The sequence below is a fragment of the Electrona antarctica genome (assembly GCF_951216825.1).
Source record: "Electrona antarctica genome assembly, chromosome: 17".
Classification (NCBI taxonomy): Eukaryota; Metazoa; Chordata; class Actinopteri; order Myctophiformes; family Myctophidae; genus Electrona; species Electrona antarctica.
Window position 1 is genome coordinate 47,138,514 of NC_136798.1, and position 71,124 is coordinate 47,209,637.

Consider the following 71,124-nt stretch of genomic DNA (forward strand, 5'->3'; position numbering starts at 1 on the left):
TTGCCGAATAAACCTCTTGCGCCCTGCCAGTCAAAACGCACTGTAACAACAATGTGCGCGCAGAGTCAGGCCATCTACGCACGTCGGCCATACGCTCAAACATGGCAAAAAATGCCTCTGGATCACGTTCATTAAACTTTGGAACCAAACGTAAATTACCACCTATATCGAACCCCCCTGTGGACTCAGCAGGTTCTGTGGTGGACACTTGTGCAGCAACTGAAATTTTACCGTCCCTTATCAGGTCAAGCCTGTTTTGCTCTACTTGCCATTTAGTTTGTTCAGACTCATGTTTCATTTTTTCAATCACATATTGCGCATCTAACCTCGCTCTTTCCTGGTCAGCGGCGTCAGTCATAATTTTAGCCTGCAACATCATCAACTCTTTTTGTTGTTCAAAAGTTAAACCTGTCCCTGACATCATTACTGTAGGCACCGCCGATGCGGCGTTGAACGGAGGAGGAGACACCTCTGGCTCTGCAAACTCCTTCTTAAACAAATGGTGCCTCAAAACCACTGCTATGGATTCCTTTGTCTTCTTATCATTTGAATCAAGTTTAATCTTATAGTGGTCTGCTATTTTAATTAGTTGGTCTTTGGTGCATTGCATTAACAGGTCCTCAGATGGACCGGCGATAAATGCCTCTAAAGTTACCATCCTGGCTGTGCGCGCTTAAAGCTCCCAGCTGGTAGAGAAAAAAAAAATACAAAAATACAAGTGCCCCTCTAGCCTATATAATCCCCAAGCTAACTCCACCCGTCTTCATGCCGGTTTGCGGAGGGTACTTATGCACTGAAGGCCACCGCAAAGGCCTAGCTGATACCGAGAGGCAGGGAGGGCAACCAGAAACTGGCGACCCGCATGCACCTCTCAGCTGTGCCCCCGAGACGACCGTGCGTACGCACAGCCGCTACAGCCGCACCTTGCACCTAAACCACCCCCCGGCCTAGACCCAGCGAGCTACTTTCTATTTCCCAGAACTAAACGCGCCTACCAGAGACACTCGTATACAAACAAAAACAAAACCAGCCAAGCAAACTATATATATATATATATATATTTATACTATAATAATAATAATTATTATATATATATTTACTTTAGCAGCACAACAACCAGGAAAAACCTCTCCACTAGCACAAACTTAATCAAACAGAGATTAAATGCAACGTAACCAAACTTAATAAATCAACTTCAAATAATCAAACAAATTACTGCATCTCCCAAAGTCCGAGTACATTCACAAGCGTGTACGCTGAAGTAAACATCGCTTAGTAGTTTGTACTCACCGGACTGATGAATGGACAAGGGAAACCCCGGAATGGTTCCCAAATGACGTCACTTCATTCACAAAACCCCAAAACCACGGCGCAGACAAGCCATTAATTAAGGCCAAAGACTACCGCGGCAGAGAACAAAAGCAGAGAACAAAGGCAGAAGGGCGAGTCACTTGACTCTCCAAACTTACTGCACAACTATTCAAATTTCACTGGACAGAGCCCCCATTTGTTACACACCTGGCCTAGGGGAGCCAAGTATACAACAAAAAACAGGGGAGACGCAGTATTCAAAAACAATATTAATTTATTAAGTAATCAAAAATAAGGAATTAAATCAAATCAAACCAAATCAGGATCAAACAGATGAGGTGTGGAAATCAGTAGTCAGTAGTGTAGTGCGTGTATGAATGAGTGGAAGGTATGAGTGCATGTTGAATGTATTAACAAAGGTGTTGGAGAAGGTGCATAGTGGGAGAAGTGCAAGAGAGCACTGAACACAACAGAGCTGAGAACAGAACTGAGGAAGGGACTGGGGAGACAGGCTTTTATACAGGGCGTCGGCACCGGGCCCAGGTGCCGCCGCTTGACTGATTAGCATGACATCACAGCTCTGCTCCCCAATCCACTGCAAGATAATGGAGAACAGAAATTAGAGTAAGGAAAGCAAATGACCTACAGAAACCAAAGTGAACTATAACTATAATATATATAAAGCTACACCAGACCACCTAATATAATTACCATACTACCATAATACCATACACCCTAATATATAGTACAATACAGGGGGCCGTCACAGCCGGTTATAGAATCATGTAAAGCTTTATGATTATGAATTGAGGTGTCTTTAAAGTGTAGGTGGGCCGTGGACATGGCTGGTTCTGAAGTGCTCAACTCATGTCAGAGGTCCCAGCTCCTAGCTGCAACGTAAAGTGACTCCCTCACTAAAATGTGAGATTCAGCAGAGGTCCCCATACACATGCATGCAGACTAGTTTGGAGTTTCATTGGCCCTCAACATCAATGTCCATGTGTTTGCTCTCATACTATAGTCTTGTATAAGTTCATAGGTTACATTCATGTAAACAGGTGTACAAAATAGGCTAGGCAACATTTGCATTTTCTTATAGGCTACTGAAGTCCACAGCACAGAAATATAGCATATTGACATTCACCAGCCTTTATATATTTTTATATTGTAACTAAAGTCCAACTGGAGACTACATTATCTTTGCTATTGTTACTGTGAAACCTTTCACATTGCTCCCCATTCGGAGTCTGCTGCACCAAAAATCAGGCTAGTGACAAAAATAACTTCAGAATCATAATGATATTTTATAACAAAAACAATACAGGAGGTACAGGAGTAGACTGTTGGAGATCATGTAATCAGTGCAGTGACCCATCTTCATTTTTTTTGAGTGGTGCAAACCACTCCAACAACTGGCTTTGTTAGTACCTGTGTGTGTTCGTACCAAAATAAAATGAGCATGGTTGCTATGGTTAGTATGTGACGTCATTGAGTTGCACCACTCAGTTCACACAGGTGTGATTTTTTGGTACTGTCCAGTTCTGAATTTATATTGATGGAAATTCATGTATTTGGATTTGGAATCAACATCCCCTTTCAGTTTGATACCTTATATCTACAATTCAATTCAATGTACTGTTAATGTTTGAAAACTTTCTTCCATTCATGGCTCTTTTCATTCAACTTCGCCCCCACCACCCACCTCTAATGAATTGTGAGATTCAAACAGATAGTTTGTGATGTGTTTCTCGACAAATGTCACCACCTGCATAGTTTGGAAAAGGAAAAGTATAATTGTTGCAGTCCTGAGTCTCCTCATTGTCCTGCAGGTCAGCTTGACACTCACTTTTTGATGACCCCATGGACACATTAAATATGGACTTGGCCTGTACCCAGGTAGCGTTAACAACCCCCATGTACATACTACATAGTATGCTTTAGGTTATAGAATGTAAAGCCTTGTGAAAAATAGCCTCCCGGTGCTTTCTTAACTCACATGGCTGGTTTTGAAGTGCTAACTAAGTTCACAGAGGTCCCAGCCCCTAGCTGTAATGTGAAGCGACTCCCTCTTATTGTGTTAAAGACTTTATTCTTAATAAATCCTCAAATGGCCCACCACACTGCTCCTGAGCTGCACTCTGTTGGATCTGAAAGAGTAAACATATTCACATCAGAACAATATATGTGAATTTCCACCTCAATCATGTTAGTACAGAACAGAGAGCCATGGTCTGCATTGGTGCAGATGCAGAAGTGTACTGATCACTGGCAGCGGTGGCCGAACGGATAGCGGCGCGGTCTAGATACCGGAAGGTTCCCAGTTCGAATCAGCCGTCCGACACATTCAAATTACCACCGCTGAAATGCCCTTGAACAAGGCATCAACCACTACGATGAAATGTGTTCTATGAGCAGGGCCTGGCTGGAAACAAGTTCTTGAGCTTAGCCCAGATACCCTGGGTAAATATAGATTCCATTTCATTTCATTTCATCTGAGGGCAAACTAGACTTGTTTTGCATGTGTAAAATGCTTTTTAACAGAAGGTGTTCGATAAGCATTTACCTGGTATTCCGCAGCTCAGTCAACTGACTTTGAGTAAGAGCATATATCTTTCTTTTCTTGTTCCTCCAGAAGTGCAGCGCTAAAGGACAAAAAATATATATGAGACATATAACCCTGTTCTGGCAAATAGAGCAATTTAGCTGGTCTTCTTTAACAGTAATCTGTAACCTTGAATTGTTATATTAATGTCATGGGCTGTACTCACAAAGTTGTTGCATTCATATACCTGTATGAACATGGGGTTATAATATACACTATAGCACCTTTGGAATGTCAGTGATTCAATTGTTATTTCCTGGTCGGTGGTTCAAGTGCATGTGTCTGGGCCAAACTCAAATAGCCCTGATGGCATTATCATTTTCTCTTTATTACTCTATGGAAAGAAACTACATTTCCTTCATAGCATCAATAAAGGTCCATCTACATAATTTGAGTTCACACCACCCTTCTTGATTTCCAATCAAAGACATTTATAAAGATCATCATGTTGAAATTACATAGACATTAAAAGCAAGTGATGGGGGGAAAAAACAGATTTGTCTGGCTAGGCTACACAATGCCATTGGACTTTCAACCAAACTGGATTCCCTAGGGCTTTATTTTTTTAACTAATTTTTATCCCACGATTTTGCAACCCAGTTTTTTCACCCAGTGTCAAAATTGTAATGTAATCCTGGGCGCTACATTACAGCGCCCCCCCCTGGGCACTACATTACAGCGCCCCCCATGGACTATAGTCCATATAGTCCATGGACTATAATGGACCATTCAATTTCGGGTATATGAACCGGTCGGGAGCGGATGATATCGCTAAGTCATTTGTAGTCATCAATCTTCCGGAACTTCCTTAACCCTCAAATCGATTTTTCTCAATAAAAGCTACAGGCTATGAGAGCTTTTATTGTTATTCTTCCAGTTTTAGGGAAAAGGAAGTTCCATTCATAGAAAAAAATAGATGCCTCATTGGCTGCTGCAGTTCGTTGGAGCCATATGTGTTGACGGGAGGGGGGAAGAATTTACACTGGTACGCCGGAAGAGTGGACGGCACACTACGTCACTCTGCCACTCAAGTGACTACTTGCCAATCCCAGCGCATCTTTTCCAGAACCGAACATGCGCTCTGTGATGATTTTTTGCCCTCCCTTGAGCACATACGCTCCAGAGCCAAAAGGGGCGTCTACCTTTATATGTCTATGGTTCCGTTTGATTGTTCCTGCCTGATGACCACAAAACAATACAACATGACGTAACGATATCATCCGCTCCAGACCGGTTCACACAGCACTTTTGGAACAGAGACTCCGAGGTGGAAAGCCTGGTGAGGTGAAGTTAGTAGTTTAGAGACCAGGATTACTGCATGTTTTTTGTGAGGGTACCTACCCTGTGTAAAACTGTTTATGTGAAACTTCAAACAAGCCACAGTAAATTATCAACCGTGTAAGTATTTCTACATACTTGTGATGCCTTCTGGAGGAAATGGCTTTTCAAAGGCATCGCAGAGGAAAATGTCCTCTGAAAGGTCCAATGCCGCCTTCACCTTGGCCGTCATGGTGACAAAGTTGGCCTCAGCCTCAACATATTGGATCATCAGTACAGTCTGGCCAGGTCTGCCCTGGAAGGATCCATACATGTATAGCGGCCTTTAAAGACAAAGATAAAGGTAGAGTGTAAGGCCCCATTTACACTGGCAGCCAAATGTAGCCTGAATCTAGCCTGAATCATATCTGTGCCACATCAACATTGAAATGATTTTAAATAGTCTAAATGCAGATAGGTCACAGAATCCGTTTTTTTCCAATGTGACAGGTGGTTTCAAATCTGATCTGATTTGAGGAGATCTGTTTCAGTCTGAATGCAACAACCTGATCTAAATCAGATTCCATGTGACTTGTAAGTGACCAATCTGCATTTAGACTTAGACGAATGTGGCACAGATCTGATTCAGGCTAGATTTGGCAGCCAGTGTAAATGCGACAGATGAAACACACAAGTACACTTATATTAATGAATGCAAGAATCTATTATATTACTATAAATGCACCATGTCTGTGTGTATCTGTAATCCACGTAACTCGAGAACCCCCCCCTAAAAATGTAATGTTTAAAAAATTAACGTTTGGGCGGGACGAAATATCCGTTTTGCTAAAGATCCATATAGGTCTTAGTGGGCAGAATTTGTTGGTTGAAACCAGGTGATATTCTGGGACGGATAGGACTGGGACAGATAGGACTAGTCTTGGTTTGACTTGATCGGCCCCAAACGAGATGTTATTAATTCGTCCATGTCCTGACCGTCACCATACGTGCTTACTGGGTATAGGTAGGCTACTAGGTTTCCAACTAAAATTGTTCCCAAGTAGGCCCGTGGCCGACGGGCACAGCCTAGGTCTAGTTAATATAAATGGTTCCAAATCCAACAAAACATCCGTATTGACAAACTAGCAGCACAAATGGACATAAAACTATTCAGAATTTACCATAGTTACCGTACCAGTTTACAAGTTCATGTGTTGCTTACGTGCAATCGTGAAAGGCAAGCAACAAGAATAATATTTTCTGCAGTCTATTGCGAACTCTTTATTTCCAAAAAATATTATTCGATGTATATGCCTACCTCACGTAAGATGGTGGTGCCCTTTCTGGGGATGGGGGTGGCCGTGGCACCTGTGGTTGCTCTTGATCCATCTTAGATAGCAAAGGAAGAAAGCAAACCACGTTTCCCTTTAAAACACACTGACTGCCTAACATGAGTCAACTTGTCTTTTCAAAAACATTTGTATCGTTTTATATTGACTCTTTTTGAGATCATGCTACTTATAGACCAGTCCTGAAATGGAAAAAACCCTTTAGAAAATGACCCTGTGGGCATTCTTGAGGAAAAGTACTTAATGAGTTGTTTGATTTTGATGTGCTGAATCCATTTCTGCCGTATTCTGAGTGATACTGGTCACTGTGTGGTCAGAAATTGAGTAATTAGGATAATTATTCACACAACTGGAAATGGGCTATAATTCTGATAAATAATTGTGCTTAATGTGTTGTTTCTATATGATTTTGATGTGCTGAATCCATTTCTGCCATATGCCGAGTGATACAGGTCACTGTGTGGTCAGAAATTGAGTAATTAGCATAATTAATCACTAAAAACTGTAAATGGGCTATAATTCTGATAAATAATTGTAGCAAAACTGGGAAGGCAAAAGGGTCAGGGGATCTTAGTATAATCTTATCTGACAGAAGGAATTGACTGTAAAGAAACACGTTTTTTCTGTTTTTTGATGTTTGTTTCTGAGCAAATATAAAATATTGACACCGATGACCATAAGACTGTATAAAAGCTAGCCCCATATGTGCCCTCTCCCTACGCTCATTCTGTAGCTCCGAGATGAGTGTAGTGCTGAGGGAACATACTGGGGCTATCCCCTTATGGCCAGTGACGTATTATGCGTAATGAATCAATAAAGCCCTTATGGCCACTGATGCTATTGACGTAATCGTTTAATCCCCTGTAATCGGGAGTTTAATATAACAAAATGTAGCAACTATTGGCTTGTTTGGCTAACGGCCGATGTAATCTACCTAAAACCGGCCGAAATCCGCGCGTGCACGGTCGATCACGCACGCGTGTGATCGCGCATGCATCGCTGCGTAAAATGCGATATTTTGGGCTTGATTAGATCTTAATTTGACTTAGTTATTAAAATAAACAATTATCGCTTAGCATTCCGGACAAATGATAGTGCTGCACCAGTCCAAACTAGTCCCGGATGTTGTGATTCCTTAAACCGGAAATGGCATCGCCAGATTCGCTCTATTTGGTCAAAATCAGCATGATGGTGACGTTACCGCCACCATCAGGACTGGGTATAATACTATACGATTATCGTTTCAGAATGAGATATAGTTTGTATCACGGATTTTTCTATTGGCATTAAAATGACGAATTAAACATATGAATAGTGCAGGCAGAAGGCACAATCCACTGTTAATTAGGCTGGCCATATAAAAGCTAGCATTAGCTTGTAAGATAGTATGGAAAATGATATATGTACGGTCACAGTCTCACTGAAACCAACAAAAGACCAAACAACCTTTCAATAACATTATTTAGCACTCACCTAACGAATTTGCTCCTCCTCTCCTCTTCTTTCTCCTTTTTCTCCGTACAAAAAAAGTAACTAATCGATGACAACACCAAAGTACCCCACTACTCCATGCAGTACTCTTGTTGAAGTTGACCGAATACTGCGCAATGTGCGCATGCGCAAGTGCTTCTTCTTCGCTTTTGACTTTCTGACGAGTTTCCGGTACACAGGAAGTTAAGAGAAGAGAAAGATGCTACAAACTAATTCCCTTAGAGTATATATGACTAATTCCTAATTCCTACACGGCCACACGGGTTGTGTTTATCTATGCTTATAACCCTAGTGCTGGAGGTTAGGGTTTTTTTTAATCAAAAATGTATTAAATCATTTATTAAATGAAATAGTCTAAATTTGATCTAAAAAATAGACTGACTGGGATTAAATACTATAGCTGTTTATAGGAGGGGCTGGCCCCTCAAAACACACATAGGCTACATTAACAAATTCATATATTTGGGATCAATACAGTTATTGATCCCAAATATATGAATCATCTTCTCAGTAGAAGATGAGTCTAGCCTCCCACCCCTAACCCTCTCACCCCTAATTCTAACCCTAACCTCAGCCCTAGCTTTCCTCCCCAGCCACCTCAGAGCATGCATCCGGATCAGAGGCCTCTCTCTGGCACAGGGACGGACCTGGACGGGGCCCACACATTACCCTCTCCTCTATGTCTTCCCTCCTCCTCCAATTCTTCTTCTCATACTATACAGTCCACCGGCTCATCTACCACTACAACACTGTTATAATCTAAGTACTGGACCCTCGTCTGGTTCTGACAGACAGGTAGTGTGTGCAGGCTGGGTGGTGTGTGACAATCCAGTTGAAGTATTCCTTTGGTACGGCGACTGCGGCGGCGGGTACCCGGGAGAACAAATTAACGAGACACGAGACAGTATCACGCTAAGGTTCACAAAGTTTATTACACAAACAGGAAACATATATAGTGCTGGATCATAATGACGTGACAATAAGATATGAGACAGAAGAACGTGCCTACTGCAGCAAGGCTGACCTTGCTTCCGCCTAGATGTCTCTCGTAGCCTATCTCTAAAGTATGCTACAGTACCGGCAGTACAACACAATACATATCAAGTACACTGTATCTCAAGTTCAAGTACATAGACTAAGATGTACTGTGCATGGGCTAATATCATAACAAACACTACTCCCATTAATAACCACATTTTCACATACACTCCAACCACTACACCATAAGTTCAAACAGAATTACACAACAATCCTACCCCCCATTACAAACACATCAGGTCATTTCTGCACTCAGAAGGAATAGGAACCTGGGAGACCTCCTTGTGCATTCCAGATTTTCCACTTTACCTCCCAAGCCCCCACAGCCACATACACTTCCCCATTCAAGATCCTCCGTCCCTGACAACCCCCAATATAGTTTATATCATCACTTGCACACAATGTCATAAACACTACAGGAGAAACCAAACACACATTAGAAACACGCCTCAAACAACACTTATATCACATCAGACGAGCAAACCTACACACCACTCTGTACACACACTTTCAATCCCATCCTATCGCTAACCTCATCTTTTCAGGTCTGGAATGTGGAGTCCGATGGACCGGTGGACAGCGGAAACTTATGGAACATAGATGGATTAAAAAATTACAGACAGTTACACCAACAGGCAATGTTGGTGCATGCACCACAGCATGCGCCACAGCAATTTGGTGCATGCATTTGTGTATTTGGGGCCCATAGAATCGTAATCCCTGCATAGAAGAATGTTGTAAGTAACATGGAGGATCTACACTTTGATCTTGGTTATCTACTTATCTAGGTTCTATGTAGTTTCTTTGATGAATTGAGTACAAAATGAAAAACGATTGATCAATCCTTTTAGCAGACCTGTATTGTACTGTACTTCCCTGTGATTGCATGCTTAGAATGATTCTTCTTCTGCAGTAGACTATGCATGAAAAAGAAAATGCACATATGATATGATCAACTTGATATACTTTATTGTCAGCTCTAACTGAAATTTGTCTTGATTACCAGTGGCCCTGTATGCAACACATATACACACATTTGACACAACACTGTCAATAAAAACATAAAGACAAGAGCAATATCCACAGCTAGGTGTAGTCCTGACTCCTGATTGAGCCTCAAAGTCGACTGATGGACAAGCCCACACGGAAAGAAAATATATGAACCTATATTCAACATATATGCCACATATATGAAATTGGACCCCTACATATATGTCTCTCAACATATATGCACATATATAGCCATATATGCACATATATGCGCATATATATGCATGCTGCATATATGCGCATATATGAATGCTGCATATATGCCCATATATGTAGGGGTCCAATTTCATATATGCATTATATATAGGTCATATATGTTTATTTACACATATATGTTAAATATAGGTCATATATGTTTATTTACACATATACAGTAAGGTACCTACATAAATACAAATATGCATACCTACATGAATAAAATAAAACACAACATCTAGAAGTTATTAAACATTTATTCAAAATCTCAATTAAACATAATCACAACAGAAAATAATTGGTTGAGACAGGAATAATAATTTCAATTATCTGCCTTTCGGCGATGCCTGAGCTCTGTCAACTTGCTGTTGATGGCTTGACCCAGCTGGCCTTTAGTTGCGTGCGGCCACTTCTTCATTGTTGCCTCTGCAAAGAGACAAAAAGGACATGAGACGACAGTGGAAAAATGCCTCGAGTCTATCTTCTAAAGACTCCAAGCATATAAGTTTTGCTACACCACCTGATTTAGTGTACATGAGTTTCCTTGTGAGTTTATCGGCTGATAGCCCAAAGCCTTTATTCAAACAGTATCTATTTTATTAGTTGTTTTTTTCATAAACATGCAATTATTTTGAATTGTCTGAAAAGTGAGTGCATATATGAGTCCAAGACACCTTCTATATTTACAATAATTGGTTAGAATTATGTAATAATAATAATAATAATAATAGAATTATGTAAGTTTGTCTTGTCGAATGATCTCATGGTATGTTTGACATCACATGAACTTCACTTGTACGAACAACAGATTATCAGCACAGGTTGTTTACCAGAAAGAGCAATAAGATATGCTTCGCAATCAAGAAAATAAATTAAAGGCATGAATGAAAATTAATTAAAGGCATGGTCTGGTCATTGCATGAGTATGGGTGAAGGAGGGATGAAGATGCCGGTGTTCTAACACAGTACACAGAGGACCACCACAGTGGAAGCAGACTAGGCCAGATCTATTAGAATCCTGTGATCAGGAAGTGAGAAATTGGAAAGTTAGTGTATGATCACCCTACAGTAGGTGCCAAGCCGTGCAAGATACCATTAATGGTGTCGATGCTTACCTGATGCCGTCTCCACTGATAGCTAATAAATAGTGAAACAGGGATGTTAAAGTAGCCAACTTAAGGCATCAGCTATTACCCATTTTCCTTTCTCAATTCTTTTGTTTTTACTCACCAATTATGGCTGTCTTTTTCTCAGAGTCCAGGGCTTCCAGCTGATCTCCTTCGCCTCGCTTTGGCTTGCCACCTTAAGAAATATTTCATGATTATTATTTTGCAAATGAAAGGTCGGCAATCCTGCCGATTTGCAGCAGCTAATGTTTACATTAATGGCCCTAAAGGCAATCCGTCGCACACACCAAGACTGCGTTTTAGTTTTTATTCTTGCATGATGGATAAAGACAAACGTTTCTTCTATGAAGGCTGGATAGCCGAAACGTTTGTCCATCATGCAAGAATAAAAACTAAAACGCAGTCTTGGTGTGTGCGACCCATTACCTTTCAATAATATGATTTGAACGGGTAACGCACCATAAGTCAGAGCCCAGTGGTCACAATAAATGTTATCTACATTAATGGCCCTAAATAGACCCTTGTGGAATTGGTTCTGATTCCAATCATACTCTTTGAGTTATGGGGATCCTTGAATTTATGTTTGCAAACCACTGGGCTAGCGTGGGACAATTATAAAAGAAACATTACTCGCAATTGCAGCAGCAAAAACTGTTTAGCCCTTTAGAAAACAAGGGCAAGATAAAGAGTTGTTTTGGTGAATCAGTTTAGAAAGGATAACACGTGTGTAATTTGTTTTTACCATTGAGGTTGCTCTGCAGCAGGGTCTCGAGGGGAAACGTGCCGAGGAGGAGCATTCGCACCATTGCAGTAGCAGTGCCTGCATTCATGGATGCCTTCCATGTGTCCCTTTTGCAGCACACTCCTGACCCCTTCACAATTTCCACCTGAAAAATACACACATATAAATGCATTAGTAGGCCTATAACTTTCACAAATATATGTTATGGTATATCATTTATTATTAGCATAATACAAACTAATATAGTTTGTATTGATCAGTAGTAAATAGTTGTTTATGTATGACTGCAGATATCTCCAACCCTCACCCTAACCTCCCACGGGGCAGCACACCTAAACCTAACCTTAACCCTCTCCCAACCCTTAACGCACCCCTCACCAACCTTAATCCGGTCGTTTTAACGCACCCCTCACCAACCTTAATCCGGTCGTTTTAACGCACCCCTCACCAACCTTAATCCGGTCGTTTAACGCACCCCTCACCAACCTTAATCCTGTCGGACCAATGCTATGTCTAACCAAAGTATGCCACCCGTCCTGAACTTGATCGAACATGGGCACTGTGGTAATGCAACAGTTTTTCAGTTACCCATTAAAAGAAGAACCACTGGCCAGATAATATTTTCAATTAATGTAGGCTATACATTACACAAATCTTTACGAATATGCATCTACGGTACTTACCATCTCTGGAGCTGGAGTTTTCTCTGGAGCTGGAGTTTTCTCTGGCGCTGGAGCTTTCTCTGGTGCTGGAGCTTTCTCTGGTGCTGGAGGTCTCTCTCCATGGAGCTGGAGATTAAACAGTGACATGACATACATATACAGTTAATTCATAATGTGGTGATAAGTGGGCAATATGGTTAAAAAAAATAACCCTATAGAATATGCACATGTCAAATAGCAAAGAATATCCATGTTGTTTTCCAGCCTCACAATTTCACGTGACCGGGGCTACATGTCAAACCATGTGCTTTCATGAAACATACTGCTGTCAAAAATGAGTGACTTACTTTGTCATTTCCTCCACCAACATCCTCCACAGGCTGCTCCTGACGCTCCTCAGCTGCCACAGCATTTAGAGGCTTTTACAAGAGAAGCAAGAGGAAATAAATAGTTTGTTAGTTTTCTATGACATACGTCTCATTTGTTTCAGCCTGATTTGACTGCCATTTATTTCCATTATGATATGAAAAAAATGATGGAGGTTTGTTGGCAATGCACAATTGTCCCTTTGTAGACTTCTTAAGGCTCATACATAGTCTGGATTTTCGGTGGCGAGGTGACCACCGAACTACAACATGACGTCACGAGCCGCGGTGAAGAGCAAACCACCGCCCCAGCCCTTCTCTCACCACCGCTCAATGTTATTTCAGCTCCGGTGGTCAGCTCACCACCGGAGCGGTGGTCACCTCACCACCGAAAATCCAGACTATGAATGAGCCTTAAATCACACCATAAAAAAATTAATCCTTGGAATAAAAAAGGTTACTCACATCCATGTACACAGAGGTTGCTGCACTCTGTTGGAGAAGGAAGACAGTATGTTACATTATTGAACAAGTAAATACAAAAACAGCAAGTGAATTGTCCTAATCAGCCTAACATCACACAAATCCATAGCTGATAAAGTGATACAAATAAGAGGAACTTACTCTACTAGCAATAGAGGCAATGTCCTCCTTCATTTGAGGAATATCTAGTGGGGAGAATCACATCATTTACAATCAGATCAACATAGCAACTTAAATGCAATTAATACATTAACAACCAGGTCCATTGATAGCCCATTTACGAAACAGAGAAGTCCTATCCAATTGTATTAAACCAATATGCAATACAATAATTTAAAAAAAAATACTTACGGTTTATTATAAGGTCTTTTAAATTATCGTTTTCATTCTTCAGGACCATGTTTGTATCCCTCAACTCTTGAATAGTTGTCTGGAACTGGTTCATTTTTTTCCTTTCCCACATTGCCTTGTCTTGTTCCTTCTGCATCTCACTTGCAGCCTGAGCCTACACAGACACACAGAGACACTAGGTACTTGGTTTGACAGGCCATGTTACAAAAATAAATAAATAATGTTGACTCACATTTCTGAGTGAATAATGTTGAATATTAATGCAACAATGGAAAGCAATAAACAAAGCCACACACACACACACACACACACCTTTTTCTTTGCATTAGGTCTCTCGACTCTCTCCTCCTCGTCGTCCAGAGCCTTTGGAACAATATCCTCATCTTCATCACTGTCGTATTTCCGGTTGCGCTTGACAACCCGTTTAGCAGTAGTGTCAGCCTCATTGCTCTCCATTTCACCGAGCACCATTTTCAGAGTCATCTCCTTATCTGGTGCAGATAAATAAAATGTTAATATTACACTGTAGGCTCTGTAGCAAAGACTCAGTTTTTCTCTGTTATGAAACAGCTACTGTACAGTTGTTCATGCCAAACATAGCGTAGCTAGTTGAGCTAGAGGTTGATTGATTTATTAACAGTGTTCAGAATAGGTACATTTCAAGCACAACTCAATACAAAAACTGATAACTGTGGATGAAAACCACAAAGCGGTGGTTTTCAACTTTTTTCATGTTAAGGCCCATTATTTATTCTTCATTTGAGCCACGGACCACCATTTGATGAGATTTAGCCTCTCAGACACAAAACAAAATAATATTTAGTTGCCATTGGATAAGATTGTCCACAATTCCATGCTTTATTGAAGTGGTACCATTAGGAGAGATAACAGGCAAATGTTGATCAAAATAACAATTATTCTACATTCTCTAATTGTGTAGACTTTTTGTAAAAAGTAATGCAGATGTTTAACAATAATTTAACTCTTGAGAGGCTTGAGAGCGTAGAATGAAACCAAATAGACCTGGGTCCATTTGGTTTAATTTGATGCTCTCAAGATTTAAAGATCTATAAAAGGTCCATTTAATTAACAACTCTCCATCATTTAGCTGGGGACCACCTGGAACCCTCTCAAGGACCACTGGTTGAAAACCACTGCCATAAAGCATTACACTTGTTTACAATAGGGTCCATCATTTGATCATCAGAACATTGAGACATACAAAAGGGAAAAACGTATACAGTGAGGGAAGGGGGTGGCAAGCTGAGATAAAACAGTGCAGGTTTCTGTTCATTTAATTTTGTTACAAAAGCTAAGTAAATATATCATGTACATACTTGCAACCTTAAGGATCCTGGCTTGGTATACCGGCCATGTTCCCTTACTAGGCCCCTTGCGTCCATGGCGCCATTCAACCAAATATACATCTGGACCGTCGTCTCCGTTTAGGTAGGACTCTTCATCAAAATCTCGAACACATGCAATTGGGAGAATGCTCCGAAGTCCTTTATCGGAGCTTTCTGTCCACTCCACCAAGGCAAATTTGACCATGATGGCATAAATGTATTTTAATTATTATTTCTCAAACAAAAGTATCTGTTGTAAACGTTGTTCTCCTGTCAATGTAATTGCTGCCAGCTGGAATTCAAACAAGACCCGTATACGAGCGCGCATGCGCATAAGTACGGTCGCGACGCTTGTTGTGAGTGTCGCTTTACTGTGACGTCACATGATCTAATTCTCTAATAATATATATAATATATACATATATAAACAATAAAAAGGGCAACATAGTGACAACTGTTTGTTCAGATTGCATGTTTAACAATAATGTACATTTATAAAATATTAAATAATATACTTTATACTACTCCGAAAATGATCACGTGACCAGAGCCACTAACTTCCGGTCTAAGGCTCTGCTTCCGGTCAAATAGCATTAGCCTCCATAGCCCGAGTGGACTTTTCTTTCCGTACTAGTAGAGACAACAAGCAGTCGCCAGTTCGCCCGTTAATTTGCCCGAAAGACGTTCATCAATGGATCCATCGGATCGACTTGTGAGATATAAACGATACCTCGTCGACGACGAAGCAGCCATTCCACGCACAACAAAGAAAAGATGGAAAAAGCAGTAAGTTTTATTGTCCATGAAAATGTTTGCTAGCGATGCTAACGCTAGCATGCAAAAGTCAACATCGAACGTTATAATGAATTTCAGTTTCATTACTTTTATTTGACGCTTGCTTTGGAGATGCAAACGTATATTTTCGAATGCCAATAGAGCAAATTAAATTTGAATTGGTAGGGGAATCTTTAAGCTGTGGCCAAGCATGGCTGATCCAATTGCTAACAAACATTGAATAGAGGAAGGGGGCGCTGCCGTGGTCCTTTGTTTGTTGAACCGAATACAGGTGCTCGTTGGCGAGGTTAAATCCTTCTTTTGTAATGTTCTTTGCCATGCCTTAACTCTTAATAAAAAAGGCTTTTTTTCACCTTACTGGAACAGAGTTGGATCCTCTTCTTTAATGCTAACAAACATTGCTGGGATATGAGGCAAATTGTCAAAGCATGCATTCTGTTGTTGGACAGAAATATATTTAATACCCCCACCCCTTTTAAAATAATTATACAAACATTATAATCATGACTCTGGCGACTTCACATGATGTTTTGTATCACACTACATAGGATAATCCTACAATGAGGCTGACCTGAACTATTTTTCTAATCTCAGGCATTCCACCAAAGATGATGAAGAGGGCCTTGATGAAGCTGATGATGATGCCGCTACTGCTTCTACATCACAGTAAGTTTCCAACACACTCACACAGTATATACACAGATCAGTTACACCCACTCCTGGTTGGAATGAAACATGCGCAGCATAAATGTGATAAATGCTTCGTTTGTACTCACCCATTAACCCATTTAGACCTGCGGGGACGATTCTACAAATGTCTTTTAAATCATAACAGTTTTCTGAATAACCTATGTTTCTATGTGAGTCATTCTCACACATTTTCATGTCAAGGACCCCCCCCCCCCCCCCCCCAAGATTATATCTGTATTTGGCCGCCGACCCCCATCTGAAAATATGTTGTTCCAGGGACCAGGAGAAGCAAATATTTGAGTTAAAAACGTTGGCTCTGAAAGAATATATAAAGCTTTGCACTACATTTTCATTTTTCAAAAATAGCAGACCTACAAGCTTGCGGCACCGAGTGCCGCGCTACGAGCTTGTAGATCTGCTATTTTTGAAAATGGGTTAAATATCCATGTGAAGGTTCAGGCACAAAACGTGTATAGTCAATTATCTCCACTTTTTCACAAGCTGCACACGGAAGACTTTCTCTCCGGGCGAGGGGATCGATCGATGGACTGAATTTACCAAAACCTCCTCTGATCACCACAAACATCATCAATTGACCAGGGAAGCACTTAATGTTTGGGACACACAATTGGCAGGTGCATTGCGATAGGTGCTGGGTAATTAATCACACCACCTGTTTCCCTGATGACGTTTGTGATGATCAAAGGAAGTTTTGACAAATGAAGTCCAGCTGTCATTTCGAGCCCCTTTGCCCGGAGAGAAAGGCATCCGGGTGCAGCTCGTGAAAAAGTGGAGATATTTGACTAAATACACGTTTTGTGCCAGAACTTTCACATGGATGTGAAACTAGAGGACAATATCGCACTTATCACATTTTGCCGCCCGAACCGCTATGGCTCTGGTTAGTAGAATACTGTACCTACTGTATGTAACAACCGAGACATTCTAGGGCTAGCAATCACACAGCCTGTTCGTCGAAAAACAACTTATGTTACATCTTTCATGTAATGCTGTACATGTTTTGGAAAATGTTTTTTCTAATTTCAATCAAAATATTTCCAGGAATGTCATGACTGTGGGAACCCTGGACAGAGATGCTGAGGCCCGTACTGCTTCGGATGACGAAGTAAGTTGCAAACAAATGGCTAAAATATTCTAGTACAGACCAGTTAAAAACATTACAAAATTAAAATCTATGGTCACTTTTTTCACCAGACGTAAAACTCTCAATGGCCTGTATAGGTCTGTGGACTGTCAGAAGTTAATTGTTTGCCATTTCCGGCCTGTATTCACCATCACAGAGAGACACAATTCATGAAAGTGTGGAGGAAATATATTGCAAGTAAAGAAAATCCTGCCAATAAAGAACAGAAGAAAAATACTAGGCCTACAATAAATAACTTGATATGACTTGCCACAGCCTATTCAGACATTAGTTTTGATTTAAGCAATAGGAAACTTTTGCAGAGGTTTGGGTTGTGTATTTACATAGTGATATACTAGTCAAACTGGTGAGAAATATTTTGTGCACTTCATTAGCAATTCACAATCCAGCAATAGCGCATATTGACTTTATTGTAGGGTGACCCTCTTTTTAACCCATTCAGGACGGGAACCCCTTTTGGTGTTTTAAGCATTATGTTATACTTTAGCTATTGAAAAATAGAGCAATCACCTAGTTACTAGTTGCATCATCTCAAAGTCTTGATATTCACGCAGAATATGGTGAATTGCTTTAATCCAGGTGGTTGCCTACCACCCAGAAAAGTACATGTATTTGATGCCGTGCAGTCTTGCATTGAGATTGCTAATCCACTGTTTCATATTCACAGATGAACCAACCACCTGTCCCAAGCTCTCCACCTGAGGAGCCAGTAGACAGTCCGTCATCAGACCAGACCCCATCAAAGGAGCAAGTCGAATTGCTGCTTCTGGCATTAAAACTGAAACACGGACTAACTCACACAGCTTTAGAGGATGTTCTTAAACTAATTAACTTTAGTGGTGGTCCAACGCTTAGTGGGTCCAAGTACCTGTTTTATAAGGCCTTCGATACAGTGAAAGATGTATTGGAACTACACTATGTGTGCAAGATTTGCAACCTGAGCATGGAGGAATCTCCTGGCACGGTCAAGTGCCCCGCCTGTGACCAGGTAATTTCTAAAGCAGATGCCCAAAAAGATCAGTGCTTTTTGTACCTGCCTCTAAAAGCACAAATCCAGAAATTGCTACAGGACCACCAGTTAGGGAAACATTTAACACACCGGTTTGAAGAGAAGGACCCCTCCATCATCAAAGATGTGTACGACGGAGAGTTGTATAAAAAGCTATTACCCCTTGCGTCACTAGACAATATATCTCTTGCATTCAATTGTGATGGAGTGCCGGTGCACAAATCAAGTAAAACCAGCTTGTGGCCAATTTTGTGTACAATCAATGAACTGCCAATACATCTCCGTGGAAAACATGTGATGGTCTGTGGTCTCTGGTTTGGTTCAAACAAACCCAATATGAACACGTACATGAAGCCATTTGTTGATGAATGCATAGAGTTGTATGAAAATGGTCTTGCATGGACAAATGATTGTGGGAAAGTGGTCTCAAGTAAAGTCATTCCTGTTTTCATGGTGGCAGATTCAGTTGCTCGGCCACTTCTTCAGAATTTTAAGCAGTTCAATGGAGAGTTTGGATGCTCTTTTTGCATGCAGAAGGGCGCTACGGTGTTGAAACGCAGGGGGCGTGTGAGGGCATATCCCTATGAAATTGCAGAGTTGAGGAACCCCTCTCAAACTGAGGATTTTGTTGAACAGGCTCTCTTGGGAAAACCCACACATGGTGTCAAAGGGCCTAGTATTTTGTCTTGTCTCCCCCATTTCAACATCATTGATGGCTGTGTTCCAGATTACATGCACAGTGTGCTGCTTGGAGTTACTAGAAGCATAACCACACTGTGGTTTAATTCTGAGAACTATCAATCTCAATGGTACCTAGGACGCTCAATAGAACAGATAGATGAGACTTTAACTAGAATTAAACCCCCCTGTAATGTGTCTCGTGTTCCCCGCTCACTTACAGAGAGGAAATTCTGGAAGGCACATGAGTGGGCCATGTGGCTGTTTTATTACAGTGTACCAACACTGAAGGGAGTCTTACCTGAGAAATACCTAAAGCACTGGTTCAAGTTGGTTAAGGGGGTTTCTCTACTGCTTGGTGAAGAGATAACAGCACTGCATATTTCTGAATCTGAGCAGTTGCTTATTGAGTTTGTTAAAGAAATGGAGCTCCTTTATGGGACCAATAATTCAACTTTCAATGTTCACTTGTGCCTTCATCTGCCCAATACTGTGAGGAACTGGGGTCCCCTCTGGGCACAGTCTTCATTTGTGTTTGAGTCATACAATGGGGTCATGTTAGACATGATCAAGAGCAGTCAAAGTGTTTCTCGGCAAATCATAAAAACCGTTTGGCTACAGATGGCATTGCCATCACTTGCCAAGAAAGCCATGGAGGGAGCTTCCGATGAGTGCTTGGCTCTGTTTGAGTCCTTTTCCAATCAGAAAAAACAAATGCAAGAAGTAAATCGCTCTCATGGTGTTACATCTCTTGGCAGGCCAAAAATATGTATGATGAAAAATGATGATTTTTTGGCCTTGAGTAGCATCTCCCGTTCTGTACGTAGAGTCCCTGTAAGGTATTTCAGCAGAGCTGTTGTTAACAGTGAAATTATTCATTCTGCAAACTACACACGTACTTTCCGGAGAAATTCCTATACGGTCATTCTAAATGATCGTGAGGAGAGCATTTTCTCAGTGAAGACTTTCATTGTCTCTGATCTAGGGCAAGGGGAGACATGCTATGCAGTAGGGAGTTACTACAAAAAAGAGAAACATGACATCTGTGGTCAGTTTAAGAACCCTAGTTATTTCATCCCTGTGGGAAAACAACTTGGTCATTTGACGGCTATTGAGGCATCACAGATAAAAGCCAAGTGTTTGTTCCTTAAAACGGAGAAGATAAAGGTAGATTTTGTCTTCAAATTCATTAACCACAGTGAAATGCTCACATAGACTGGCAGAGCTGAATGATCCAAGTTATTGTTTTTCATATCTGAGAACTAATTGGTTATAGAAGATTTTTTATTTTGTTTTGCCTTTGAAATGTTTTTGTTTTGAATTCAGGTTTAATTTGTTTGAAAAAAAGTATTGTGTAAAACAGTGGTTCTCATCTTTGATGGTGTTCCAGTTGCTCCCCACCTGGGGACTCCCCAGCTAAATGATGGAATGTTCATTTTACACTCTAAAGAGTTATTATTGTTAAATATCTGCTTTACTTGGCTTACAAGAAGTCTACACAGAATGTAGAAGAATTATTGTTATTTTAATTGTTTGCCTGTTATCTCTCCTTATGGTACCAACATCAACAAATAAAGTATTTTGTACCTATATGGTGTGCAGGCTCCATCCATGATCTACCAACATCAATACAGCATGGAATTATTCATAGAAAGTTCTTCATGTTTTGGTTCTTAGAGGCTAAATCTCAAACGGTGTGGGCAATATGCACCTTGATATAAAAAGGTTTGAAAACCACTGATGTAAACAACATGGATTTTAAATATATTACTGACAGCAAAAAAATCACATGTACCAGAAGTGTTTTCAATACAAATTTTTAACCATGAATTATTTTTCCTTTTTTTTTTAAGCCATGTTAATTTTAGTTAAGACAACATTTATGATGATATGGTAACAATATAATACCAGCTGGTGAATGTCAATGGCTCAATTGCTTCAGGCAATATAAAACAATCAGACAATATGTCTTGCATTGAATTCTCTTCCACAAACCACAAACCTTAATCTGCATCAAATTAAAATAAGTATGATAAATGTTATATAGGCATTATGTATGTGGCATATATGCACAAAGTCAAGACATGTATTACCTATATCTGAGGCATTATGTATGACATGTATGCACATATATGAACCTGACTGTGGCATATATGTGCATAGATATAACCCATATATGCACATATATTTCCTATATAGCCACATGTATGCACATATATGGACCTGACTGTGGCATATATGTGCATAGATATAACCCATATATGCACATATATTTCCTATATAGCCACATATATGCACATATATGAACCGAATATGGCATATATGCTGCATATATGCTGCATATATGCTGCATATATTGGGATATATGTTCATATATTTCCTTTCCGTGTGGGAGACATTTTCAGTCTGACCTTATTGTATGCTGGACATTATCTCCTTCCTGAAGGCAAGGGAAATGATTCATGAAAACGTACTAAAGCAAACATGTGCAATAAGGATGAACCATTATATTATACTACCTACGTATACATGTAAGCCAGTCTTTTTTATTTGTGTGGCCTCTGAGTACATGCAAAAGGAATTTGTGCCAGGGACACCCATAAGCAGCTTGTGAAAAATGGCAGATCTCCAAGCTTACAATCTGGCACACTGCATGGCCCTAGTAAAACTTTTCAACATATACTACTGGAAGTCAGGGTTACATGATCATGTCTGTCACTTCTTGAATGCCCTTATCTCTGGGCATATGATGAGGCAGGCGATTTACATTCCTAGGCCTGGCAATGATCCATCATTACATTGTGAAAACACAATTTGTCAGTACATTTCTATAGAGATGCCATGATGCATGGCATACCCTGTCACCTATTGCACCTGTGTGAATTGGGCGGGCGTGTGCCATGCATCGTTACCTTCATTCTGTTCATTTACATGCCGATCGCTGTATTAAAAATCATACCTGTGTAAAGTGAGGGGTGCTAATATCATCGTACATCATCATGCATCATCTCATACTGGCCAATCAGAATGCCTGATTGGTGCCTGTGATTGGTTTAGCTATTACGTAAGTTCTCCATTCATTGTCAATGGCATTTAATGTTTGTTAGGACAAAAATCTACACTATAGCTGAATATACACACATCATATACACATTAATGACTTTCAATTATCAAGGTGTATTTTATTTGTCAGTATTCACATTACAGTATTATTCCATGTGCTTATTGTGCTATGAAGTCAGTAGACTGTCAGTACAATACTGTGCCACATCAACACAAGGACACTTTCCTTTCAAGAAAAAAGAGAAATTACTCTGCAACCTGCACCCGATTAATAGACTAGGGTTAAACAACCTTGAACACACAAGATGAACACTCTGGTTAAAGTACACAATATTAGAAACTGCACAGTATTAAACACTGCACACTAGAAGTAAAATAGGGTTTCTTCTCTCTTCTCTTTTCTCATTTCTTTTTTCTATATGGGTTGTAGACATGTTGATGTAGTCATCATAAATTGTTTCTGCATTTTGTTCATGGTTGTTATGGGGTTAGTAGTGGAGATGGCATGCACAGGTTCAGCAGAGGGGTTAGAGTGTAAGTGGATGGAGACAGTGCTGCCATAGATGCAGATGAAGAACGTCGGCATAGTTGTACGAGGCCTACTCTGCTTCCAGTCTTCATTACAGGTGTAGGCCTATTGTGTGACCTCACGTGTAGACGGGTCTAGCATTGGGATCTCTGGTGCTGGCAGGTCGAGTTTATTTTTGCTGTTTATTATTATTATTATTATAATAATAGATCTTTTTCAGACACAATGTATGAAATATGTGTACACAAACAGGAAGGAGGCATATAAAGCTGTCTCCCGGCCCAAGCTGGGCAATTCTAACCACCTTTCAATTATGTTGGTCCCCATACCGCCCGGTGCTAGCGTCCAGGCAACCCACACAGAAGACCACCACTGTGTGGCCAAATGGAGCTGACTGCTTTGAGCACACAATGGCACATCTTCAGAGAGACAGGTTGGTGGTGTGGACCCTGAGAGGCTACATAAGCAAGTGTGTTGATGATGTCACCATCACCAAGGTTATTACTATCCATCCTAACCAGATAACCCTGGACGAACGCTGATGTCCGCTCTTGAAAGTGCGCGACTCTGCTTTTAGGTCTGGTGATGCACTTGCTCTCAGAGAAGCTAGGAGGAACCTGACTGCGGAGATAAAAAAGGGCTATTATCATCCTATGCTCATAAAATCCAGGGGCACTTTACCACCAACGACCCCCAGAGTATGTGGAAAGGAATTAAGACCATCAAAGACCACAGCAAGAAAGATGCTGAATGCCCTGGGGATCCTTCCCTACCCGACGCTCTCAACACCTTCTATGCTCGCTTTGAGGCCTCCAATGCCTCCCCCATGTCACTCTAACCCATCTCTCTTCTCCCATCACCATCGTCACCGGCTCCCCCCATAGTCCGGCAGTCAAGGTGGACGGGTGGGAAATTTGGTAGTCTTCTTTATTGGCCTAAAATATTGTCTATATACATACATTCATGAATCCACTTGCTGACCGGCTGTTGGTATTGGGCAATTCGTCTTTTCATTAACATGCTATGGCATTCCATATGCTTAAGTAGCACGTGACATGTCAAACTATGGGGTTTTCATGATTCAGAATCCATTCCAAGCATTAGTTTTGCACAAAATAAATTTAGCCTTGGGCTAAAAACAGCCATAGCCACTTGGCCAAAATGTGCTGACCTCGTTTGTGCTGACCTCATCACATTTGTCATGACGTCTATACCCATTTTGTCCCAAGGAGTGTTTTTTGTGAAAAACTAATGCTTGGAATGGATTCAGAAAGAACATCCAAAAGGGAAGTACGCACATCTCAGGAATGTCGACGGGTGCAGGACAAAAATATACATACAGGAAAAAGGTAGGAAGTCCGCACACCGTTCTTTAAGCTCCCATCATTTCTTTAATTCAGTAGGATTCAACGTTTCGACCCCTTCAGGTCTTCATCAGGAATGAGTATACAACAAAGTAGGCGTGTTTATATACAGGTTGACAAGCTGTCTTTGCAATGAAGGTAATTAGAGTAGCCAAGTCACACCCCATATCTACTGACATAAACTTACTTTTGTACAGAATGGTCAAGTAGAAATATTATAAATATATATTAATAATATTATAAATATTATATTATATATAAGGCACAAAGGCCAATAGAACAGTCTAGGATGGGCTACAACAATGGTGCAGAAAAATAAAAAATTAACTGTAAACCAATGAAAAGCAAAGAACTAAGCCTACAAATACAGGTAAGGTACTGCAATTACAGTACAAATCAAAGAACATACAGTACATTACATAAGGACAAAAAGGCATAGAGATTACACACACTATAAAGATTAAAATAAATAAAAACAAAAGAAAGCAGAGAGATCACAGAAATGGTTTTACATCAAATTCCTCATTGAGGCCATGAGGCGCCATAGTGTTAAGTGTGTAGATGTAATAGGTTTCATGTTGGAGTAAAAGTCTGTTATGATCACCACCACGGGGGGTCTCTCAACCTTTTCTATGCCCCAATAACGTAAAGAAGAGATGTTATGTCCACATTTTTGTCCACAAGTGAGCTGCTACAGGGTTTTTCTCATCGCCACACCTAATGTTACTTCTATGTTCACTGATGCGAGTTCGGAGGGCTCTAATGGTCTTACCTATATATATGCTAGTCCACATGGACACTTAATAAGGTAGACAACAAAAGTAGTGGAGCACCTCTCTCCCACTATGTGGATGTGTGAAGACCTTGCTTTTGGTAGTGAAGCTACATTGAGCACAGTTTGCACATTTATAGTTGCCAGGAGGAATGTCTGATAGGAAACTGGAGTTGGTGGTGGGGGGGGGGGGGGGGGGGGGGGGTATAAGAATGAACCAGTCTATCCCTTAAATTGGGAGAACGACGGAAAACCAGTTAAATACCTGTTTGAGTTTAGGAATGGAATGGATTCAGAATCATGAAAACCCCCTAGTTTGACATGTCACATGCTACTTAAAGCATAGACATTTTTGACAATTCTGCCTGCCATAGGATGTTAATGAAAATAAATTGCCCAATACTGACAGCCGGTCAGCAAGTGGATTCATGAATGTATGTATATAGACAATATTTTAGGCCAATAAAAAATACTATATACCAAATTTCCCACTTTAAACAAAAGAAGCCTGTCCGCTGCCAGACTACCAGGGATGTGTCCTGAGTCCCCTGCTGACATAAGGCCAGGTACCCAAGAAACTATATTGTCAAGTTCGTGGATGACACAGCAGTGGTGGGGGCCGAGGGACTAATCTCCAATAACAACGAGGTGGAGTACAGGCGTGAGGTGGAACACCATGGAGTCTTGGTGCAGAGCAAATAACCTCTGCATCAATGTAAAAAAGATAGAAAAAAATGATGGACTTCAGAAGGGGTGGCCCCCCCTCCAGCCCCCTCTTCATCGGTGGAGATGCTGTGGAGGTGGTCCCCAGTTTTAAATACCTGGGAGTGCATATTGCCAACGACCTGACGGAAGCTCAACTCGGCCTCCTTAATAAAGAAGGCCCACCAGCATGTGTACTTCCTGAGGAGGCTGAAGAGGGCGGGGCAGGGTACCCCTGTCCTTACCTCCTTCTGCAGGTGTGCAGTGGAGAGCTAGCCTGGTTTCCAGCCCATAGACCCCGCCCACTCGACTGAGCGCACTGGCTCTCAGAGTCTGACAATCAGGCTAGTGGAGAGCATCATATAAACGTCCTGCATCACTGTATGGCATGGAAGATGCTCTGAGGCAGATAGGAAGGCTCTACAGCGGGTGGTGAAGTCTGCCCAGAAGATCACTGGATGCAGCCTTCCTTCCCTCAGTGACATTTACACCAGCAGATGCAGGAATAAGGCTGCCAGCATCATGAAGGATGCCACCCACCCTGCACACCCTGTCTGTTCGTCCCCCTCCCTTCGGGCAGAAGTTTGTGTAGTATTAAGGCCAGCACCTTCTTTTTTGCCTGACCCGTTCTGTAGCCTACTTGTATGGAATGACAATAAAACTCATTGAACCTTGAACCTTGAATGTATATTTCTTCATGATAAGGAGAGCAACAGGTACAGTGATTGAAATTAATTTCTGTTGTCTGTCCTTTGACCATCATAACCTATTATGGAAAGTAAACTGTCACTGTAATGCCTGCATGTGTTCACATTAGTATTAGCATCTTCACATGGTGGATATGCCTATTATTTTCTTTAGCCATAAAGTCAATCAATCAATCATCCAATTACATACACGTCGGCAATGTATGTAAAAATATACTAAAACATGATCTGCTTTATGCATAAAACAAACAAACACATGTAACATGTACATAGGCCAATATTGTACCACATATAGATGGCTCTGCACACATCCAGTCCAGTGGGTGGCAGTGGTTCACCTCTAGGCAACATTTTGTAATGTGAACAGCCAATGAGAAGACGCTATTGATGTGGCGTTCTCTGGATACAGCTTGTAAACAGATGAAAGACTTTTTCGTGTGGCTGTTTTCCATCACAATTCGTGCACATTGTTTTATTTTATCTATTTCAACGGGTAAGTCGAAACATTAACCGTGTGTGTGTGTGCTACATCCGTATACATATTCTCTTATGGGGGGTCCCTGGCATATCTAGACTCAATTTGGGGGTCCTTTCCGTGAAAAAGTTTGGGAACCACTATGGTGCAACTTCCCATTGACAGCCCATTCATCTAAACAGAAAAATCCTATCTAATTGTATTAAACAACATCAAACTCACCAACATTGCAGTACGGAAAAAGCTTGAATTATCCTCTTTCAATCTGCAAAGTGTTTGTTTCATAAAAATCCACCGTAGACATATGTTATGAGCTACTTGTCAAGAAATTCTGTGCAGGGTTTTTTTCCCTTCTAAAATCAGAGTTTTTGCTGGAATATATATCACTCAACAGCTAGGTGTACGACCAAATAATGCAGGAGGCAGCAGGAAAAACAAGTGCTTCCAAACTCATAATACTTTTCTGTTTGGATGAATGGAAAATGGAAAATTGCATCTGCACCTTGCTTTGGAGATGGCCGCAGTCTGCATAAGTTCAATTGCACAAGTACACTATAGGCCTCTCTAACATGTTTCAGTATCATGGTAAGTATCATTTTGCATTTAATAATATTTTAAAACCAGCCACATGACGTCGCATGTAGCTGCTCCAAATGAACTCACGAGTCTGAAAAATCTATAAAATACATATATACGATAGTCTAAATCTTAGGCTAGGTATGTAGTTGTGTTGCTATTGTGCAACAATTTATTTTATTTCTAAAAACTATTTTAAGCATATTTAACACATCTGAATTCAGCAAATAATTCAGGTGATGATGTCTAAATACATCTCACTTTGGGGAAACCAAAAAAAATAATATTGCACTATTCCTAATTATGCCTTTTATGTATTATTTTCAAGTGTGACGCATGTTGATAAATTGAGATGTATATTTTGCACCAGTTGTCCTGACTTATTATTACTTGACTTTCCCCAGTTCCGCTACTAATGAAAGCATGTCACTTGAGCCCTACTTCGAAACAATAACCTCCTTGGTGCAGCGAGGCTGCACATTTGAACAAATTTCTTCCCAACTCATCTCCATGGGTTTGGAAAAGGGTGCTTCTGTGCCCAATATAAAGAAATTTCTAAAAAAACACAACCTGAAAAAGAGAGGAGTGGTGTCCGATCAACATCTAGAAGCAGCAATTGTTGAAGCTGTTGAAGGGCCACTTCACCCCTTTTGCAACCAGAGCTTATTTTATTGATGTTTAGGACACAAGAAACACTTTCCTGGAGTTTTGATGTGTTTTGATGAGTTTTGATGTGTGTAAAATGATATTTTAGTCATTTTTTAGATATTTTAGTTATGACGCCATGTTCATGACCAAATATATGTCATGAAAATGTGGTCTCACTTCCTTTCTGAACTACAAAGTCACACCTCCATGCAGCCTACTCCCTCTCCACGGAGGGGAATTGCACTAAATCATTATGGTCATTGTAGGAATTCCTCAATCCAGTCAAACCCTAGTCAAACACACAGACTTCATTATTTTTCTGGCCATAGGGTGCAAATTGTACTCTTATCTACTACAAATACTATTAACATTGAGTGACTGCAGTTTCTTCAAAAGGTGAAATGTCCCTTTAAGATAATGGGTATATTTGGGTAATGGGTAAATGTACAGTATGTAATCGGCATGCCCGAGAATGGTAGGCTTTTAGTACGGCCCTTGCAGTACTAATCATTGTTCCAATCTGGTAATGTAATTACTATTACTGTTTTTATATTTTTGTATATGTTATTAGACTGGAAGGACTTATGGTCGACGGATGATGGCTGGCTATTTAGCCAGCAAAGGTGTGCATGCTGCAGAACAGAGAGTTGGAGCTGCACTAAGTGCTGTGCATCCGCCAAACCACATGAGACGTACTCAAGTAAGTTTGCACCTAAATGCTTAATTTGTCGTGATGTTGGTGGTGTTGTTAATTTAGACATGTAGTAGTGTGTTACATTTTTGAGGGCCGCAAGCCCCTCCTATGCCCAAACACAAACTTTGCTTGTGATTGGCTGATTTCCCCAAAGTGAAGATTTGATTGGCTGATTACCCCAAAGTGATGATTTGATGTGACACCACTTTTTTGAAGACAAGAATGTTAACAATTCCCATCAGCAAAAAAAACAGCACAAACATTGCTTGTGTTTGGCTGAAAAGTGACCACTTTTTTGAAGACGAATGTGAGGAATTCACATAGGCAATTACATAAGAGCGCCCCTCACTTCACACAGGTGTGTTTTTTTTTTTTAGCATTACAGACATTAGTTGCTGAACACATGGCTGATTCATGTGACTGGAAACAAACAAGACATTTTGCACAGAGCACCATTTCTGGCCCTTTCATGACGACAAGAGACCCAGAAGTGAATTCCCCATTCATTTTCCTCAGATATTTTTCAAAAAGTATTTATTTGAAGACGTTTACGCTGTGGACAAAGTCAACTCGGATCCTGACAAATCATGACAAATGTGTTTGTGTTTGTTTCTAATTATTTGATCGTCCCAAAACATTGTGTTTATTGTCATTATTTGTCACGATCCGAGTTGGCTTTGTCCGTGGTGTAAACGTCTTTATATAAATACTTTTTTGAAAAGTCTATGAGGAAAATGATAGGGGAATTTACTTCTGGGTCTCTCGTCATCATGAAAGGGGGCGGGACTGCGACGCTCTATGCATGCAATGAAAAAATAGCCTTCATTTGGTTTTAGGACTGTCCATGTAATGTTGTAGCCACACAAGTCTTCACTATTCTTGTATGTATCCTAGGGATTAAGAAACTTGAATCCCATGCCCTACAATGCGTGCTACATGGGTCAGAAGCTGCATATGGACCAGAATGAAAAACTGGTCAGGTATGGCGTGACATATGTTTTGGCCATTGACGGATACAGTGGGCTACTGGTTGGGCATTCCATCATGCCAATCAAAAACAATCTCATTATATATGATGAAGTGTACAAGTGAGTATCTGCCATAGCACTAACTAATACACTAAATGTCCATGTTGTTTTTAGTGAATCTAGTTAATTGATCACAGAGATTATCAATCTTTTATATTTCTTAAGCCTTGCTTAAAGGTTATATGACATTAATTTTAATTTTGTATGACCTCAATTTTACCCAAACAACTTGAACTTTGAACATCCAGTGTTTTTTTTGTGGTCTGGGGTTTTCTTTGTGTGTTCTGAAGTATGAAAACAACAATTTTCCATCACATGTCATGGTCTCCCTGACAGGGAGGAGAGGGGTGAGATTTGTGGACGGTGACATCACTGTCCACAGGCAGATCAGAGCAACGTTCTGTTTTTTGGGGTGCAATTGAGGTCAGAAAGCCTAAAAAAAAAAAAATCTCCCCCACCACAACATACTATTTATTTCACAGGTCTGCAGTTCTCAAATATGGTCTGTGGGAACAGGTCCGGGTTGACCATGGTCGAGAATTTGTGTTGACTCTGTTTGTACAACATAAACTGTCGGGATACAGACACTGCCAAGAAAAGCCATCTTTTCTACAGACCAAGTCAACAAGAGTAGGTGTTTTTGTTGTTATGTGTTTTGTTACATTCTGTGAAAGCAAGGATGTTAATTGACTCTAGTCTGCAGCTTGTTCAGTTGTTTCTGGAGATCATCCATTATCCAGTCGCGAATCCCCACCCTCTCCACTCTTCAATGGCAAGCTGTCATCACCCATTGAGATGCATGTTAAATTTCCCCACAAACAGACTACACCCAAAAATCAATGCATGCTAGGAACATGCACACATGTGCTCTCTACACGGACCTTATTTCGCCTTGTGGTTCGAGTGTCTGTCCTGGGACTGGCAGGTCGAGGTTCGATCCCCAGCCAGGTCATACCAAACACTCTGAAAAATGGGACCCAGTGCCTCCCTGCTTTGCACTTGGCATTAAGGGTTGGATTTGGGGTAAGTCCATGTGATATACTAGTGTCATGTCCAGGGGGTGTACTTGTACATCAAGCCGTCTCATGGGTTAGGCAGAGAGTTTTCTTCTCGATCTTGGAAAGTAAGAACTGAGCAAAAAGCTCTTTTCCATCCTGAACAGTGGCAAAGGCTGCATCAAGCACTTGCAAATTAGGTGACAGGTTGAGCTTATGGCCCTAGACTCTGACGCAGGAGACAGCAAGCCTCAGACAGGCTAGGATCAGCAAGCAACAATTCCATAGGACATTTTCCCCAGAAAGCACATACTCTGAGTGGGGACAATGAGTGAGGAACTGAAGTCACCTTTTTTCAAAATAGGTTCCACTACTCTTCGTTTTCTTTTTGGCCATCGCGGGCCATAACTCTTAAGTAAAGAGCACTTGTTTTTGAAAGTTCTTGCTTACTGTATGAACCCTGTTTATAAAAGTCCTCAAAGTCACCTCATCAGTGATATCAGAGTGCATGTTGTTTTAAAATGTTCTTTAGTTCTCATCCCCTGTTCTTATTTCTGCAGAACCACAGGATTGAACGTATTTGGTCTGAGGTTAACAACCGGGTGACCTATCCATTGAAGACTGCACTCATTAACCTTGAGGCTCAGGACGTGCTGAACATGGATGACGAAACTGTACGCGTCTGTGTTTCCAGCCTTACGTGCCAACTTGCCAGTGTTGGACTAAAGCGTTTTATTGACGCGTGGAATAACCATGCAGTTGGAGGTATTACAGTAATTTGGTACCTGCATGCACAGACATTTCACATTTTCTAAATGTTTGTGTTGTGTTGCCCAAGCTTCTGTAATTCTATTGCTTTCAATGTAGGGTAGGAAATGGGTCTGGTAATATTTCTGTTTTTTTGGTCATTTTACAATTACACTTTAGGCCTTTCCCAGAGGAAAGCAGAATCCAAGATTGAGAGCTCGTCTATTTCTCGTTGGTTTCTCAAGCCATAAATGAGATCAATGTGATACAAAAAGGAGATCTCAGCTATGGCTCCTGTTTCTCATCATTTTCTGCTGTCTCAGATGGAACCTCTAATGATCTATAAAGGAGATCTCAATAATGGCTCAAATGTTGCTCAATTTAGCATACTTGTTGCGTCTCAAACTTAGCTCAGAGAGAGCTCTCAACATTATCTCATTTAAATCTCATTTAAGCCTTTTAGATACATCTCAGCTTTGTCTCACAACGACCTCTGTTGATCTGTAAAAGAGATCTCAACATTATCTCATTTAAATCTCATTTAAGCCTTTTAGATACATCTCAGCTTTGTCTCACAACGACCTCTGTTGATCTGTAAAAGAGATCTCAACATTATCTCATTTAAATCTCATTTGAGCCTTCTAGATACATCTCAGCTTTGTCTCACAACGACCTTTGTTGATCTGTAAAAGATATCTCAACATTATCTCATTTAAATCTCATTTGAGCCTTTTAGATACATCTCAGCTTTGTCTCACAACGACCTCTGTTGATCTGTAAAAGAGATCTCAACATTATCTCATTTAAATCTCCTTTGAGCCTTTTAGATGCATCTCAGCTTTGTCTCACAACAACCTCTGTTGATCTGTAAAAGAGATCTCAACATTATCTCATTTAAATCTCCTTTGAGCCTTTTAGATGCATCTCAGCTTTGTCTCACAACAACCTCTGTTGATCTGTAAAAGAGATCTCAACAGAATCTCATTTAAATCTCCTTTAAGACTCAGATTGGCCAGTAATCTAGCTATCAATCAGATCAACAATTATCATAGCTGATGTTCAATTTGTATGTCTAATGCTTTTGAAATTGTTTAATAGAACACGCCATATACGTTTAACAAATGTGATGCTGTTTTATTTCATTATATATTAAATAATGTTTCACACTAGATCATTTAATTAGCTTTCTTTATTTTCATCATATTCAGAAAACTTGTAAAGTAGCCCAGTGGTCCCCAAACTTTTTCAAGGCAAGGACCCCCAAATTGACACTCATTAGCCCGCGGACCCCCATTAGAAAATATATGCCAAGGAAGCCCCATAAGAGAAGATTTTTATGGCTCTGTGATTTTCACTGATTTTCATTTCAAGGACCCCCAGGTTTGACCTGAATTAGGCTATGGACCCCCATTTAATGTCATTTCTATCTCTGGGACCCCAATGCATGTTGTAAAATCAGTTCAAATCATTTTACTCTGAGAGTGTACACTTTGGTACATTTGTACACTCTGTGTTACAGAGCCATAAGGGTCCATTTGGTTCCTAATCATCATTTAGCTGGGGACCCTCTGGAACTCTCTCAAGGACCCCTAGGGGTCCCCGGACCCCACTTTGGGAACCACTGAAGTAGCCTATATCATGTCCAGAACCGCCCCAAAAAGGCCTCTGCCCGGGCTCTGGACAGGGCCCCTGCCCAGGCTCCATATGGAGCTGGCTTGTTCTGACATCATTCTGACGTCTGCATAGCCTCCATATTTGGGAATGCCTGACAAAGTACTCCATATGGCCACACACAGAGAAGTCTTGGGCTATTTCTATGAACACCTTGCTGGGTTAATTTCGTTCATTATTCTGGTTTATTTGGTTACTGTAAACACACTGCTGGGTTGTTCTGTCTACCCATCACCCTGGGTAACCCCTGGGTCAAAGCGCTTCAACACCTGCCTGGGTTATTTTAACCCAGAGGTTGCTGGGTTTAGGGCTGGGGCGGTATGGGATTTTTATTACCGCGGTTATTGTCGGCCCCCATACCGCCGGTATGGCGATAATTACCGCACCCCCCCCCCCCCCCGCGCGCGCGAAATCCTCCGGTTTCATAGTGTTATTTAGTCCGGTGGAACACCGTGTATGGAGATGTTAGAGCAGGTCTGCAAAATCCGGTAAAACACCGTATACGGAGATGTATAGAGCAGCTGTGTGTCTTTAGTGCAGTTCCAGTGTCATTCCTCCATGCGCGGCCTCCCCTCACAGCTCACAAACACACACACACACACACACACACACACACACACACAGTGGCACCGTTACAGAGACAACAGACAAGACGACTCATATAGCTTTTCCACGTGTTTCTGTTGTTATCCAGTTTACCAAAATTAAATCCACAACAGCGCTATTGTGAAGAAGACCCTTGCGCAGCGCGAGGCAATTAACCCCAGCTGCAAACGATCCGGACTTTGATTGTGTGATTATAATATATATAAATCCTTTTGGGCCAAATAACCATTCAACCATGCAAGATTGGCATGTCAATGCCGCAACACGTGTTCGGGTGTCAATCAAATCAACTGCGTCAGACATCTCCCGCAGCCCGCTGTTAAAAAAAGAAATAAAAAAGCGAACGGATTTCACATCATTTCAGATCAAGACAAGTTGTGTTGAGCGTCTTTTTCCTGCGATCCCATTGATGTCACAACAGACAACATTTATAGGTGGGTCTGGTTTGGAGTAGCCTAATTTAAAACATTGTCCGACTTTGTTTTGAGAGAATATTAATACCTCGCGCTATTGTAACAGCCAGGTGCATCGTGCATTGCTCAGACCGTCAGAGAGAGAGAGAGAAAGATTAGGCTAAACGTGTAGCCTATGGATAAGGGCGCATCGTAGGTAACAGGTTTCAACTTTGTATTGATGTCTGTCAGCGAGAGACGAGAAGAGAAAGGGAGAGAGAGAGAGAGAGAGAGAGAGAGAGAGAGAGAGAGAGAGAGACACATTAGGCTGTAGCCTATGGATAAGGGCGCATCGTAACGGTTTCAACTTTGTATTGATGTCTGTCAGCGAGAGAAGAGAAAGGGGGAGAGGGAGGGAGAGAGAGAGAGAGAGAGAGCTGTACAGACAGGACGGACAGAACTGTTTTTATCTTTTGACTGACTATAAGAAAAAGTCCTTCTGCACACCTACAATGGACAGGTGCGTCGGATAACTGGAACTGAGAAGTAGAGAAAAAAAGAATCCCGCACACTGTCTCACTTGGAATCGCAATGGCAACCATTCTCACTCCAATGAAATGCCCGCTCAGCAGCGCATCGCATGAAACAAACACCACCATTCAAAAACGTCCCCTCATCATGGAACCTAAAATCTTAAACATATTAAACAAATTCCAAGTTAACTGATAGATTTAATATATGATGAATTGAAAGGTTCAACTTCCAGCCGCTCCACACCACGCAGCAACTGCGCGCCTCCCCAGTCCCCAAGCCATGAGTTAACATTATTGCTTGATTGATTGATTTAAGTTTGTATTAACAGTTTACAGTACATTTGCACAACTCAATACAAAAACTGTTAACTGTTACTCTGTGAGTGGACGACACCATAAAGCATTACACTTGTTTACAAGAGGGTCCACCTTGTTCAATTCATCATAACATTTTGTACACTATACACTTCTATAAAGCCAAAAACAGGAAATCATCATAAAAGGGGGAAAAACATATACAGTGAGGGGGAAAAGGGGTGGGTGGGGGTGGGTGGAGTCAAGGGATTTACATGTCTTAATGACAGTTGGTAGGGCGTTCCACATTTTTGTGGCATAGGAGTGAAATTAATTTAGGTGGACCCTCTTGTAAACAAGTGTAATGCTTTATTGGGTCGTCCACTCGCAGTTAACAGTCTTTGTATTGAGTTGTGCTTGAAATGTAGGCTACTGTAATTCTGCAAACTGTTAATAAATAGTTCAATCAATCAATCAAGCAATACTTGTTTGTGCCGAATCTGGGTTGCACATGGTTTGTTGAACTCCCTCTGGTGTTGCTGGCATATGATTAGACTGACTGAGCCTCACTGTTTATTATGATACACTTTATTTCATATCAACCATATGCACTTAGGCCTAGAACCTAGGGTTAGAACTAGGGTTAGGGTTAGAACCTAGGGCACCAGAACAGCACGGACAAAAAAAAAAAAAAAAAAAAAAAAAAAAATCTTTTTATTTTTTATTTTTTTTATTCTACCGCGGTAACGAACCCGATACCGCGGTATGCGTTGTATACCGGCGGTATGGCGATATTGCGGTTATTGCACCCAGCCCTAGCTGGGTTAATTTCGTTCAGCCATTATTCTGGTTTATTTGGTTACTGTAAACACACTGCTGGGTTGTTCTGTCTACCCATCACCCTGGGTAACCCCTGGGTCAAAGCGCTGGGTTATTTTAACCCAGAGGTTGGCTTTATTGATTTTCCCGCTTGATTGATTGATTGATTGAAATATTTATTAACAGTTTGCAGAATTACAGTACATTTCAAGCACAAAGTCAATACAAAGGCTGTTAAGTTTGTGAGTGGACGACGGGGGGGGGGGGGAGTGGGGGGTCTCAAGGTTCGGGGACCCCTAGGGACCCCCAGGGACCCCCCAGGGACCCCCCACATGGTAACTTAAGGCACTTCTGGTTGGCGGATTGAGATATAACCTACATATTCTGATTTAGCGCCATTGGTTTAGTGGGGGTAGAAGGAGTTTTGGAGCAAAATGACTATAATTCGAGAAAATATGATTTTTTTTAACTTTCAAACAGCAATTTGACCCATTTCTAAGTCTTCTAGACAGTTAAAACTAACACCATTAGATTTCCCTTACTTGACATAGGGGGGGGGAAGTGTATTTAGAAAATCCTTAAATTTTTTTATTTGTAGTGGCCTCCAACGCGTTAAAATCAATAAAAAATCCAAAATGTGTCCGTTTGTTTTGAGCAGGCAAATTTCTTCTTCGTCTCATCAAGCTGAATCCATTGAACTTGGTCCTGAGTCTCTACGACACTTCTAACTATTAAAGGTCACGCCCATGACCCCTGTGCGGCGTCGAGCCCCTTTTAAGCTATAGTCGACAGGGAAAAAACATTTTTTCTAAAACAAAGGGTGTCTGTCCATGTCTGAAGCACGGGGAATCCAATGGAATTGGTTTCAAGTCTCTACGACAATTCTAAATATTTTAGATATTTTTTTAGACACGTTTTTTGGACCCCACTAACACAAATATTTTTTTTTTATTACAAAAACTACTTATTCTGACTCACTTTTTCACGCTGGATTTAATGGAATTGGTCCCGTTGAAAATAAATGTTTTGTTATTTTTCTAGCCTCTCTAAGGCCTCTAAGTCAAAAACCATTGGATATTAGAGGCCCATCTTTTAGTATGTTATATAGCTTGTCAGGACGAACAATCTGATATGTGTTTCTCCACACACGGCCATGTGGTTCAAAAAACTAGGTTTAGACTTTGAGGCGCGATAGCTCCTCCCACAAAGGTCGAAATTGGGCGTGCTTTAAATCCACGCATAGCTATCGATTATACGAACGCGCCAATATGTGTCTCCCCGCGCACGGACGTGTGGTTCTCAAAATTAGGGTTAGCATTTTGCCATTCAATACACTATAAGGTTTACCATGTCTATAAGGCTTGTGGATTACAGGTCAGAGTTGGAGAACTCTTGCTACGGGTGTCGCACGAGAATGGCGGACCTATCGGAGCGTAGATCTTGGAGATCTGTACGCGCCCATGTGAATTACTTGGCTGACGGACCTATTGTTCCCGAGCTATCGCGCATTGAAAACTAACCCTAACGCTAGCCAATTAAGAGAACCGTAAGTCCGTGTGCTGGGAAACACATATCAGCGTGTTCAGCTTGTCGTGCTGAGTCCGAAAATGGTCTCACTTTTTTCCAGACGTGTTTCGAGGGCAAGGGACCGATAGGAGGCGTTTACACCCACTTCCTGACATCATAGAGAGATAAGACCACCACCGTTGGAATCGGGTCGAAAAAGTAAGTGGGGATACATACCCCTTGATTATTTTAAAACATTTGAAATATATCGTTTCTGGGTGCATTTGTGACACTGGGTGCATTTGTGTCCAAAACGGTTGAGAAATGAAAGAGTTACCATGTGGGGGTCCCTGGGGGTCCCCAGGGGTCCCCGAACCTTGAGACCCCCAAAAACGCCCCCAGGGGGGTGACACGATTCCAACAAAACCACCCCTGTCCAAAACGGTTGAGAAATGAAAGAGTTACCATGTGGGGGTTCCTGGGGGGTCCCTGGGGGTCCCTAGGGGTCCCGAACCTTGAGACCCCCAAAAAACGCCCCCAGGGGGGCGACACGATTGGAGATGTACTGTAATTCTGCAAACTGTTAATAAAACAATCAATTGATTAATTGCGTACAAAAGGAAACAAATTAACAGCCTGAACAGAAAAACACATTTGTGACATTTGCCAGTGGGACTGTGTGTGTACCTTTAAGTTCCCAGTATGCCACTCGCGCGCGCTTTGGGATTTTCTGTTTATTAGATCTAAAAGCTTTTCTTCAATATAGCTGTTGTCTGAGGAGGCAATATAACTCTGTTTTGTACTTTCTACGTCACTTCCCAGCACCCGTGCGGCGCGCGCACACAACACACGTGACACACACACACACACACATCTATGCACACACACACGTTACAGAAAAGCGCGGGCTGACTCGGCTGAGCAGTGAGAAGCAGAAGCAGAGAACAACAAACCACCAACAGAGTTCAGCTCAGTTCACCCGACCGGCGTTTATCCATCGTGAGTTTTCTTTTTATTACTTGTATTAAACTACTATGAGGCCTAGCTTTGCTTTAGCCTCCATGTTGGCAAAACAGAAACGAGACGTCATGGGATAACTATCATAGCCTATGATAGTTATGATTCATAGGCTACTATGAGCAGAGGGGCTAATGGCTAGCATGGTTAGCATGGTGTTATCCTCGGTGACCGGCAGCGTTGTGCCTAAACATAGCATGCATGGTTAGCATGTTGCATGCATGAGAACAGTGACAATACACCGTGAATGATTACATTGACTTCATGTAAAGATAGTTATTTCGTCTGCTTTATACTGCTGTGTTGTGCCTAAACTAGAATAGGCTTTGCAAGCTAGAACCAATTTCGATAGTTATTTGTTTTTGTAGTGCAAACGCAGGTTGCCTCATCACAAATTATTACTACATTCGCTAAGTTTGCAATAAATGTCAAGTCATTCTGTTTTCTAATTTAGATAATCTGATTTCATTCTAGTCATGGAGTTTCACCATGGACACTTTTGTTGCAGAGATGCTGACTGCATGGCAACTTGGTAATTTAATTGAGACATTTAAAGGTAAATACATTTTTATTGAGGCAATGTTGTACTATAAACTATTTTGATATATTTTAAGGAAGCCAGATGCTGTGGCAGTGTCAGCGTGGATTCAGAGGGACAACCAGGGCTAACCTGAACCTCCAGCATTACCTCTTACAGCACAAGATCTTCCTACTGCTGTGTTGTTGGTGAGTTCGACGTTTAATACAATGGGATACGACTTTTCTATTTGGATGTATGGGCTGTCAATGGGAAATTGCACCTAGTTACCACCTTGATGGCAAGAAGGCAGCAGTGTCCATAAGGTCAATTAAGGAAGTTCAAAATGAGTCAACCTTGTGGCAATAGAGGCTTGTGGTGAACTTGTTTTTATTTCCCTTCAGGTGACCAAACTAGAATTGTGCTATGAGCATACAGATCTGTGTCAAACATTGAAAATGGCCGATCTACTAGCTCACTATACATTATAACAATATTGCTATCCTAGGCTATTGTGCACAGTGCACATTAAGTTTTCAAATCCATGAAAATGGACCAGAGTTAGCCTAAAGCTAATTTTCATCTTTAGTTTACAACAGTGGTTCCCTCTTTCATGTCAAGGACCCCCACATTGACACTAATTAGCCCGCGGACCCCCATTATAAAAGATATGCCAAGGACCCCATGATAGAAGAAGGCTGTAGCAGTGATTCTCAACCTGTTTAATTTCAAGGACCCTCAGTTTGAAATGCATTCAATTAATCTACGGACCCCCATTTTATGGCATGTCTATCTCCCGGTCCCGGACCTCCAATTTATATTGTAAAATGTTAATTTAACTCAGGGTGTACAAATGGACCTGTTAGGGCCCATTTGTACACTCTCAGGAACCAAATGGACCCTTATGGGTCTGTAACTCTAACTATAATTTAGTTGGGGACCCCCGGACCCCACTTTGGGAACCACTGGTTTACAAGACAAGTACATACTGTATTTAGTTGAATTTAATTGTTAATTGCCCACTATTGAGCAAGTAACTGTAAACTCAGTGTTGAGTGCAGTTTAATTACTTTATTTGGAGTTACAGTGTGTGTATTTTTCTTTCTGTTATCGGTAAAAATATAGTAGAGTCCCTGCTTTGCTGAGAACATCGCCTGATATAGTGTCCATCCAAACTTCCAAAGACAACTATTTAGCCTTTGTCTGTGTTTTACAGAATGAACTATCAACGTGGATCCTGTTCTCATCATTGCTTATAGTGCCTACCAAGTGGTATCTGTGACACTGGTGCCGTGACCTTCTGGATATTCATCCTCAACTCAACGTCAGTCGCCGGGGATGCTCTGGACTGTCTGCATTAAGCACTTGACTTGACATTAGTGAGTGTATTTAATACAATGCAGGTGATTTACAGTATATGTCATGGATGAGAGCAATATTATTATAGAGATGGAGGATTGTGACAGTCATGTTCTGCCAAGAAGGGGATGTTCACTTTGCTTACAGTGACTGTGTCACTAGAGGGTACTTTGAGTTGCTTAGTGGATTGGATGATTGCACTCTCCCACAGTAATACAAGGGAGGTAAAAGCACATATTGGTCATTTTTTCACTTTATTAATTTTCCACTCAGTATAGCGGGTGGAAGATCCAAAAGCAGCTGCAACAGCCTGGCACCATGCTGGTCACCAAACCTAGCCACATTTTGTTGTGGGATGGCATCCCATTCCTCAGCCATGTTTTGTTGCAAGTCATCCAACATGGTTCTGTTGGTCGCTCTAGCATGTACAGCACATCCAAACTGATCCTACAAGTGTTCAAATGGGTTGAGGTCTGGACTCACGGCAGCCATTCCATCCACTCTACTCCCAAATTCTGGAGGTAGGCTACTTAACTCTGTGAAGATACTGGCTCTGTAGGGGCGAGTGTTGTCATCCTGGAGGATGGCGTTAGGGCCCAGATTCTGAAAATATGGGATAGTGGCTCCAGAATCTCATCCCGATATCTCACTGCATTTGAAATTGCATTCAATGATGACAACCTCAAGTTCTGACTGTTCTGACTTGCCTGTGAGAGAGATACTGCCCCATACCATGCCAAGCTGTTGCAGCTGCTTTTGGATCTTCCACCCGCTACTGAGTTCCCTAACACTGAGTGTACAATTAGTACGTGTGAAAATGGCCAATATGTGTTTTTTCCTTATTACTGTCTGAGAGTTAATTCATCCAATCCACTAAGCAACTCGAAGCAAGGGTTGAATACCAACCATTTGTCATTTTGGCACATTTTTTGGAGGTGTTACCCACACATTTAGCTATGTGTTGCTCATTCCACGAACACCCGATCCTTACAATCTATACCTTGTTGTAAAGGTGACTAATCAACGATTAAAATTATATAAAATACAATACCAATTGGTATTATTAATAAAGTGGAGAAATAATGGACCAAAGTTAAGTTTCCGAACTTTTGTTGAGTTTATATAACAAAAGAATAACTCTGAATTGAATGAAGAACTGAATTGTTCTTGTATTTTCAGGATGGGAGATCATGGGACAGTGAGAGTGCTCCTTTTCCACCTCATGCCACATCACCTCAAGGCCGCAACAAGAGACCAGGAAAGCTCTCAGCCAGACAAGCCATTGTGAAGTTCAACATGGTAAGGTTTAGTTAAATTAAAGTATAAGAAGTATAGTTCTGTCACTAATATTGACCATTAAAACAACATTTTTGTGAAATCATGTTAAGAGACAGATGCTCATCTGTAATCCGTGAGTGATATATTGGTGTGATATTTGTCTGATTGGCCCCTCACAGATCTATCGCTATCGTCCTGAGATACGCTGATATGAATATATGTTTATTTCTAGTTTTGCATTTAGCAGAATATACATTCTGAAAATGTCCTTATGGGACGTAATGTAAACTGCTGGGTTTCCGCGGTGGGTACAGGCTTTATTTCCGACAGTATTATTGGTCCGACAACCTACCTCAAACCCTAACCACAAGCACGGGAGCAGCGAGCACATGTTTGAGTGGTAGTCCGACAGTTGTCAATAATCAATAATAATCTTTATTGTCCCGAAGGATATTTGTCTTCACAGTCTGTTCAAACACCCACATCAAAAACAACACATAACACCAAGGCATCTCGGACTAATGCTACCATCGATCCCTTCCACGACAAGTGTTTTTGCGACTTGACGTGAAGCGACACACACACCAGACCAAACACACACACCAGAGCCGGCTAGTTGTGACATACATACACACACACACAACTTGGATGCAAAGCTGATGTTTTAAAATGCAGTTTGTGTTATTTGCTCTCTATTCACAGGCTGTGGACAGCTTATGTTCTGAGCTCACCAGCATGCCAGGAAGGAATGCAACTGATTATTATTCAGTTGAGGTGTGTCATTCCAGAAGGGGAAAAAGACTGGACCAGACAAAGGTGGATGCGATTTAAGTAAGTATTCCATCTTGGTTTTGTAAAGTATATTCTGAATTTATGATGTAGCCAATACATTATCATTTGGGAAATAATGTCTGCCTTCGTACAGTAAAGAAATGCAGCCAGTGAACTGGTGGGACACAGTCTCTTTGTTTTAACCAACTGGGGGGCGGGCGGGGGGTCATGTTGAATGTGTGTTTGTGTAGCTCATGTCATCTTCTCTGTCTTCAGACTGCCTTATGGTGTGCCACACTGGACAGGTTGTCCAGTTAGGTGTTACACGGAGGGCTTGAAGAAGGCCATATGGCCAATAAATGCAGAAGCTGCGCCAGCCTCGTCCTCAACGTTTCCAAGTACTTCCAAGGTTGATCGTGGACTTCAGCACATAATGGGAGGCGAGCTCCCCGTGCAAGTTCGGCAGCCTGATGACAGGAGGTGTCGTCAGGCTGGTCTCAGAACTTTGCTCTTCCCTGAACGCACATGTGGATTATACCAGCCAGGGACAAGTGACTTGGATTTACCGCTCCTTTGAACCTACCTGTGGATTATACCAGTTACAAGGTATCTTTTTCTTTGTAGTACCTCATGGACCTAATCTGCATATTATACCAGTGTCAGTCTTTTTATGTAGAATATGCTGTTGACACGGACTGACATTTGTGCACGCTGACTTTTTGTCTTGCTGCTATGCTCATGCACCTTTATACATCATCTCAGGTTTATATGTGAATATGTAGATTTTATTTTTGTATAACTTTGCTTCTTTTCTTGATCTTCTTTCCCCCTTGCCCTCTTCCCCCCGGCCCCCTATGAAAAAACACAAATGCACAAAAACAAATTTCACCCACCCACCCTTTTAAAGGGTAATAGGGTATGCATAAAGTGAGTGGCAAAGTGAGTTTAACGTTGTTTCATGCAATCAGACAGGACTTTTCTGTTTGGTTGTATGCATTGGCTGTCAAGGCCAGAAAGCAGTTCCCGCATAGTTGTTTCTAGTTGTCTAGTATTGTCTCATTTTGCATAATGAGTACTCTTGCTTTTGATGTCATCACTGAGCACATCACTGAGTATGTTAATGTGCATCTGTTTATCTGGTGGTGATAAGCATACATTTTGCATTGGCTGTGTTGGTGTTTATCTGTAGTCTACCAAGCTGTAGATTCTGAACATTTATTTCTTGTTTTAAGATGCATTTGTTTCTCTGGCACAAAAAGTGTAAATTAAAAATGGCAAACACTAAAAAAAAACATATTGGTTGCGGGTATTTATTAAATTGTTATTTACAAAGGAATCGGCCAAGAATTCAGAAGATCGAGGTGAATTTCCTGGCTGACCGGGTCGGCCCATGGGTCGGCCGACCCCTGGCCAACCTCGCTCCTTCTGAATTTAATAAATACTGATACCAATATGTTAAATAATGTTTGCTGTTTGTATTCACCTCGCCCTCCCTCCAAGAATTTCCATATTGGTGCATCCCTACTTTACAGTGTTGCATACCTTGCACTTTATAAAAAAATAAAGTTTTATTGAATGAAATTATTGTATTTTATATAAATATTTGCATGTTTACTGTATCTCATTTACAGGTCAATTATATCTCAAATGAGAGTTATTGGAGATCTCACCTACGTCTCGTTTGTGTCTCACTGTAATCTCAACCAAAGCTACTCAATTGTTTATGGCTCCATGAGCATGGGACTCGAGCCAATGGAGAGATCTCGCCTACGTCTCGTTTCTGTCTCACTGTAATCTCAACCAAAGCTACTCAATTGTTTATGGCTCCATGAGAATGGGACTCGAGCCAATAGAGATCTCGCCTATGTCTCGTTTCTGTCTCACTGTAATCTCAACCAAAGCTACTCAATTGTTTATGGCTCCATGAGAATGGGACTCGAGCCAATAGAGAGATCTCATTTCTGTCTCACTGTAATCTCAACTAAAGCTAGTCAGTTGTTGCTTATTTGTGGCTCCATAAGAATGGGACACTAACGAGACTTAAAGTAGCCAATAGAGAGATCTCCTCTACGTCTCATCTCTCTCACTATAATCTCAATATAATCTCAAATAAAGCTCCCCTTATTGCTCCTAAGGGATTTTAGGAGCAGTAAACGAGACATAAGTGGTCTACAAATGAAACACAAATGAGAAACAAAATGTTTAGCTCCTTTCTGTCTCAGAAGCAATAGATCAGCTTTAAATGAGACATAGATTTTTCCTCTGGGTTAGCAGATGCTCTTAATCTAGAGCGAATTACAGTACGCAAGAAAGAACAACACATGGTAATACATTAAATAGTCATCAAGAATCATAAGTAAGCTAAGAACCTAACATCTGTATAACAGTTGAATATATCCGTCTATACACTGTAGGTCTACATAAAATGCTATCTAAATAACACAAGTTGAGCCTTTTCATAAGCCTGTTAGGTCGTCGAGTCTAGGGCAAGTGCTACGGTCCAAGATGTCTGAAGAGGGGTTTTCAGACTACAGCCGAAGATTGGGAGTCAGTCTGAAGCTCTGAACTTCTGATTGGTCATCTTTGCACTTAGTGCCACTACCCTTCTAAAAAAATATTCTTTTCCTCAGGACGTTTTGGCAGAAGGTGGCTGCAGGGTGAAGCTCACTGCAGATCAGCTTCCAAATGCAACTGAGGCTGCTGACCTGTATGACACAGAGAATGGCTCTGCCCTAACAAGGACGTCAGCATTTGGTCTAAACCCCTTTAGAGATCCCACGGAACGTGAACGGGCTGAGAGAAGGTTCGCAGAGGCATATCCGGACATCACAGTCCTGTTTGAGGAGACAGTGAAGCATAATTATGGGCCCTTCCAAGATGCAATAATGCATTTGATTCATCTTTCTACTCAAGTATGTGTGTGTGTGTGTGTGTGGAGCCTTATTTTTGTAGTTTGTTAACCAGTCGTGTCCAGAACCTCCATTATTAATATATATTTGGCTGTGAACTCTCATCTGAAACAAGTTTTCTGTCCGTGACCACCGAACTAGATTTGTTTTGAGGGGCACTAGCCCCTACCATATTCAGCTATATTGTTGATTTTTGTCTTACACAGACATTAAATTCCCATTGACTATGACTGGATAATTTACGTCATGTAGACGAGCAAATCGGCTATTTTTGTGCTACACAGACTAAATTCCCGTCATGTAGACCAAGCTTTGAGAACCACTGACTCTCATCACTGGAAAACAAACTACAAAATCTGCCAAGGGTTTCATCAGCATTTACACTTTGTTTAAATATGTAGGGAGGGGAAAAAAGGTGGATGGGCATGACCATTGAACTGCTAATCTTTCAATTGATAGACACTGTATTAAAATGAATGGTTGTCTCAAATATAATGTTTTACAACTTTCTCTCTCTTTTCTTATTTAATCTCTTACAGCATGATCAACCCCACCCTGCAGTACCATTGCCCCACCACCCCTGACATCACAGTGGGGTTTTGGACAATATTTTCTTCAATATTTACTTCCCATGGGTTCAATAAAGATTGATCAACTATCTGATGTACATTATTTTGATTCACATGAATATACACATTTCAATGCCTGTCTCAGACAATTGATATCATAATTAATACTAGGCCCAATAATTGTGGTGCCATGTCATCATGCCCAATATTCCGACCTCCCATAATTCTGACCTATAGGCTCCCATAATTCCGAAAAAAGCAAATAATTAAGAACTCCCATAGGTCCGACATCCCGTTTTCCCGACCCTATTAAACTCATAATCCCGAAATCCCATTGTTCCGACACTGCCCATATTAAACCCATAATCCCGAAATCCCATTGTTTCGACCGTGCCCATGAGCATCGCGCACAAGGCCACCGTGGGCAAACGCTCACGCACCGCACGCTCAATGCTGTTTGGATAAGTGTTTGATTTTATTATGCTGCATGTTTTTACATTTCTGTCCAGCAATACATATCATGCGTTGGTGCCATAGAGAGCGATGAGACGCACGAGGGCTGCTGCAGAGCAGAAATGCGCATGGAGGGCACCATTCATGCTATCCTTTTTAGATTAAATATTGCACTGCAGTGAGCATTTCTATTTTAACCAAACTGTTATCTTGTTAAAATAAAGAGAAGACGGGGCCATGACTCAGTGGGGAGCAAACATATTGTGCGCGGACATTCCCTATTTTTCCTGATGATTTCCTGATGTCCAAGCAATTAGAAAATAAGTAGCAATCATCATTTGCAAAATTATATCTCACATTTATATGTGCTTACATACAGTAAAAGAAACACAGGTATGGCCTATACCTCAGGCCAGAACAGTAGGCTAATATAGGCCCGGTTTGCATGTAATTAAAATCAAACTATAAAACAAATGGTTATTCAACTGTTGGCCTATAAATAAATGTCTTTCATGTTGCTTTGTGAGATAGAAAGTCACCCATACCATGTTTCAGCCAACTCATGTTCAATACAAAGTTTATCAACACTGCAGGGTGTGGTTGGAGGCAATAGCGAAGCGCGTTTCCTGTCCAGTTTGGAACGCACACTGTCGAATTCAGGGATGTTCTCATCACCTGAAGCCTGTCTGACGACCTCGTTATATATCCTTCTAATAGGCTTTGTTGGGTCAGCTTCAATCGCCTGAATCATCCTCTGTACAATGTCAGTAGTTGAAATAACATCACCATCGTCTCGGTGATTGTGGACTGGAGCATTCAAAATTATGATATTTGGATTAGCTTCAACCATGTTGAATCCCGAGGTTTGCATGAAGACATTACAGGTCTTCCTCCAACAGCGCCAGTACATTTTGGCACCTTTAGTTTTGTTTTTTTGGTAGCTGTATCCATTATGTACCAGAATCTTGCCTCCTCTTTTGCCTGGCTGTAGACTTGCCATTACGCAGCGTGGATAGCGACACTTTACGCACGTAAGTTGTGTAACTTGTTGTAACTCTCATCAACTGCCATTAGGGCATTCAATGTGTTTTATACCCTCATAACTGTAATTATTATTATTGAACCAAGCCGGTCCCCATTAATTGAAGGATTGTAGTTGGTTCAGCACTTCGGACAGTTCCCAATGGCAAGTCGGCATGACCTTCAATTAAGGGAGGGTGCCGATTAAAGCGCATTGTTCAATTAATTGGGATTTCGGGATTATGAGTTTAATAGGGTCGGGAAAACCGGATGTCGGACCTATGGGAGTTCTTAATGGTGCGCTGTAATAACTTCAAATTCTTTTTTTATTTCGTTTTGATCTCCCAGTGAGATTCAATCATAATATACTACTAGACATATTAAACTATCAGGTTACATTTGGCTTTATTGTGAAGGGTTTCTATTTAACCCTTCGCAATACCCTTCACAATAAAGCCATATTTAAACTATTTTTCCATGCAGTCCACTACGAAAATATACAGGGGTGCCCAACCAAGATAGATCGCGATCTACCCGTAGATCAAAAAAGGTTGTGGCTACCACATGACATGCCCCTAACAAAATACAAATAAAGTAGCCTAAGCCTATCTTTTTGGCATTGCATGCACTTGAATTAAGGTAAGGATACTTGATTGACTGAAATCAGGAAGGACCTGTCGGCTCACTTTACAGAATTTATAGTAGGCAAACCCACAATGTAATAATTGATTTTAAACCGTTTTAGGAGCAAACGTGGGTAGGCCAAACGTATTCCCCGCAATGGAATAATACGCTTTGGGTTGATCTTGTTAAGTTGGTCATTTTAAAAGAACATTTCAAGTAAAGAAAGTGTGGGCACCCATGCACCCCTGGCTACTAAATAGTTTGACCCAGGTTGGCTTTAAAAAGGCGAGGAAACTGCTTTACTGGTTCCTCCCTTCAATTAATAAATAAAGCCAAACATAGCGGAGAGTGGAAGCAACATGGAAGAAAGGAGGTTCACACTGTGGAGCGGTTCAAGGACATTCACATTAAAGGAATCTGATATTAACACATCAAACCTTGTTAAGATCTTTAAGGTTAGTAATTTCGCTGTCATATTCACAAAGAATGCTACAATTTTAACGAAACTTGATTAGATTAGGCGGCCATGTTCGGTGAAAAATGTTAAATTATAGTTGTGGTGTTGAACAAACTCCCACACACGTCTTAGAATTATTTTATCTATCTTAAATTAAATTAACCAAACTCAGATTTTTGGTAGGGTTCACTATATTTCGCATTTGAAATCCTTTTCGTCCATTCATCATCAGGCCTAGACGCACATGGCTCCGTTAGCATTAGGCGTGGAGTGGGACCTAGGCCCAGCGGCGGCCCTCTCGTTTTGCAATGTTACACAATGTGAGCTTTGTTTATTTTATTTCACAGCAATGCAATCTATACGAATAGCTAATCGTCACAGTAGACTTATTAAAAAGTAGGCTATTATATTTTTTAATTAAGAAACTATTAACGAAACAACTTGGAGCTTGGGCTCAAATACCCCTTGATGCTTGTGCATTGTATACAGTCTAATTTTCAATATTATGATAAAAGAGATGGAAGTTTGTCTAAATTCTGTTTCCTAAATGTAAGGTCTTTAGTAGCATTTTTTTGTAGTCTGCAGGCGTGTGAGATAAACAGGTGTTAAGAATTGGCCAACTCTAATTGCACTAATTTAGAGCGCGGTGCGCTCTCCCCAGCCCTTCTCTGTTTTTACTCCACCGCTCATCCAACCACATTGGCGTCCAAACCACCTCATGGTCACCTCATCACCGAAAAGCCAAACTATGAATAGGCCTTCAAGGCCTATTCATATTTTGGATTTTCGAGGTGATCTTGGATCGGACGTCGGCCTCATAGCTATCGGATTTTGTTATTCTTTTTTTTTAACGACCAGTAGAAAGCATGCCAGCAGAAAAATGTCTACAGAATAAAGTGTTGGTAGCATGGTGTGCCTGTCGGTGTGTGTGTGTGTGTGTGTGTGTGTGTGTGCGTTTAAATCTTGTCAAATTATTCTTCCAGTTTAGTCCAAGCACCATTTATCTGCTGCCAGAAAATGGTAGTGTTCTAATTCCGTTGGAATCTGGCCTCATCGGCATGGAAGACCTGCAGCCTGGAGGGAGGTGTGAGGTCTGTGGCGAGCCTCTGGGCCCTGGGGACCATGCAGGGGCGTCTACGGAGGCGTCTACGTCTGGAACCCAAAGAAGGACCCCTGCAGGTATGCCTGCAATGCATCACAGCTTTAATGCTGCTTTAATGTTCAGGAGAACTTCAAGACAGAACAGTGACCATTCCTTAATAATTGTTGTGCATTGGAAAAGTTTAAACCTAATCGCATGTGTTCTGTATTGTGGCTGATAAATGGTTGACAAACAATTTGACTGCTCAATTATTCTTTGCAGATTTCCGCTTCAACTGGGGGCTGGCAGCAGCAGGGGCGGCGGGTGCGGCTGCAGCTGCGCCACCTCCACCTCCACCTCCACGACCTTGGCTGTCCCAAGCGGCTTTGCACAGATGGTATGTAATCAATGTAAAATATCAGTATTGTTTTTAACCATGTCCAAAGTGATTTTTTTTTGGCCGTGGTGCCAACTTAATTGGATCGGAACTGCAGAAATCATTCTTGTTTGTTGCAGCTAATGTAGTAATGTAAGAAAATCCCCTAGCCGCAATTTGCAACTCTAGATTTTTTAATAATGGGATGAATCTAGAGTTGCAATACCATCCATTGACTCCCCACTCATCCAATTTGCGTTTGCGATCTGCTTGTATTAAACGGAATTAAACTCACCAACATTGCAGCTCTAGGCCAAGCTTGAATTATCCTCTTACAATCTGCCTAGCTTTTGTCATAAGAATCCACCATATAGGCTACATGTTGAGCTACTTTCTGTCAAGAAATTCTGTGAAAGTGATTATTTAAGTGTTGGAGTTGTCGCGTGCCATCTGTTTTAAAATAAAATCCCCCAACACTTAGAAAACTAATCACCTGCAGAGGATGTCTTGACAGAAAGTAGCTCATAACATGTCTACGGTGGATATTTATGACACAAAAGCTTGGCAGATTGAAAGAGGATAATTCAAGCTTGGCCTAGAGCTGCAATGTTGGTAGGTTTAACGTTGTTTAATATAAGCAGAGCGCAAACGCAAATTGGATGAATGGGAAGTCAAAGGGGGGTATTGCAACTAGATTCATCCCATTACAAAAAAAATCTAGAGTTGCAAATTGCGGCTAGAAATCCCCATGAACTTTTAAAATAGTAATGGTAACTGTCTCCTTAAGTTTTACCTGAACAACCAACCAATATACTTAAATAGCATTTACTGCATTAATAAGTGTACTTGTTTTTGATTTATACACACTATAGACTAACCTGTCTTACCCTCGCCCTTCCCATTGTCTTATTATTTATCTTTATTATAGCAATGTGCTGGTAGGAGTCCTGGAGAGCGGTGTGCTGGTCCCGACAACCCGGAAGCACGTCATCGAATTTGCAGCTGATGTCACATATGCCATAATCCTGGACAAGGTGAAGGTGGTCATGGGCTGCCAGGATATAGCCTTGTGTGACGCAAAGGGCATAGAACTCATGGAAAGCCCCGCCACATCTAGTACGTACAAATATTGACATGGTCATTTTCTGTGGCTTGTCTGAATGAATGCCTTGTTGCACATTGTGTATTTCATTAGTTGGATAATGTCGACCAACAAGATGAACCCTGTCACTATTCAGGCGAATAATTCATTGGAAATGGCATAATTAAATCTAAAAATAAACATGATGTTGTAGATGGACTATTTATATTTGCAGTCTAGAGAAAACGACAGGGGAACCAATAAAGAACCATAGGGAATCTGTGGTTAAACTAAAAAAAACACACTAAATGTGTTATGGTGTACTTAAAAACCTTGAGGTTATTGTCCGTGCTAAAGTAAAAGCCTTCCAGCTTGTATTCAGTGTCTAAGATAAATCATGCATTTCAGTTTATGGAATTGCCTTTGTAATGGGTTGAAATTGTGTACATCTCAGGGGAGATTGAAAAGCCTTAAAATAAATAGTAAAATGTATAAATGAGGACAGAAATGAACAATTTCTTATTTATATATATATATATATATATTTTAGGCCCGGATTTTTGGAGCAGGCCTGCCAGAAACATTATTGCCCTCACCAGGACAGACCTGGAGTGTCTCCAGAGGAGCAAGCGGCGACGGACAGGGTAATATTGTGTGTTGAAAAACGATGTATGCACAGTAATGTAAATGCAGTTGTATTGGTAAAGGTAGCCCTATTTTGAGTCAGACTGATGATTGAGCATATTAGAGGGGTACAACCTTGTGGCATCTAATATGATGTAGTGATCCAGTCTTGTTTTTACTATTCGTTCAAAACCTTTCTTTTTTTCCTTTATTCCCCAGGAGCTATGAGAATGAGGTCCGTACCAAGATTGAGGACCTCCTTCAGGCTGCGACAGGTCTCGGGGCGGTGTCTGAGATGCTCAGGGACCTTACCAAGGCAGTCAATGTCCACCGGGCAACTGAGTATTTTCACCTCAGTGAGGACCAGAGGAGGAGCCTGAGGGATACTCTGAAATGCATGATATGCCAAGGTTTGTCAATCCCATTATAAATCTTTAGTCTTGGACATGCACACATTTATTCTCCCAAGTACGGTGATGCTCATTGGAGATGGATTTATGGGTTCACAACATGTTGAGGACCCCTTGTGAGCTTGTTTAGCTGCTATTTTCATGTGACACAGACTTACACTCTGCTTGTGCATCTCCATTTTCAACATGACATGATGCATGTTGCACATGAACACAAATCTGCTTTGCGCTAGGATGGGTACACTTCTGCAGAAAAGCCCTATGTATCCAATGGTTTGGTAGAATATGTAGGCCTACCTAACACCCCGACTTGTGTTTGGTGATTTCTGTTCTGTACCAACAGCACTGAGGTGGAAATTGACACAGGGATATTAATTAATTTTTCCGATTGCAGACTCCATGAGGAATCCAATACTGTGCCCCTCCTGCAGAAGCCTGATTGGCTGCAGGGACTGTGTTACTGAGTGGGCCACCATTGGCGATCCCAGGGACACCTGCCCACAGTGCCGCCAACCAGACCTCTTGGAGCACATGTTGGAGGTCAATTTCAACATACACCGAGACAACATCCGCGGAGAGTAGGGCCTATACTATTTTCACTCACTGCAGCACTTTTTATTTTTGTGGAAATATTTGCCCTTCAACCCCATTTTCTCACTGCTATATTTAATCCACAAGTTTTATTTTTGAAGTGCATGATAATCCAGTGTAATCTGTGTAATATTTTCACTATTTTTGTTGATTTACTCACCATTTGACCATTTGTACACTGCAATTAATCCACTGAAGTTTTATTTTTGTGCTAAATAAAAGGCCTAGCTGTAATCCGCTGTGAAACTGTTCTGCATTCACATTTATTATCAGAGGTCCACCAAGGTCAGGGGATTTTAGTATAATCTGATGTGACAAATGTCACACATTTGTTTTGTTTTTTGATGTTTGTTTCTGAACAAATATCAAATATTGCTTCACTTTTCTAATATTCTAGCCCAAAAAAGAAATCAGGACCATGCTTCAATTTTCGGACCGAACCTTGGTATTTTGGCACAACATGATCAACATATGATCAACAGTAGGAATTATACTAAGATCCCCTGACCCACCAATTTATTTTTTGCAAGATGTAATATATTGTGTCGAATATAAGACTCAAATAGTCTTGCTCCGATTATAATACAAGCCCATTTGTTTTGGATATTTCCATTTGAAAATAACTTCTTAACTTCTTCTGTAATTTGTATAAGGGCAACTACATTTGAGTGACTAAACTTTTTTGAATATTTAACCTGAAAGGAAAAATCCACCCACACTTATGCCAGAGTGCCAGTGATCATCCTACCTTGTGTAAATGACTGCAAGGATATTGTTACTTGCCTGTTTTCTGTTCTAGCTTTGTGGTGTCTATTTTGTTTTATACAATACATTGAGACTGTTTTGAGTATCTAGTTTACAAAGGGTCCACTAGTGTGCAGTGTTTAGCCATACTTTCTGGGCAGTATACAAATATATAAAGGCTGGTGAATGTCAATATGCTATATTTCAGGTGCTGTTAGTGCTGTGGACTTCAGTAGCCTATAAGAAAATGCAAATATTGCCTAGGCCTAAAACACAAGACTATATAGTATGAGAGCAAACACATGGACATTGATGTTGAGGGCCAATGAAACTCCAAACTGTAGTCTGCATGCATGTGTATGGGGACCTCTGCTGGCGTCGGTTCTACGGTGGTTGGATTTTGTAGGAACGTAGAAAACGTAGAAACGTAGAATGCCCCCATTGACTTGCATGCAGAAGACTTTCTACACTTTGCCCCCTCCGTCGAGAGCCTGTTTTGAATCTCATTTGACTAACCCTCACCCTCGGATGCTTTTGAGGCCGACCAAGATGGCGGCGCCCATAGAGACGGAGGGACCGGGAATTAAATGCAGTTTTAATTCATTATAGGTCCGGTGAGCTAATTCCGACGGTCTGTTTCGGCTCGACATGCCCCTATGACATTCCGATTTTAGGTGTTGTGTTTTTTAAGACATTTTGGACACAAGTTTTATATATCTAATCTCCACCTTCTGTGTGATATAAAAGTGCAGGCTGCAAGCAGCGGTTGCAATGGAGTGAGCGAGGGCAGCAGACCACAGAGGTACGGCGGAACATGTAACATCATAAACTAATGTAACATTGTGTGTTTACATTGCCTGCTTTTTATTATTTGGTCCTCCTTGAGCCAAGGGAGGCCATGCTAACGACGTTAGCGTGATGCTAACGCAGCTCACGCAGTGAGCCTCACTGTGGCATCAATACACCATTGTCTGTTTTTAATGTGACAAGTTGTGGTGAGTTGGTCACACAGGACTGATTGTTAGATCAACCTGGGATTTTATAATAGGTACTAAATTGTGTGCTATGTGTCCATCCATGCTAACCTAACAATAGCCTTAATAAGGATGTATTGTTCGATCAACAGTTGTGTGCTTGTCCATGCTAATAATCAAATCTACAAGCTTGTAGATCGGCTATTTTCAAATAGGACCCTGGGGGTCCCCTGACCCCAATCAATGTTCTCTATAATATTTCAATGGGTCTGACTCATCGCAATATTATTATTAAATGTCATGTTCTTGTTTGCTCTTAATGCTAGACTGCAGAACTGGAGACCACACCATCTGTCGCCAGGACAAACGGAGTGGCACAACCAGTGGAACGGCATGGGTAGCCAACCCAATGGACAGAGAGAGGCATCACCCCAGATGAATGTCTTGCGACTGGCCATGACCATGTGTGTGGCGAACCACAAACAATGGACCACATCATGAGATGTATCTATGCTCCACAATGTACTGGAGATGACCTGGCGGCTGAACCAAATGCCGCTGCACTCGCCTGCGCCAACCACTGGAAAGACGTGATATAGAGGATGGCCAGACACGAAGAAGAAGAATGCTAGAGTATACTGCTTGTGTGCATTCATATTGTTTGAGATATGTTTAGGCCTTTGTGTAGTGTACAATACATTATTAGGTTACTCCCCTATTTTTATATTTTATTTATTCACATGATGGTAAGTAGTGATGACAAAGCAAACAAAAGCACTGGTAGTAGTACATTCCAACTATGGAATTTGGGTGCAAGTCCCAGCAGAGCTCTCAATTGCTGTCTCACTGCTGTCCAGTTGTATGTTCACGCTGTCCAGTTAACAAATTAAGATAAGGTCATCTGAAATCTTGTTTTCTTGTAGAAACATATTTGCAACCAGGATCAGATAGCTCAGCTTCTGCCTCAGCCAAGTGATTTCCATGGCAACCCCACACCTGCCATTTGATTAATCAGTCCACTTTTCACAGTCACTTTACTCACTTTGCACTCTTCAGATACAGGCAGATAGAGATCTCCATGTGGGACACAGACAGACGGTTAAAACGGGTGCTATGACAAAAGGGTATTGCATACTAGGTTCCCAACTTGCATCGTTCCCAAGTAGGCCGGTGGCTGACGGGCACAGGTATAGTAATATTTAAAAAAATCACACCCGTGTGAAGTGAGGTGCGCTCTTATCATCATACATCATCATGATGTAAAATAGACCCTAGGCTATTTGCTCAGACACTAGATGTAAAATTGTCCATTCATTGTCAATGGAATTTAATGTTTGTGTAAGACAAATCTACACTAATTGCTGAAATGACCAGGGAGTTTAAAAAATAGTGAAAAAGGCCGAGCTACAAGCTCAGCTTGTAGCTATTTATTTTAGAAGCAATCTGATCTATTTTTGAGTGTCTCCTATGTCCAGCTGTGAGGGTTTGTGGAAACAAACATTGAGGATGCAAATTGTGATTGGCCGGAATGAGAGGATGTATGATAAGAGTGACCCTCAGTTCACACGTGTGATTTTTTTTGTTTGTTTAAATGGTCTGCAGTGTGGAATAATATATCATATATCTGTTCTGCCTATGCCTACAAGTTATATTTGGTAGATTTTACTATATTAGTTATATTATAACTAGCCAACCTATTAGTTATAAATTATATTTGGTATATGAAGTTATTATATTATTACCAAGTTAGTTTTACATAATTCTATCTACTTCCTGTAAGTATAGTTATTCTGAAATTATACACCAGGAGGGGGAGAGAGTGCACGCGCTGCCTGCACGCACGCGCTTACGCATGGAACGGAACGCACCCCCTTTAGATACAGGTACAACAAAAAGTGGATTAAACACGCCGACCTTTTATCAAAGACTTTTTACTTTTATTAAACATCCCGCAGAATTCCTGGAACAACTTTCCTCGTTTGATAGGTTCCAGAAAAAAAGGTAAGAATCGATTGTCTTGTCCACTTGCTGCACAATGCACATTGCAAGAAGCACTATCCCTCGTGAAGCAAAAGTGTAAACACGACCCCAAATTACTGTAATAATCACTGCCCCAAAAACATTACTGTGAAGTGGTGGGACATACACCTCACTGTTAAATTGGCTATTTGCTGTAAAAGTAAAAAAAATACATAATGCAGTGTGAACTGCCACAGAGGTAGGCCTCTACTTTGCAAAATGCTCTGAAAGAAACTAACGCAGAGCTCTTGGCCCCCTTAGCTGAGACATACCACAAAACAGGTTGCAGATTAAACATTCAACTACATTATCTACGTTCATATTTAGGGTCAGATCCTGGTTATCCATATTTTTGTCAGACTCCTGTTTTTAACTGAGCAGGTATGTTGTTGTCGCCATTTGTTTTGCTTACATTTAGAGTAGAGTAGTAGACAAGAGGCGCCTCTTAGATGGCTTTGTCAGCCTGAGTTATTTGTGTACGTACAATGTCTGTAAAATATTGGGATAAATATGAATGTATTGTATATCATGCATGTATCTCATGTAATGCATATACATTGGGACTGATGGTTGATGGGCCCGTTACCACTTTAAGTAAAGAAAGTTCTGGGAGCAGAAAATGGTGTGCGGATTCTTTTCATGTCTTATCATAGATTTCAATTCCATGTACTGTATGCATAGACTTATTTGGCAGCAGTGCAAAATCGGTGTTGTGTAAATCAATGCCTTTGTTTACACATGACCATTATGTTGGATTTATGCTAATGTCATGTATGTTAATAAAACAACCACTTAAACCCTGAATACTCTGAAATTGACTATTGCTTCAGTTGGTCTGCTCTTTTGCCCCGTCTACATCAGACATAGCTGTAAATAGCCCATCTACAAGCTCACAACGTGACATGTAGTGAGCTTGTAGATAGTCTATTTCTGGCTAATGTTCACCTCAGAATAGGGATTAATTTTTTTTCCTATCACTCCATTAATTACTGGCTCCCCTGCGGCCGTAAGTCTGAGGACCCCTAAGGGGTCCCAGACTGCTTGTTGGTTGAAGACCCGTAATGTAAATTATTTACTCTGACTGTGTGTGTGTGTGTGTGTGTGTGTGTGTGTGTGTGTGTGTGTGTGTGTGTGCGCGCCCCACAGAATGGCAACACCAGTGATCCGGGTGGCAAACAAAAATGCGCCCGCAAGCCGCCAACAGGCCATACTGGCACCATCAGATGGGTCCAAGCCCTACAAGAGCAAAGATAAATTCTTCCCCACACCTCCCGAGCAGCTGCTGGTGGAGTCCACAGCCCTCTCCTATGCTGAGCAACTGCTGGTAACTGCTGGTATCCAAACACCAACACGCCAGCAACGCCTGGGAAGGTTGGTGCTTCCGTTTGGCAAGTATAAAAACTCCACTTTCCACTGGCTTGCCGAGAACGACGTAGGCTACATAAAGTTGTAAGTACATATAATGTCATGTCAATGACTACAGTACTCCTAAATACAACACATTAAACAACACAGAATGTAGATGCTATAACTAAAGCATTCCTATACTATATATTTACAGTCTTGTGGACGATCACAGGAGAGAAGTACATAAAAAAGCTCGAAAGGCTATAAACCTGGGCTGGCTTAAGGACTACCTGGCGGAATATGCAGAATGCTTACCGCAGGTTGCAAGTTTACTATCAAGAGCTACAGTGTCCACAGCCACAGCTACAGTCCAAGTAAGTGAAGCACACAACAGATTTGCAGTGACACAAGATACTGTATTATATGTCAGATATCATACATTTATTTCCTTTCACAATGTTTTGGTTATAGGAACTCAGCTCCCATGCACCTGATCCCACTTGGGGGGAGGATGACGATATATTTATGTCTATCGATGAAGGTAATTGCACACAATAGGTTGCTTCATAAACAAATGCGGAAGTGCCTTTACTTTTAGCATTTTCCATTTTTATGTTCACATCTCTAATATAATATATTTTGTTATTGGAAAGTGCTGCTTAGCACAGCGGACTCTCCAGCCAGGCTATCCACAGCTACACTGTCTGCCATCACTACCTCGTCGACCAGGTCAACAGAGGACTCTCCAGACATGCCAGCATCCACAGCAGCTACAGTGTCTTCCATGACAACCACCTTGACCAGGTCACAGCCAGCGGTCACTGCTACCAGGTTACAGCAAACTGTCGCCCTCCACCAGCTGTCTGCCTCTTCCATGACCTCGTTGCCCACCTCACCCCACGACGCCAATGTAAGTAATATTCGCAAACCTTTTAGAAATTAAAGTATATTTTATACTACACGATTTTGAGTGGGACCAATGTTGGAGCATATTCACCATTCCCATGTTATTGTCACAGCTCACATGGTCAGCTCCAAACACTGTTTGCTTCAATGCTAGATATGTTGTTAATCAGAGTTGGTATTCACATCTTGACCCAGTTCAATACATTTAAACATTAATTTGATATTCATTTTTACAAACACAGACAATTGGTTGATTGAAACAAACACCTTTATTAATCCAAGCAGTGTAAAGCTCATCATCATTACCAAACAAACACACATACTTGCCATATCCTCTTCCTGGTCTCACGATCTGGAAAGAGTCACACATGACCACACCACAGTTCTTCTTTTATAGGGTATGGGTGGGGCATACCACTTGCCAGGGCTGTGTGCATTTTTCGGTGTAATATATATTATGTATGAAAGGAATTGTGCTGCTAAAAACATGATTAATACTTACCTTGGTGATTATGATTGATTTCTTTAAGGTTTGGGAAATGTTTTTATTGTCGATTATCACTAGTGATGTAGGTGTTGTATTGAGTGAACCTGTCTTTAAGACAGTTGGTTGGTGCCACTAGGGAGAGGCCCAGGTTTGAGTATATTAGTCACTCCTCTGTCAGGCACAAGTCAGTGAACATGGGGCACATTGCTGCTGGAGGAGCTCTGCCAGTCTGTTTAGACTAGACTGTTTGATAGAAAGCATGTAAGCTTATTGTTTTGTTTTTAATATTTTTTTAACCTTACATTTTAGAAAATACATCTGCATTATTGTCCATTCTGTCTGCCTAGCCCTCATCAGAACAAACTCCTTTACAAATCTTTTGACTTGTTACAGGTTACGCTAGATGGATGGCCAAAATCGTGGGAAGACTCAGGTGGCATCCCACCAGCTGACATATCTTGGATAAAAGATGATCCAGAGAGAGGGCTGTTTGGGCCCATTCAAACATATGTAGACAAAAAAGGACTTCTGAAAAGCAGACGGGAACAGAAGACACACGGGATGTGGTTCTATCCTCCAGAACCTCCAGGCTATGTTAACAACGGCAAACCAATTCCAGACCTCTTCTTCAGGAGTCGCCTGTTTGTGTGGAGGCCTCTGGCAGTATGGAAGTGCAAACTTAAGTGTCCGAAGGGTGAGGCATGTCCTGGAAAAGGGCAGGACAAGTACCTTCGCAGATCTGGCTTCCATACCAGGGTATGTAGTGTTTTATGTGAATGAAATGTCTCAAGTTACACAGAAAACTGCACAGTTGGACTTTATTTAAACACACTAGACACTATATTTGCATTTAACATTTGTTTTCACATTGCAGGTACGTCACATCTGTGACGTATCGAGCTGGTACAGCATGGTGACGGAGAAGGTGGAATGTGGGCCGTGTCAACTGGAAGCTACAGAAGCAAGAAAGAGGTGAAAGTGGACGGGCACGTTGGCTGGCATGGGATAATGTCATCCTGTCACAGCTCAGTGGGGCTCATCAAGCAATGTTTCCTGCTGTCCTGACTGCCAAGTAAGTAACATGTATGTGCTATAGTGGTGTCGCTTGGTAGCTGCAATTTGCAACACTAGGTTTTTTTTTAAATAATTGGATGAATCTAGAGCACTCGTTTTAAGAACTGCAGCCACAAAGCCGTCAAAAGAAAAATCAACTTTCAACTGTTTGTTAGTGCTGTTTTTCAGTGTTATATTTTAAGGTCTTATTAGGACACTGTTTAGCCCACTGTTTAGTGTAATCTAAATGTAGCTCATTTATAGATAAAACAATACTTGCTGTAAAAAATAATTGGTAATTTCATGTTTAGTTGTCTACGTAGCCCTCAGTATACAGTAAAAAGGTAATAGTTTATATGAAAAGTAATGAGTAAAATTAACATTCGGCCACTACAGTCTGTAATATGTTATTATAATATTACAGGCGTGGTGTGGACAAAAATGTGGTGCGTCTTCTACGAGACCGTGGTGAAGGGAACACCATGGTGAAGGTGTGGCGACAGATCCAAGAAAACCATTGTGAGGAGTACCTCCACCGGAAGGACCTGTACACCACAATACTCACTACTTTGGTGAAACCCGGCACTATAGGCCATGCACTTGGAGACCAGACCTTCATTGCTCCACCTCAGCAGAGAGAGCTGCCCAGTCCTCGGCTGATTCGGCATGCATTCCTCTTGGAAGAAGCTGACCATGTCCAGGACTACAGGAGTCAGATTCTGTCCACCTTTGGCACAGTCCTTAAAATGGATTCCACTAAGAAGGTGTGTACAAGAGAAAGGGATGTATTCATTTGTGTTGAATGAAAACATTTATTTGTCCGTTATGAATATGTTCCAGGTGGTGAAGAAGCTGTCTGGCGAGGGAAAAGGCACAGCGGAGTGGTTCACAAGCGTTGGAAATGAATTTTCTCAGGTGCTCACCTTTGTCCTCACCTGCGAAGAGTCATCTAAGATGCTCCAGCCCATGTGCCAGGGGCTTATGGACCGGTTTGAACAGGCCAGTCAGCCTGCGCCAAAGCTCCTGTACGTGGATAAGGGGTGTTGCCGTAATGAAGGTTATTAAGATTATTATCTCTTCTCTATTCCCTGTTTGCTTGGTTACTCTATGGTTTTGACACCATGTAAAACCTTATATGCCAACTATGTTGTCAATTCATCATCATTAGTATTTCCATCATGTTGTAGTAGTATTTTTATACTGCAATCACGTAGTTTGTAAATTATATATCTTGTTTAAAATCCATGTTCTAAATGTTTTTAATGTGTTATACATAGATGGAGGCCTCGTATAAGCCCTTTGGGCTTCTTGGCTCCTCCTGGCACGTTCCCTTTTTCATATTTTGCATATTCTTTTTATATTTTGCTAAATCACAGGTCCAACAGCTCTGGAGCGCTTGTTCCAGCCCTGGGTGGACCAAGGCATCAGGGCCGGATTTAGCCAGCCCCACTCAGGTGGGCAGACAGAATTGTAAGTGGGGCGACACCGGACGCGCCGCGTAGCGGCGCGGCCAAAACAATTTTTGGGGGTTCAAACCCCACAGTACCCCTGAAATGCATAGAAAACTGCTTTTTTTTGGCACAGCCAATAAAACAATTGGGGGTTCAAACCCCACAGTACCCCTGAAATGCATAGAAAACTGCTTTTTTTTATACTGTGCCAATAACATTTGGGGTTCAAAGTAAACCCACAGTTCCCCTGAAATGCATAGAAAACTGCTTTTTTTGCACAGTTATACTGTGCTATAAAATTCCTGATATAATATCAGGAATTTCATAATATTATTATTATTATTATTACCTGTGCTTGATGCTGGTCCTGCTGCCACTTCTGCCTCCTCCTCCCCATCTGTCACTCTCTGTCATGCAACTGTATGGTCTTGGTTGTTTTTCTAACTTTGTCTTTAATGACATTATCTTCTTCAACTCTTTCCTTTCTCTTAAAGAGCTGAGCTAATGTTGGTTGCGTTGCCATTTTGCTTATATATATTTTTAGCTAAAAATATTCTGGGGTATGTACTTAATATGGGTTGGAATGGTGCATCTCCATTCAAGTCTGTGCTCACTGGAGCCGAGACCGAGACAGCGGAGTCTGTGGCCGCAGCCGCCGCACTGGCCGGTGTTGAAACACTGTTTGTGGGGGGGGAATGAACAGCAGCAGCAGCGATAGCCTCTGTGTTAGCAACAGTGCTAACAGATGGGCTAGGGACTGCACTCACTGCAGAGGCAACAGCAGCGATAGCCTCTGTGTTAGCAACAGTGCTAACAGATGTGCTAGGGACTGCACTCACTGCAGAGGCAGAAGCAGCACTAGGCTTGCTTTTGCTTATAGGCTTAAAGAAAGGATGCATGTCGCTCTCTTTCTTGCTACCAACAGAGTGAGCAGACGGGAGCACACAGAGAGAGTGATTGTGTGAGATAAAGTTTATTTAGAAAATAATCACTGAAATGTATTTTCTCATTGTCTGTGTTTGAGCATGTAGAACTCCTGATTCGTGGATCTGTTGCTGGAGGCGTGGTTATGTGTAGGGGGTTTTCGACGCAGCTCATTCTCCTCAGTGTGTGCCCTGTGTTGTGTTCTGAACACTTCTCTGTTGTGCTAATTTTGCTAGACGTCGGGTCCCTCCGCCTCGCTACCGAGACACAACTTTTGCGGTATGCGTTCATTGTTGGGTCTAAAAATGCTGCGCAGTGCCCACCCAATCAGAAACGGTACAGATATTTCATGATATTTTTTATAGGCAAAAAAATAAAGGATCCCCATAACTTTTGATTGGGTGGGCAGGACGCACGTTTGGGTGGGCTGTGCCCACCCCTGCCCCCCCCTAGAACCGGCCCTGCAAGGCATGGTGGTAAGGCTAGACATATTCCACTGGATCCACCGCTTTGATGCTTCCCTGCGCACAGAGAGCCACTGCAAGTATGCAGCCTTCAAGGCCGCCCTGGCAGGAGCAGTGCTAGCTTACAACCGGGCAGATCTCGATCTGTTGATCAGGGCAGCTAGAGCCAAGGATCCTGTACTTCTGGCGTCTCTCTCGGACACCGAGATGATACGGCTCCACATCTCGAGAAATCAGCTCAAGCACCATGTGCGGAGGGTTACCCTGGGTGCTCAGGAGACCTTCAACCTGGTGCACACTGCCGTTCAAGAGCTCAAGGGTCCTGCCGGTCTGGACGAGAATGGAGTGAGCCTGTTCAAATCGCCAGGTAAAAATATGCATTCAAACACGTTAAACAATAGTGATATGGCAACTGTTTTATCTGTCATCTGCTTTCACTACACATGTATTGCTGTCCATCTTAAGGTGTACTTAATGGTTTATTCACAGACGCCATTGATGCGGTGTGGGAAGAACAGCAGCGGCATCTGGAATGCTTCCAGGACCCCATTGACATGGCCATGTATAGGGTGGCTCGCTCTACGACCATCAACGGTGTAGCTCTCCCCTATTATAAGTGTCCGTGGCAGCAACAGCCTGGAAGGATTCCACAAATCACTGCCGTTCATGATTCCAGGTATTTACAATAACCTATAGTATATTACTATATTCTCAAATTTATGCTGTAGTCATGTTGGTGTACATCAGTTTTATATTGTCGCTGTCGGGTGGAAATGTCATATGTCCAGGATCCAAATAAAAAAATAAAAAACATGATCTCAAGGTCAAAACGCGATGCGTCTTGAACTTGTAGATCTGATATGTTTGATACTTTTGTGAGACAATGGTGTGGTGAATTACTGCATTAATTTACCTGTTAACAATGACAAACAAAGTTACATATGTAAAATAACAACTGGCTTCAAAATGTATTCCTGTTCTATACTGTACATTTACTTTGGAAAATAGGCCAAAGCCATATAAAGTAGGCTGGTGTTACCAATTACAATTTCAATGTCACTTGCAGGTCCCCACTGTGCATCAAGTCCCTATCAGGTCTACCTGCTAAGTGGAATTGCGCGGTGGAACGCTGACCGGAATTCAGACATGGTGTACGGTGGGAAGAGACGCCGGGTTCAGGACATATTCTGCGCCACTGCTGGACCGCCTCAACAACCGCTGCCAGCAGCTGTTTGGAGAGGAAGTGGAAGAGAACTTCCGCAGACCAGCCAGCCACACGTCAAACGAGTTGCTAGGTCTGGAATTCCTCTTCAGACAGAGTACAGGGGTGTCTGACTTCACGCTGGAAAACCTCCAAGCTGATGGTCCTGGCCCAGAGGATGAGGTGCTCCAGCCTGGGCAGTCGGACCCTGACGATGAAGCATACGAGAGTGGTGCAGAGGAAAGCGTCACCTCTGCTGTTGACTCTGTCCTGTCCTGCCACATGCGATGCTCTGCTGAAGAGAGTGGCTCAGCGTATCCTCCGGCCCTTGTAAGTACATTCATTACATGTCTGCTCCATGGCATGCAGTTTGCTTGTATTTTCTAATTTTGTGTTTTTGAATATTGATGTATATCTTTTATAATATGATTAATAACGACCACATTATTGTCTTTCACAACAGGAAGACGTCTGCAGTCTCAATCCCCTGCCAGGGTTCAAAAAGGTGGAACGCTTTTGTTCCCTGCTGGTGGACTTCAGCCTCAGCCCCACAGACCGGCTGAGCGTCACAGCAGAGGAGAGGAACAGCATCATAGAGGCCTGAAACAAACTTGAGGAGCACGACCAGCATCCGCAGAAGTTTCCCGTGTTGTACAGTAGTCATTGGGGAAACTCGCTGTATTGTCGCACCAAAAGGTATGACCCGGCTGAAGTTGCGATAGTACAGCGGCTGAAAATGAGTGCTCTGCGTCATACTGCAGCTCACAAAGACATTTCCCCGGAGAACAACAGGTTGGTATACACACTGGTGAAACTGCTGTGGTTGGCGCTACCTACTGCAACTAGCCCAGAGAAGGGCCGGCTCACCAAGGCGTATGACAGGATCCAGCAGCTGTTGGTGGACGATCCAGTTTTGGCAATAACTGGCATTCCCCTCCCACACATAAACACACAAACCATAAAGGTATTCATCAAACGCCAGCAGAGTCTGGCAAACCTCCACTCGACCAAAATGCCCTCCTGTCTGATGAAGACACAGTCCATCTCCGACCAGGACATCCTTCCAGCGCCACACCAACCATCTGTCCTCCCTCCACCTGACTACGTGCAGCTGGAATACACACACACACACCCAGCACGGCAGGCACCCTGCTGTTCCTCAACCCACACTTCTTCCACCTCCTCTCCACACCCCTGTTCCTCATCCCACCCAAGCTCCTCCTCTGTCCTCTGGCGAACTAAAATGGTCTCGATCAACTCTCTACAAGAGGAAGGCAAGGGAACACACTTCAGCTGTGGGAGCTAAAGTCTTAAAAGTGGCTGTCCCTATCTGCCAGCTGTGTGGAAAACCCCAGCAGGGACACAGGAAATATAAAAAAAATACTTTCTGCCCAGAAACAAATATGTCCACATCCAAGGGACTGGACAATAGAGTGTACAGCGGTTATGAGCACTTTGCCTCTGTTGTCGATGAAGTGAAACGGGCAGAGCACGACCAGAATACAGCAGCAGTTAGCGGTTCCACCGCAGACCCACAGGGTGGGTCGACCTTGTAGGTCAGTACTCTATATCAGTGGTTTTGAACCAGTGGTTCTTGAGGGGGTTCTCCAGGCCCCAGCTAAAGGATGGAGAATTGTTAAAGGACCACTTCACCCCTTTTGTAACCAGATCTTCTTTTAATGTTTAGGGCACAAACGCGTTCCTGGGGCTTTTATGTGTGCAATACGTGTTTTTAGATATTTTATTCATTTAATCAAGATTAAAAATTGTCATGAAGTGTGGTCTCATTTCCTTGTGCTACTGTATCTACTACAAATGCTATTGACATTGAGTGACTGCAACCCATGGTGAATAAATGGTTGGTTATCAAATTTGTTTCTGTTATTTTAGACTCCTGTTTCTTGCACATTATAAAGTGATTTGCAACTTGTACTATGGCTGCTATATTGTTGCTGTCTGGTGGAAACCTTGTATGTCCCAAATTCATTCAAGCGCATAACATAAAATTGTTTTCATTTAAACACAAAGTGACATGTACTGAGCTTGTAGATCTGTTATTTTCACTATTGTGTAACAGTCTTGTATGATTTATGGCATTTTCTGAAAGAACATGACAAGTGAAAATATGAATATACATGGTTTCTGCCTGACGGCAACGATATGCTGCTATAAGCATTTTTGTGCTATGCCTACACACATTTTTGCACATTGTTGTGACTACTATTGCACTAGGTGCTTTACAAAGGCTGCCATATTATACTGCCAAGTTTTATATATATTTTTTCTGACAGTTTAGTTAATGTTAATATTGTTCCTTGCACATATTGCAGGCCTAAATACTCCAACTTTGAACATAATGAAACAAATGTCAGTATTGGTGTTCTCACAGTTGTCAGTGAAGTTGTAGTACAGCTGTAATTAAATGTACAAGTAAAAAGCAGTGGGTAAACACAGGTCCATCCATTTGTACACTCAGAGTTATGGTGGTCCTTGCAAATAAATGGGTTTGAGAAACCAGTGGGACTCCTAATGTGTGTATAGTACACTGGACCGGTCCACCATTGATTGATTGAAATATTTATTAACAGTTTGCAGAATTACAGTACATTTCAAGCACAATCTCAATACAAAGACTTAACTGAGTGGACAACCCAATTAAGCATTACACTTGTTTACAAGAGGGTCCACCTTGTTCAATTCATCAACACATTTAGAGACGTACAATCACGCAGAAATGTGACGTCAACCAAACAGAAGCACATGGCTACTTGTCATGCACGAAGGGATCCACCCCTATCGAGACTCTTATCAACCATAGAATTTTTGGTCCAATAGCGCCGCCAGCTGGATATCACTCCGGTGTGACGGATCCCCGCAGCTAGGAGCTGGGACCTCTGACATGAGTTGAGCACTTCAGAACCAGCCATGTCCACGGCCCACCTACACTTTAAAGACACCTCAATTCATAATCATAAAGCTTTACATGATCTATAACCGGCCTGTCTACTGTACTGTATATTGCAGGGGCATGTGAGTACATACTGCATACATTCTCTCATATATATATATATATATATAGATATATATATAGATGTATGTGTGTGTGTGTGTGTGTACAGTAATTCACAGCTATGTAATAATATTGTAATACTGTAAAAGGAAGGGTTATCTTGCGTGCTACAAGTGTTAAAAATGTATGCATTGATGAAAATAAACGCAGGTTTTCTCAAACAATATGTATTAAACTAAAGCCATGTGGTGTAGGCATACTTTACAGTAGAGCAGGGGTAGGCAACCTTTGGCACCGGTGCCAACATTGGCACCAAGGATGGTGATCATAGCTGGCACACTGGCATAAGTGAGAGACAGGCTTTTGGTAAACGATTATAAAAAACGTAATCAAATAAAGTCCCTCACATTTGTATGTAAATTACTTCCTGCACATAATTCTACAGTCATTAAAACTGACAGTCTGACTGCATGGGGAGAGAGTCGAGACGAGTTATTGCTCGGACTAATGATCATTATAAATAATGTGAGACAAGGGAAAAGGTTAGATTTGTGTACAATCAAAATATGTTGGCATTTTCATTAAAATTGTCATTAACATTAACAATGCTTGCCTGCCTGCCTGCCTGCCTTCCTGTCTGTGCCTATGTCTGCCTGTTTGTCGACTTCACTAGACTACAGATTTTATTTTGAAGTCGCAGACTATGTGATGTGACACGACGGTTACGTCACTTACGTGACAGTGCAGATGACAATTTGAACCATGCGCTAGAAAATTGAATATTGGGCCTTTTTTTAATCTTTTTGTACTGGGGTGAAAATGTACCCTTTACCCCTTGCTCTTACCATTGTCAGTTCAAAATCAAATAATGGTAAAATTGCCCAATGTTTGATGTTTGTTCTGAAATAAACATCAGAAAACAGAGAACACTTGTGGTCCACTCAATTCCTATTTTCGGTCAGATTATACTAAAATACCGGCAAAACGGGTCGATAAAATCAGAAATTGGAGCATTGTCCTGATATTTTGTATGTGCTAGAAAATTGGAAAAACTAACCAATATTTGATGTTTGTTTTGAAGCAAACATCAGAAAACAGAGAAAATTAGTTATTTTTTAAGTCAGTTCCGACTGTCAATCAGATTATGCCAAAATAGCAAAGCCATGTCCTGATTTCTCTTGTAGGCTAGAACATTAGAAAAACGAACCAATATTTAATATTTGTTCAGAAACAAACATCAAGAAACAGAAAAAGGTGTTTTTCTTTATTCAATTCCTATACTGTTCATCAGGTTATGCCAAAATACCAAGGTTCGGTCCGAAAATTGAAGCATGGTCCAGATTTATTTTGTGGGCTAGAATATTAGAAAAGTGAACCAATATTTGATATTTGTTCAGAAACAAACATCAAAAAACAGAAAAACGTGTTTCTTTACAGTCAATTCCTTCTGTCACATCAGATTATACTAAAATCCCCTGACCGTCCACTCAATTCCTATTTTCGGTCAGATTATACTAAGATACCGGCAAAACGGGTCGATACAATCAGAAATTGGAGCATTGTCCTGATATTTTGTATGTGCTAGAAAATTGGAAAAATGAACCAATATTTGATGTTTGTTTTGAAGCAAACATCAGAAAACAGAGAAAATTAGTTATTTTTTTAAGTCAGTTCCGACTGTCAATCAGATTATGCCAAAATAGCAAAGCCATGTCCTGATTTCTCTTGTAGGCTAGAACATTAGAAAAACGAACCAATATTTAATATTTGTTCAGAAACAAACATCAAGAAACAGAAAAAGGTGTTTTTCTTTATTCAATTCCTATACTGTTCATCAGGTTATGCCAAAATACCAAGGTTCAGTCCGAAAATTGAAGCATGGTCCTGATTTCTTTTTTGGGCTAGAATATTAGAAAAGTGAACCAATATTTGATATTTGTTCAGAAACAAACATCAAAAAACAAAAGAAATGTGTTTCTTTACAGTCAATTCCTTCTGTCACATGAGATTATACTAAGATCCCCTGACCGTTTTGTATCCACAAGTTCAGATTTGTGTTTTGTATCTGTATTTCGCATCTGTGTTTTGTATCCGTGTTTCGCATCTGTGTTTTGTATTTGTGTTTTGTATTTGTGTTTTGTATCTGTAATTTGCATCTGTGTTTTGTATCCGTGTTTCGCATCTGTGTTTTGTATTTGTGTTTTGTATTTGTGTTTTGTATCTGTAATTTGCATCTGTGTTTTGTATCCGTGTTTCGCATCTGTGTTTGAAACACAAATACAAAACACAGTTGTGAAACACAGATACAAAACACAGATGCAAATTACAGATACAAAACACAAATACAAAACACAAATACAAAACACAAATACAAAACACAGATGCGAAACACGGATACAAAACACAAAACACAAATGTGAACCTGTGAGTTCACTCACGTGAGTTGCAAATCTGAATTTGAGAGTTACAAATCTGTGAGACCTTTGAGACTGTGCTAAAACTCTGCTGCTCTACTTTTGAGACTCTTCTGACATTGGGCGTTAACAAATGTCATCATTGGCTGAGGGAATCTGTCAATCATTCTGATTGACAGATTCCTCGGCCAATCAGATCGGTCCGCCTTCAGCCAATCCTATATGGCTCTAACGCCCTGGGGGCACGCTGGTCCATAGCTCTAATGCCCTATGGTGGGGGCACGCTGGTCCATAGCTCTAACGCCCGGGGGGCACGCTGGTCCATAGCTCTAATGCCCTATGGCGGGGGGCACGCTGGTCCATAGCTCTAATGCCCTATGGCGGGGGGCACGCTGGTCCATAGCTCTAATGCCCTATGGTGGGGGGCACGCTGGTCCATAGCCCTAACGCCCAATGGCGGGGGCACGCTGTTCCTTAGCTCTAATGCCCTATGGCGGGGGCACGCTGGTCCATAGCTCTAATGCCCTATGGCGGGGGGCACGCTGGTCCATAGCTCTAACGCCTGGGGGGCACGCTGGTCCATAGCTCTAACGCCCTATGGCGGGGGCACGCTGTTCCTTAGCTCTAATGCCCTATGGTGGGGGGCACGCTGGTCCATAGCTCTAACGCCCTATGGCGGGGGGCACGCTGGTCCATAGCTCTAACGCCCAGGGGGCACGCTGGTCCATAGCTCTAATGGACCAGCCATAGGGCGTTAGAGCTATGGATCAGCGTGCCCCCCGCCATAGGGCGTTAGAGCTATGGACCAGCGTGCCCCCGCCATAGGGCGTTAGAGCTATGGACCAGCGTGCCCCCCGCCATAGGGCATTAGAGCTATGGACCAGCGTGCCCCCCGCCATAGGGCATTAGAGCTATGGGCCAGTGTGCCCCCCGCCATTGGGCATTAGAGCTATGGATCAGCGTGCCCCCGCTATAGGGCATTAGAGCTATGGACCAGCGTGCCCCCCACCATAGGGAATTAGAGCTATGGACCAGCGTGCCCCCCGGGCATTAGAGCTATGGACCAGCGTGCCCCCACCATAGGGCATTAGAGCTATGGACCAGCGTGCCCCCAGGGCATTAGAGCCATAGGATTGGCTGAAGGCGGACCGATCTGATTGGCCGAG

General features: G+C 41.6%; 6 protein-coding genes and 2 long non-coding RNA genes across 8 annotated transcripts; 6 read left to right on the plus strand and 2 right to left on the minus strand.

The window, feature by feature from the left end:
* Nucleotides 1-3,359: 3,359 nt before the first annotated feature.
* LOC306940894 (uncharacterized protein) lies at nt 3,360-8,118 on the minus strand. The gene is made up of 5 exons (XM_079526140.1): nt 7,993-8,118; nt 6,489-6,559; nt 5,330-5,514; nt 3,875-3,953; nt 3,360-3,458 (listed from the first exon to the last, which is right to left on the minus strand). The coding sequence occupies exons 2-5, from the start codon at nt 6,557-6,559 to the stop codon at nt 3,404-3,406; spliced, it is 390 nt and encodes a 129-aa protein (XP_079382266.1). The 5' UTR covers nt 7,993-8,118; the 3' UTR covers nt 3,360-3,403.
* A 2,496-nt stretch (nt 8,119-10,614) lies between these two features.
* On the minus strand, nt 10,615-15,574 carry LOC306940541 (uncharacterized protein; the record flags this gene model as incomplete). The annotated part of the gene is made up of 11 exons (XM_079525638.1): nt 10,615-10,719; nt 11,409-11,430; nt 11,524-11,595; nt 12,163-12,307; nt 12,846-12,950; nt 13,172-13,243; nt 13,655-13,681; nt 13,814-13,857; nt 14,024-14,177; nt 14,336-14,514; nt 15,361-15,574. 11 exons carry the CDS (start codon nt 15,572-15,574, stop codon nt 10,686-10,688), a joined length of 1,068 nt encoding a protein of 355 aa, XP_079381764.1. The 3' UTR covers nt 10,615-10,685.
* Nucleotides 15,575-16,039: 465 nt separating this feature from the next.
* Nucleotides 16,040-21,012, plus strand: LOC306941230 (uncharacterized protein). The gene is made up of 4 exons (XM_079526565.1): nt 16,040-16,155; nt 16,759-16,830; nt 17,917-17,980; nt 18,687-21,012. The coding sequence occupies exons 1-4, from the start codon at nt 16,061-16,063 to the stop codon at nt 20,919-20,921; spliced, it is 2,466 nt and encodes an 821-aa protein (XP_079382691.1). The 5' UTR covers nt 16,040-16,060; the 3' UTR covers nt 20,922-21,012.
* A 6,229-nt stretch (nt 21,013-27,241) lies between these two features.
* Nucleotides 27,242-32,002, plus strand: LOC306940893. The gene is made up of 5 exons (XR_013792070.1): nt 27,242-27,336; nt 29,114-29,242; nt 30,131-30,324; nt 30,747-30,894; nt 31,820-32,002. It is a non-coding gene; the product is annotated as an uncharacterized lncRNA (long non-coding RNA).
* A 6,756-nt stretch (nt 32,003-38,758) lies between these two features.
* LOC306941200 lies at nt 38,759-44,034 on the plus strand. Its single transcript, XR_013792107.1, has 7 exons — nt 38,759-38,826; nt 39,319-39,376; nt 39,459-39,570; nt 40,578-40,740; nt 41,900-42,019; nt 42,701-42,829; nt 43,046-44,034. It is a non-coding gene; the product is annotated as an uncharacterized lncRNA (long non-coding RNA).
* Nucleotides 44,035-48,675: 4,641 nt separating this feature from the next.
* On the plus strand, nt 48,676-53,010 carry LOC306940932 (uncharacterized protein). Its single transcript, XM_079526200.1, has 7 exons — nt 48,676-48,799; nt 49,785-49,980; nt 50,165-50,279; nt 51,187-51,374; nt 51,890-51,983; nt 52,183-52,373; nt 52,768-53,010. The coding sequence occupies exons 1-7, from the start codon at nt 48,704-48,706 to the stop codon at nt 52,953-52,955; spliced, it is 1,068 nt and encodes a 355-aa protein (XP_079382326.1). The 5' UTR covers nt 48,676-48,703; the 3' UTR covers nt 52,956-53,010.
* A 6,627-nt stretch (nt 53,011-59,637) lies between these two features.
* On the plus strand, nt 59,638-61,985 carry LOC306940891 (uncharacterized protein). The gene is made up of 6 exons (XM_079526138.1): nt 59,638-59,702; nt 59,835-60,197; nt 60,316-60,513; nt 60,919-61,258; nt 61,335-61,551; nt 61,871-61,985. The coding sequence occupies exons 3-6, from the start codon at nt 60,488-60,490 to the stop codon at nt 61,966-61,968; spliced, it is 681 nt and encodes a 226-aa protein (XP_079382264.1). The 5' UTR covers nt 59,638-59,702; nt 59,835-60,197; nt 60,316-60,487; the 3' UTR covers nt 61,969-61,985.
* Nucleotides 61,986-62,614: 629 nt separating this feature from the next.
* LOC306940404 (uncharacterized protein) lies at nt 62,615-66,257 on the plus strand. The gene is made up of 4 exons (XM_079525468.1): nt 62,615-63,700; nt 63,823-64,009; nt 64,400-64,864; nt 64,998-66,257. The coding sequence occupies exons 1-3, from the start codon at nt 63,340-63,342 to the stop codon at nt 64,464-64,466; spliced, it is 615 nt and encodes a 204-aa protein (XP_079381594.1). The 5' UTR covers nt 62,615-63,339; the 3' UTR covers nt 64,467-64,864; nt 64,998-66,257.
* The last annotated feature ends 4,867 nt before the right edge of the window (nt 66,258-71,124 follow it).

Coding starts and splice junctions, on each gene's coding strand:
- LOC306940894 (XM_079526140.1), bottom strand. CDS start 6,559: ATGGATCAAGAGCAACCACAGGTGCCACGGCCACCCCCATCCCCAGAA. Junction 5,515..6,488: donor GCACCACCATCTTACGTGAG/GTAGGCATATAC, acceptor TTGTCTTTAAAG/GCCGCTATACATGTATGGAT. Junction 3,954..5,329: donor TCCTCCAGAAGGCATCACAA/GTATGTAGAAAT, acceptor TTTGTCCTTTAG/CGCTGCACTTCTGGAGGAAC.
- LOC306941230 (XM_079526565.1), top strand. CDS start 16,061: ATGGATCCATCGGATCGACTTGTGAGATATAAACGATACCTCGTCGAC. Junction 16,156..16,758: donor AAGAAAAGATGGAAAAAGCA/GTAAGTTTTATT, acceptor TTCTAATCTCAG/GCATTCCACCAAAGATGATG. Junction 17,981..18,686: donor GTACTGCTTCGGATGACGAA/GTAAGTTGCAAA, acceptor TCATATTCACAG/ATGAACCAACCACCTGTCCC.
- LOC306940932 (XM_079526200.1), top strand. CDS start 48,704: ATGGAAGAAAGGAGGTTCACACTGTGGAGCGGTTCAAGGACATTCACA. Junction 48,800..49,784: donor ACCTTGTTAAGATCTTTAAG/GTTAGTAATTTC, acceptor TTATTCTTCCAG/TTTAGTCCAAGCACCATTTA. Junction 50,280..51,186: donor CAAGCGGCTTTGCACAGATG/GTATGTAATCAA, acceptor TCTTTATTATAG/CAATGTGCTGGTAGGAGTCC.
- LOC306940891 (XM_079526138.1), top strand. CDS start 60,488: ATGTTTCCTGCTGTCCTGACTGCCAA. Junction 61,259..61,334: donor AAATGGATTCCACTAAGAAG/GTGTGTACAAGA, acceptor AATATGTTCCAG/GTGGTGAAGAAGCTGTCTGG. Junction 61,552..61,870: donor GGGGTGTTGCCGTAATGAAG/GTTATTAAGATT, acceptor GCTAAATCACAG/GTCCAACAGCTCTGGAGCGC.
- LOC306940404 (XM_079525468.1), top strand. CDS start 63,340: ATGGTGGTAAGGCTAGACATATTCCACTGGATCCACCGCTTTGATGCT. Junction 63,701..63,822: donor GAGCCTGTTCAAATCGCCAG/GTAAAAATATGC, acceptor GTTTATTCACAG/ACGCCATTGATGCGGTGTGG. Junction 64,010..64,399: donor ACTGCCGTTCATGATTCCAG/GTATTTACAATA, acceptor TGTCACTTGCAG/GTCCCCACTGTGCATCAAGT.